This window comes from Sinohyriopsis cumingii, unplaced genomic scaffold (assembly GCF_028554795.1).
Source record: "Sinohyriopsis cumingii isolate HCF-2022 unplaced genomic scaffold, ASM2855479v2 utg001711l, whole genome shotgun sequence".
In the NCBI taxonomy this organism is placed as follows: domain Eukaryota; kingdom Metazoa; phylum Mollusca; class Bivalvia; order Unionida; family Unionidae; genus Sinohyriopsis; species Sinohyriopsis cumingii.
In genome coordinates, this window is record NW_028316038.1 from 41,939 (window position 1) to 114,027 (window position 72,089).

The 72,089-nt window shown below is 33.9% G+C and overlaps 1 protein-coding gene across 1 annotated transcript; it reads left to right on the top strand.

Annotated features, from left to right (window-relative positions):
• The first annotated feature begins 15,327 nt into the window (after nt 1-15,327).
• Nucleotides 15,328-44,647, top strand: LOC149771693 (uncharacterized). Its single transcript, XM_089948205.1, has 3 exons — nt 15,328-16,005; nt 40,356-40,516; nt 42,063-44,647. The coding sequence occupies exons 1-3, from the start codon at nt 15,498-15,500 to the stop codon at nt 42,480-42,482; spliced, it is 1,089 nt and encodes a 362-aa protein (XP_089804331.1). The 5' UTR covers nt 15,328-15,497; the 3' UTR covers nt 42,483-44,647.
• The last annotated feature ends 27,442 nt before the right edge of the window (nt 44,648-72,089 follow it).

Below are 72,089 nucleotides of genomic sequence, written 5' to 3' on the forward strand. Positions count from 1 at the left end.
TTTATGCAAATATAACGATTTCATTCAACTTCGCCCCCCCCCCCTTTACCTCAGCCAGAAAAACGACCAATAAAAACGGACCATATTTAAACTAGATAAATAAATCGCGTAATATAGCATTTCGCAAACATTCAGGAGTCTGACAATAACAATTGTAAGGTGTTTGCTTTCAAGTTATTTCCCTAGCTATCTAAAACAAATATAAGCACAATATGACTGCGCTTTGTGGTCAAACACGAAACACGACTTTTATAATATAATAATACTTGAAAAGCCTTAGATTTGTTTCCACAAAGGTAAGAAAACAATTGAACTCCGTCGGAAATGGCTTTAATCTTTTGTAACGTTTGATAATTGACACGCCTCTGTTCTAAACGACATAATGTATGTGTGTGTGATTAAGATTTTAAACGTAGCTTTAACAATTTTTCAGTCATATCGCTACGATGTCTGTAGTGTGGCAGTTTACCAGGCCAACCAGTCCAAACACTAACCTCTTAAAGCTGAGCGCCTAGCGAGGCAGCTGTTAGTACCATGTTAGTAAGTCTTTGGTATGACTCAGCCGGGGTTCGAACCCACGACCTCCAGCTTCCGAGGCGGACGCTCTACTAGTAGGCCACCGGGGCGGTCAAAGACATAATTTAAACTAAAAAGAACGTAGGAACCATACATTTTTACTGGACCAAGACGAAAATGCTTCAGCCGTGTGAAGTATTTGAGCCGGAGGGTTCATTTCACATCCAGAGTGATCCGATAATAGTTTGCTCTTTCCAAAATCTTATATGATTGTTATGCATTCGTTATCAGTTGCAAAATCGTTAAGTGTTTACGAATTATGTACAAAAGCAGCTGCAGAATGAATGAAAAACTGCTATATTCAAAGGTCACGAAGATCGAGGTTTGTTACACAGCTGTGTCACACATGAGAGCACGCATGAAACTGGCGAGATCATATAAGAATTAATAAATTATGTGTGTGTGAATGGTTACTCAATATATACCCGACCTTCTCGTATCAGAACAGAAAAAAACGACTTTCAAAAGACGAAAATAAATTATCTGAAACGAATTACGTTTAGCGAAAATTTGCCCAGACAGGTAAAATGTGTTTATGGAAGGGGACTGTTCCAGAACAGCTTGCCTTTGAAACATGCAGATTTCTTCTAAAAGTAATGTGTGTACACTTTACAGAACTATCAGATAATAGATACGTAAGCTGACTATAAATGGTTCTAGTGTGTAATTGAAATCTACTAGTGTGTAATTGAAATCTATCCTCCTACACGATCAGCTTTACGACATAAATACAGATTGCACGTTTAAGTTGTACTTGATTCCACTGTGTGTTCCTATTAACTGTAACAGGTTAATCACTGAGAAGCATTCCCTTTTAACAATGGCCCATGTGCCACGCTTGTTCACTTCAATTGGATAATTAATGGAGACCCTTGTCGAGCCAAATATTTGTCAGATTTATACATCCTCAGCGCGTGAAGAGGCGCGCGTGTGCTCACACATATCTTATTGATGTCTGAAGTGGATTGGATACTTGAATCATCCGAAATTCAGGTTTGCAAATGGAAACTGAGATCGACCTTGACAAAATATTGATGTTGTTGTTGTTGTTGTTGTTGTAGGGTTTAACGCCATTTTTCAGGACAAGATAGGCTATACATGGCGGCCAGTATAACTGGTGGAGGAAGAACCCTGGAAAACCCAGGGAAGAACCACCGACCCACGAGAAGCTACTGGCAGGCTTTCCCACGTAACCACGCTGCTTGAAGATATGAATGTGTATTTTTTGAAAACATTTCTTTTTTATTAGAAAATTGATCTTTTTACATAAATTATGAAAAATTCAAAACAGGCTTTATAAAAATGAAATCATTTATGCTGAGTTCGTAGTGCAGTAACAGTGATACTTTGTGTGTTTGTTTGTTAAACGTGCATTGTAGGATCATTTGAAAAACACATTTCGTCGCAAGTTGACGTAAAGACTGGCATTCATAAGTCCTTAAAATAACTTCATGAATATTTAGTTTAAATTTAATTTACAATTAAACCTACATTGCAAGCAGTAATTCGATTGGATAAAATGAATAAGAAAAAGGTAATTTAAAGTGTTAATTATTTTGTTCGCATTGTACAAATCCTGCAAACACTGATGTGTTCATAGGGACAGATAAGGCCAATGAAATCTCAGAGAAATCGACAAAGTGGAACATGTAACTTTTCTATTAAATTATCAATTTTTTTAAAAAGTGCTGGACTTTTAATTAAATAAATTGCTAAAAGAAAAGTCTGTCAGCTTTGTTTTAAAAACGTTGTCTCACAATGATGTCTTTAGGCACATTTTTACATGGCGTTATTGATATGACGTTTCAAAAGTTCATCCCATATATTCATCATTTATATCACACAGTACATTTTTTATTGATATCGCTTAAGAGCGTGTGATATAACAATTTGACTTCGCATCCGATACACCTGAATATGTTCGACGTGATATTTTCAGCGATTATTTGATGAATATGCTTGATACCATGTCGCATTGTGGACTATGCCCCTAATACTACACACACACACACACACACACACACACACACACACATATATATATATATATATATATATATATATATATATATATATATATATATATATATATATATATATATATATATATATATATATATATATATATATAGAGAGAGAGAGAGAGAGAGAGAGAGAGAGAGAGAGAGAGAGAGAGAGAGAGAGTGTGTGTGTGAGAGTGTGTGTGTGTGTGTGTGTGTGTGCGTGCTTTATGGTATTAATGAAGTCATACAATAGAACTTTCTAGCAGTGTATCGAGAATGACAGTATGATTCACCAAATTCTCGAGCAAGAACCTGTCTCTAACAATTCATACAGCAAAGCCAGAAAGTATATTTCAAGCAGTGTATCGAACAAAGTCACAAAGTACGTTTTCTTTCAAAATGCAAAAAAAAAAAAAAAAAACCATATAATACAAGCGTTCTCTTCTGCACCAAGCATTAAAAAAAAACTGATTCATTGAATAAGTAAACTCCGTGCCATCTACATGTTATTGGTGTATTTCTCAGCATGCATTCAATACCCAGTGTTCTTGAGCAGGGTCCGGTCTAGTGCATTTTGCCTTACATACCCAGGGCCGTAGATAGCGATCATGGGCACTGTAGTAAGAAACACCAGGGTCTCTCCTAATTCTTGTTCAAACAAACTTTATCTATTATAAAATTAAAAGTGTATATATCCCCGGTTGCCCCCACCCCCACCCCCACCCCGTGGGCCCTGTACAAACCTTTTCTTGGTTAGGAAGCCATTCGTAAGATGAACAGCTTCCTGGCAAAATTAGTGCTAGCAAAAGCTTACAACGTATGGAAATCGTCAAATTCTTTACATTTATTAAACAAAAATAAGCTCCCATATAAGACATTGTACATTCAACTAGCTGTAATAATGGAGGATATAATCCTCTGTATAACGCTGAATATAATACACATATCAGTGATTTGCTCCCAGTAAACATGATGATATATCGTGTATTTGTTGCCCAGACGCTAATTGATGAGTTTCCGTGACTGCATTTCAGACAAATGACTTTACAAGTACTAATCAAATAAAACTTGTTTTCTCTCTAGAAGCCGCTTTCAAATGTGTAGTAGATTCGGCTCGAATGAGTAGTGAAGTAGGCACCCCTTTTCACATGAAAAACTTGTGCTTTAACCGTTCCAGTGATTGAGACGAATTGCATGGTGTTTCGCTATTGTTATCCAATTTATTAAGTCTTTAGGAGCATCTGAGGGAAATTAAGGAGAGCAGTATTTGATTAATTGTTACATAATTAGTGTGTTATTCTGCGCGATAGGTCAAGAAGATACACAAATCGCTCATATAACTGTTCATGATAGGACCGCTCACACGTCCGTGATCGATATATGAAAACTGGAAATTATATGGTTGATCATGGAAAGGTTTCACTTTTAGGCGCCGAAGTGGCTGATTTACTTGCATCATTTATAAATCGCTCTTGACAAAGCTTTATATGAATAATTTTCTTCACATTAGGTTTATTCCATAAACAAAGTTTAGACAACTTCTTACGTGGCACAATGCCATTTGGAGATAAAAATTGTGCTGAAGTAACTTGATAGAATGAATAATATTTATATTTCATTGTTCAGCCCAATCTTTACGCAAGAAATCGCAGTAAAACAGCTTGAGAATCCCTTTTATCGTGAACTGCTTAAACGTGATAGACCATACGTCTCAATGTTATTGTTGTTGTTGTTGAAGAAATTCCTCCTTTGTACAAGAACCTCTTCTAGGTTAAAACACAATAATAATAATAATAATAATAATAATGAGGACTTTGTATAGCGCCTAATCTTTAGAAGCTCTAAGCGCTTTACAACATTAGACAACACCTATAAAATAAAAAAAAAATTAATGATATGATTACAAAAACAAACACCATGAAATTAGAAAACATTAAACATGCTGAGAATATTTTAGGTAGGAAACATTATTAGGTCTTTAAGCTTGTTCTTGCAGTCGAAATAAGTGAGTTTTAAGAGCCCTCTTGAATGTGATCACTGTGTCTTTGTGTCTAAGTTCAGTGGGCAATTCATTCCATGTTGCTGGGCCCTGGTAAGCAAAAGAACGTTGTCCATATGACTTTGTTTTCATAGTGGGAATAATGAGTATACGATTGTCAGAAGAGAAGCGTAAGTATCTTGCTGGTGTATACACATCGGTGAGGTTGGATAGGTATGTTGGAATAGAGTCCGATAGTGAAACGTAGCACAGAGAACAAATTTTGTGTTTGATTCTGGATCGAATGGATAGCCTATGATACGAATCAAGTCATAACACAGGCTACATTCTACGAATAATGTATTTAACCTGCTTGTCTGTGTCCGAATCTTGATCTTTTGTCTTCGTCTAAATAGGCAAAGTGGCGAGGAGAATGACTATATTGTTCAAACGAATCAGCGTAATGAACAATATGAAGTAGCTAGATCGTGCAAGTGGGGTTGTCTTGCCGGGGGTAGGGGGAGCGGGGCGATAGTATAGGGCTAGAGCAGAGATGGGCAAACTTTCCAGTGCAAGTGCCGCATACACAAATTTACACCTTGTCGCGGGCTGCATAGTTCATTAAGTAAAATAATTAATATTTGAAACAGCAAAAACAAAAGGTTTTTCTAAATGACATATAAATAATATCTAATTAATTTTCAGTTGTTAATATTTGAGAACTTAAACTTAAACTTCAAAAGAAGCACATTTATTTGATAAACAGAGTAACATAAACAGAGACAGTACGAATGATGACTTGTTCCTAGGCCGCATGAAAAGCCTTGGCGGGCCGTAGTTTGCCCACCCCTGGGCTAGAGAATACAAGTGGTTATTTTTGGGACAGTATAATATGGCTAGTGAGTGGGTTAGAAAATGAAAGTGGCTCTTTTTGGGTCAGTATAATAGGGCTAGAATGTGGGCTAGAAAATACAAAGGGTTAGCTTTAATGGACAGTATAATAAGGCTAGAGCGTGGGGCTAGAGAATGCAAGAGGTTAGTTTTAACGGGCACTATACAAAGCTAGAGTGTATAGGTGATTACTTTAACGGACATTATAATAGGGCTAGAGTAGTTGGTTTTAATGGACAGGATCCTAGGGGTTAGAGCATACAAGTGGTTTTGTACAATGTCTTTGACATGTCGTATTGGATTTGTTAAAATTATTTGGTTGCTTAATAGGTACGTGAAACACCTTCACCAACACATGTCAGTCTGAACCTGGAGTCAGTGTTACTCCATGTGTCGATATTATTCATTACATTAGTATTTGACTTCATCTTGATGCTGATGCTTTTGACAATATTGGGATTTTAAATCAAAGCCAGAGATAATAGGAAGCTAATGGATGAAATGCATTACCTGAGGCAATCTCTCTCTTGAAAAACGATTTTGTTTTGAGGAGATATATTGGTATGCAAGAACACAATAACCAAGTGGAAACAATAAACGTAAATATAACATAAACAATTTCATAATTTCCGAATGCTGTTCCATCCGACACTATCTAGCGTTAGTACACATTTCAGCAACATTTCCGACAAAAAAAAACTGAAATATATACATGTATAAAAATTAAATTCATTCGCCCTGATTTTATTACATGCTCTACAGATGAAAAGAGAAATGGAAAGTAAAATTATTAGTGCTTTCTTTTATTATATAAGCTTCTAAATAAAGACAGCAAGACATTTCAGGAGACTGCCGTTGAAAATAAGTTATATTCCTTCACATATTGATAGCAGCCTCTTTATTTCCGTATAATGTTACGATCAGGCTGACCAATCAGGATTCAGCAAAATGGGCAAATTTTCATTTGGGAAAACGATTTTATAGCAAATGTAATATTATCGATTGTTTTAGGTTTTTGAGATTTCCCACATCTCTACTTTATCAAAGAATCTTGAAAAATATCATATCTCTTATATTTATGTTGTTAGTTTATTTTATATAAAAATGCTGGCATTAAGGGTGACTTGGAAGATACGAAAAACGCAAAAACAAAGACACGGCATAATTATAGTGAATTAATTTTGTGGTAGCTTCTATACTACCTTGCAACTTTGGAATATAGATCCCGACGTTTTGAAAATATTTGTATACAAGGTCACAATTACCTATATATTATTCTGGAAAATTATTAATAATGTATAATACCTGTATGAAATTGGGAATGTTAGCTATTATTAGGCCATGTGTGATCTTTGATAAGACGACAGTATCGTTGATATTTTATGTGTTTGCGTACACTTCCCGCCTGAAAACCAACACTACTGAATGTGTTTATGATTTAATTGCAGCATAAGTACCTAGTATTACCTTCAGAACAACACGAACAGAAAGAAAACAGAGACTGGGACATTCGATAATTTACTTTCAACCTTTATTTAACCTAAACGTTTAAGAATGAAATATTGACGAAAATTCCTAACTCCATTACATTATTATCAGAACTGAGACGTAAGAAGACTGCCGAAAATATATCTAAAAAAACAGTGAAGAATACAATTACGTGTTAAAACTAATATTAGATACTAAAACAATTGTGTAACGTCGTTTTAAATCAAAAGCAAAGATTTCATAATAAGGTATTGACTAAATTTCAGTTCATCTTAACATACATAAATGAAAACGTATGAAATGTTAAAGACACTGTTGATGATGTTTGCTAATACAAACAAGCAGTTGTAATATAAATTAGGCTAACATCATCACCAACATATTGCGTTGGACCTGCTAACAGAAGAATTTAAAGGAAATTTTAATTTTGAAAAATGGATAATAAAACAATATTTAGTGTTCATACAAGCAAGAATAAACTCTGAAGGACCTGAAATTTATTTTTGAAGCAGTAAGTGTTAATTAGTTATTTAACTTATTTGAATTAGTTAATGAATGTTAATGGGATTCGTAACTATTTTAATTGTTTGGCGCTAACGGAATACATGAGAGTTAATGGAATACGTAACTTATTGGAAACAAACAGTGTTAATGGGATACACAACTTATTTGAAATAGTGAGTGTTAACGAGATACGTAAGTTATTTAAAATAGTGATTGCTAATGGAATATGAAACTCATTTGAAATTGTGTTTGTTAATGGGATACGTAACTTATTTGAAATAGTGAGTGTTAATGGGATACATAAGTTATTTAAATTAGTGCGTGTTAATTGGATATGTATGTTATTTAAAATAGTGAGTATTTATGGGATACGTAACTTATATGAAATAGCGATTGTTAATGGGATACGTCACTTGTTTGAAATAGTGAGTGTTCATGGGATAGGTAACTTAAAAGAGTGAGGACATTTTAAATACATCATGCTATCCTCGGAAGTATACAATCGTCTTCATTACACCACAAATAAGTAATAATATGATGTAAACAATCTATAATGAATTCTATAATGTAATATTTCGTTATCAAAAAGAACTATGAGAAACAGAATTTAAAATAATTTATTAAACTTTCATTGAGCTTACGATAATAAATGAGCAGCATTTTTTCTTCTTTGTGTTACAAGTTAGATGGTTTATAGTTAACACAGGTGTCATTAAAGAAACACAGATTCACTGCAGGGAAAACGAAAGTCCTCGACGACAATGACAGCTACGACGACAAAAATACTATCAATAAGGAAGACAAATGCCAAATACGACAATTCTGATAAAGAGAGAAAGAAGACGGTGAATAAGAAGAGGAGACAAGGATGAAGAAAAAGAGGTAGAAAATGCAATCTCTCTACTGCAATTGTAGCTTTCACGTTAACAATCTAGAAGATGGGTTGTTCAGAGAAAATTAAACTTAGTAAAGTAACATAATTGCATTAAACTCCATATCGCGTGTACCAATACTTAGTTCCTGTTGAAATTTATAACTTACCGGTCCCTTGATGTTTTTTATCATAAAGATTCAACTGATGATTTACGTCTGTGCAATATTGTAAAACATGTCAATTTATAACCTATCCAGAACTGATAAAGTCCAGGTAAAAGCAAACAGAATATTTATGAAACTACCTATTTTGATTCTCGCTGATGAGTTGTTACACGACCATGATGGCTACATATAGAGAGGAAAAAACATTTAATTTACATATACCCCTCAACAGTTTTGATTGGCTAGAACGTTAAAAAATACAGTTTTGATTAGCTAGCCAGTTCTTGCAATGCAGTTTTGATTGGATCTAAAGTTCAAACAGTAGTTTTGATTAGCTAGAACGTTCTTGCAACTTATTATCGCCCTTCCCATGAAAACAAATCCTTTTGATACAACAGTTAAAGATGGCTGGCATGTGTACAAAATTAGTTTTAAAATATACAATACAGTGGCTATACTAAAGAACGAAAAGAGGAGAAGGAGATAAAGAAGACATAAGAGAGATAAATCTAGACTCTATGACATTGATACAGAATAAAATCAAAGTATTGGTGGCATCGAAACCTTTCATAGTTTAAGGAAATGTTTATACTGCCAAACCAATATTTTGATTTAAAATATTTAAATGTAAATTCAAATGGTTGGGTTCAAGCAATAATATGCGTCTTTAATTTACATACCCGTGACATGGAAAGAAATCATGTTCATTGCCTTCTCCATATGCACAGATGGGATTGTCGCTCAAACCTACTCTGTAGAAACGCTGCCGTAAGGAACTATGATTATTCTTCAGCTTTACGCGTATAATAGACAATTTCAAACCTACTCTGTAGAGACGCTGCCGTAAGGAACTATGGTTATTCTTCAGATTTACGCGTATAATCGATAATTTCAAACCTACTCTGTAGAGACGCTGCCGTAAGGAACTATGATTATTCTTCAGCTTTACGCTTATAATCGATAATTTTCTCTCTCCATTCCCTCAGTATTTGAAAGTAATAGTTTTAGGAAGCAGTGATCGTTTGCACTCTTCTGTAGTATGGAAGAGAACTTAATGCATGAGTATTCCCATAATTTATTTATTTATTTATTTATTTATTTATTTATTTATTATTATTATTATTATTATTATTATTATTATTATTATTATTATTATTATTGTTGTTGTTGTTGTTGTTGTTGTTGTTGTTGTGGTGGTGGTGGTGGTGGTGGTGGTTATTATTAGTATTATTTTCTTTTTTCTACTTTTTGCTTCTCTTTTTTTTCTCTCCGTGATACTTATTCCAGATAAATGAAATACCGCCATGTTGTGTTTTTTTAAACACAAAATTATATTGGTCGCCGAAGACTTAAATAATAATTAACTGATGAGTTTTGTTGTAAAAGCTAATTATCAGTGGAATTGAAATTATTATTATAGTCCGTTCGGACCATCGTCTTATTATATATTGACGCTCGCTAAATGGATATTTTACTCTGCACCAAGCTGACTGGTGCTATTGTGTCTGCATTTTCTTATGATTATTTTATTTACATCTTGATTATGCCATTCCTGTTCAGTAATGAAAGTCCTGTTTCACACGAGAAACCTTAAGTGAGTACTGTTATTATTACCGTGTGCGGCGCGTGCTCATTCATTTAACAGCATCATCATCAGCAAGGTGGAGAGCCTGCTGTCCACCGGTGAACATTGTCAATGGACAGTTGTTTAAGTGAGTACCAATGATGAACATAATCAAATGCAGACATAAGATCGTGAAAAACTGATATTATGCCACGCACAAGTTTGTTTTCCTTCGTCTGATGCAGTTTTGTCTTAATTTATTTTTAACAAATAATTTACGCTTTTAACATAAGGAGACAGATTAACAATTACGTATCGATCACTAAATAACCAATTAAGAGGTTAAAACTGACAAAATACCGATAAAAATGTCCCAAGCAGAGAGACATGCAAACAGGTAGATAGGTGTAAATAGATAGTTTCTTGGATTGACGTGTGGAGAGGGGATGGATGGATCTTTAATACACACACACACACACACATACATACATACATACATACATACATACATACATACATACATACATACATACATACATACATACATACATGAGTCCGAAAAGTCTCGAGGCTTCTGCTTGGGGTGGGGGGGGGCACCATGAAGATCCCCCATCTATCCAAAAAATAATAAATGATTTATGTGTATGTGTTACCCCCAAAGGTGTGTTTGTATGTATTTTTTATCAAAATAATTTTGATAAAAAATTTATTTAAGAACTAAGATTTTTACGGGGTATTTATAGTCCATAGTGTATTCGAAAGGGTTGTTTGTCCGAGTATGGGTTCATCCCCATATCGGAATTACTTCCCTTATAAATTTAATAATCTGTGCCAAAGATCTCTTATGTCCCGTGTTTGCTATCTGTGATTTTGCTATATTGTGTGCTTGTGTACGGACAGCACTCTCATTTAGATTTTTCCCAGTTGTCTTATCCTAGAATTGTTGGAATTTACAGTTTTCCAAGATGTTTTTTATTTATCTTTACTTAGGGAATTTTGACGAGAAAAAACGATGTGTTACAGAATTATGAAAAAAAAAAGAAAATCCTAATGTTTTATGTGTGTGGTTATGATTGTCGTTTTCTCGTTTAATCTTATTTATTGAGAGAGGCCATGCCGGAATATGGGTCGGCATCGAGGCTTCTGCGAACCGAGTTACGATGATCTGAAGACCTGCTTTTGTGTGTGTCATGAGAGCTCAGTCATCCGCAAAATGTTCAAGAATAAGTTTCTCCATTATATTGGACCAGGCATTCGGTCGGCGAGCCGTCCAGTCCGTACTCTATGTACACGCCTTTCTGGCGATCATGTGTAGAATGGTTTAGGTTGAATATTACTGGGGCTAGAACGCAACCCTGCTTCACGCTGTTAGAATTGTTGAATGGCTTGGGGATAGCCTGTTGGAGAGAAAGAGTCCCGTCATGCCGTCGTGAAAAATCTGATCACATTAATGAACTTCTTAGGGCAGCCGAGTCGTAATAAGATGACCCATAGTGCATCCGAGTTGAGCGTATCGAAGGCCTTTGTGAGGTCTATGAAAACACTGTAGACGTTCATGTTTTGTTCAATGCACTTTTAATGTATTTGTCTTACTGTGAAGATCATGTTGATCTTAAGCCACCTTGGGCCTTCAGCAGTATGGCGTCCGAGACATTACTGACCAGACGGTTGAGAAGGACGCGTGCCATAATCTTGCCTACAATCGACAGGAGTGATATGCTTTGATAGTTGCCGCAGTCAGCTTTTTTCCCTTTGTTTTTGTATGCAGTGTTGAACTTGATTCGGGTAAGCTTGGTCTTTTTGCGCTGTGGCGGAACAATGTTGTAATCAGTAACAGCCCTGACTAATGGGGGGTCCGTCCAGCATTCGGCTCCCCTCGAGACAGAGTGACGAACCTAGAAGTGCTGGAAAGAGCAGGCTTAACCAGTATCGAAGCGATGGTCATGAGACCCCAAGACCGGTGGATGGGTCATGCCATCCGAATGGAGGAGACTCGAATGCCACGTCAGATTTTGTATGGAGCTCTTTCTAGTGGACACAGAAGAAAGTCGCCCGAAGAAAAGATTCAAAGACTCCATCAAGGACAACCTGAGATGCTGCTCGATATCTGTGACAAAACTCGAGCCTTGCGCCAGAGTTAGACCTGGCTGGCGTGCAGCCGTTAGTAATGGGTGAAAAGCCTTCGAGGATTCCCGCAGAACGAAAGTCGCCGACACCAGCGAACGCAGGAAGGTATCAACGTCAAGAACCAACCCATGCCTCCAGTGTACACACTGGTCCAGGACACGTGCATCTCGTATCGGACTCATCAGCCACACGAAGACCCATCAGCAAAGAATCGACTTCATCCAGCCCGACAGTCAACCAACACATACATACATGCATACATACATACATACATACATACATACATACATACATACATACATACATACATACATACATACATACGTGTCATCGTGGGTTGATAGATAGATAGATAGATAGATAGATAGATAGATAGATAGATAGATAGATAGATAGATAGATAGATAGATAGATAGATAGATCTTGTCCCATTTTATTTAGTAACATAATATCTTGATAATATTTTCGTAAGAAACAACTGTGATTAATTATCAATGCAAATTATATATTAATTACTGCACATTTTGTATTAGTAATTATATTAGTCAGTGCAGCCATGCAAGGAAAAGATTTGTGTCAATTTCCACCAGAGTAAAAAGTAAAAACTTACATTTTACAAACTATTGCATTTGTAAAACTTCTGGACGATATTTTCAGATAGGTAACGACATCAAGAATAGCAAAAACAACAGCGGCAACAATACAACAAATACTATTGCTGCCACTGATGCAGCTGCTTCTACTATTACTGCTATTAATACTACTACTACTAGTACTACTGATAATAATAATGATAATAATAATAATAATAATAATAAGCATAAGCATAATTGGCACCATCATCGTCATCATCATTTCAATAAGCATCATCTTTAGCTTACATCTAAAATTTTGAGATAACATCGACAACAACAACAACAATAATAATAATAATAATAATAATCAGCATCAACATCATCGTACATTTAGTTTATATTATGACCCTGCAATTAATACAAATATACATGTAATTACTAAAGCATCTGCAAGGTTAGTATTTACTGCATACAAGTATACGAATATAACAGAAGTTAATACAGACTGAACCAGGTCGAAATAGATTTATCTTGTATGTTACAAATAAATTTCTCACTTTTACTGTCCTAAACATAATCTTTTAAAACAGCTCAGAACAGTCAGCTATTTAATCTTCCTATTAATATTACATCATTTACATATATGGTATCGTGCTATAAATATCATCACAATTCTTTCCTTTTAAGCGAGACACAGTAAGATTGTAAGCAGTTTAAATATTTTTAACTTACTAAATTAATACGACATGCGATTATTCTGAAACTTACATAAAAAAAAGGCAAACTCGGCTAATGAATAAAAATTACTTCCTAAGTATTTTATACAACTGATTTGATTATGCAAAATCCAAACAATAATACTTATTTGTTATTTCTTTTATTATTTTTACTGTTTTTGTTTCTTTTTCGTCGAAGATACAACTGAAAATGTTGTCATTGTGTATTTAAATTTTTGAAATATTGCACTTAATATAACATAAAATTAAATTAACATTACTTGCATTCTATTTACAACCATATATCAGATGCTTTTCAAACATCAATGGCTTTAATAAATATAAAATTTCAAGCACCCTAAGTCAAGAATAAGCGGATATATGTGTGTTGTGATGTGATTCTGATTTTTAACGTAGCTTTAACAATTTTGCAGTCATATCGCTACGATGTCTGCAATGTGACAGTTTATAGTGATGTATAGCACTGGGGCATCATGCCCCAGACAGGTATCATCATGTCCCACCCAGTCACATTATCCTGACACCAGGCCAACGAGTCATAACACTAACCTCTTAATGCTGAGCGCCAAGCGAGGCAGCTGTTAGTACCAATTTTGTAAGTCTTTGGTATGACTCGGTCGGGGATCGATCCCACGACCTCCCGCATCCGTGGAGGACGTTCTAACCACTAGACACCGGAGCGGTTATATATGTGGATATAAACTTTAAAATGAAGTGTTTATACTCTTAAGATACTATTCTGTGTAAAATATAGTTACAAGTTTATTTTTATGTTATTTTATTCCCACAAAAAACCAGTAATATTTTGAAGTATATAACGATGGTTGAATTAAGTTTGGATTTCTACATTTTAATTGTATGTCCACAAACATACGTGTATCAGTGGTTCCTTATCGTGTATTGTGGAGTTTCAAGGCATCTGTATTTTCTTGGTCTATATTGACGATTAAAAGTATCCTTAATTTTAATACACTCGTCATTTTTATTTTATTTTATACAATTCGAGTTAAAATGCTTTCATCATACTTTTTTCTCATAAGATTTTAACGTCGTCGAGGTGTGTAAAAAAAGTAATATCTTTCAAAGATAACGCAGAAAACATGCTTGCGTTATGGTGTAGAGATCTAACATAAACGCTTGGGTTAACTGAACTTAATACCGATTTATACGACCCTTCCAACATTATTCTGTTTAAAAGGGTATTAATCCAATTAACGGCATAAATTGATTTGACCTGTTACACATATTTTTAGATTAAATCTTGTTTCCAGTTTGACAATCGGTAAATAAAGCAACTTTCGGTATCATCCGATCGCTAATGTTGTCTTGTCAGATTTCATTCAAAACCTATGCCAGAGAGAGTTCCGAAACGTCACAGCAGAAGGTACTCTTGAATTCCTAATAAGCCTTGTCGATCTATGAAAGACGTTGTCAAAATTAAAATTCAGATTTCATTAACGGACTATTTACTCAAGAGCTGTAATCCTCTTGATTGCTAAGGAATAGTTCAGGACGATATTAAACGCCGAAAGATACCAGCGGGGACTACTTTCAGATAAAACTAAATAAAATCCAATCTTAATTAATTAAAGAGAAACCGATTTTCTTCAAAAGTATTTAGAGCAGAGACAAGGAGATTAAATTGATATTGGTCCATTAATAAGTCCGCCATATTAAGATAAAATATGAGACTATGTTCCCCCACTGGTTGGTTCAGTGTTTACCAAAGATAACGCCCCCTGTTTGCTTGGATCTAATATTTACCTACTTGCGCCAATCGGGAAAGAGAAGAAGTTATAAAGTTATGCGAGGTTGCGACAAAAGTTATTTACTGTTTCGAGTCACATCCGGTGTGATTGGAATCATACATTCTTTTTCATTCTCAGAGATTTTATATAGCCTACCAGTAAAAGGGGGATTTTAATAGAAAACGGCATTGATATTTAAAAAATTTAATCATGAGATAGAAAGTTTTAGTTTTATTTATTGCTAAAGAAGGGATTGTTGTATTGCAAAATGAAAGGATCGTTTAGCATTGATTCTCTCTTGTCCAACACTGACTCAGAAAAGACACATGGGAATGATTCTTCTCAAAGGCCCCTAAGAACACCGGACGCTTGTTCTCCTAGAATTCCTTCTAGTGGGTCCAGCAATGATTCTACTCCGAGTCCGGGATGCCGAATGTCCCCTGAGCTGTCTGAACGGAATTCACGAACACTGCTCAAAAACGGATTTATACCCAGGCCGGGGTTAATAAATGGACATCACCCCACCATGTTGCATTCGAACCCTATGGCCCTTCAGGGACTATTGCAAGCACAGGCACAGTACCTAAGTGCTCTAAACGGACACATCCCTGGAAATGTCCCGGGACATCACAACCTTCCACTTTTGTCTGGGAGTGCGTTCCATACCCCTGCAGAACAAGCTTACAAGATGGCACAAGCACACGGTATGCAGCCGTATCTGAATGAGTGGATGGCACGTGGTGGAATGTTCATGTCACGCATGATGGACTACTCAGGTAAACACTACACTAAACAAGAGTTCTTGGGGACTAGAATGTATTGCCTTCAAACAGATACGTATTTTATTATACATAACTATATGACTTCGAAATTTGTGACACATAAATTTGAAATTGTTTATTGACAATAACACCGCCTATCACTGCCAAAGAAGTTATGTATGTTCTGTATATTTATCAAAGCGAAACACAGAAATCTCTCAAAATATCATCTTGCACAAAAACTAGATCTCTCTCTCTCTCTCTCTCTCTCTCTCTCTCTCTCTCTCTCTCTCTCTCTCAGCTACTTACATGTCATTTACAGGATAATCCTCGTTTAACCAAACAGAACAAAAAACTGCAATCGATTCTCGTACAACAGTTGCCAGTACCAAACATTTTGGTAGTGTTAAACTGTTGGGTATATTTTGCATGATGGAATAAATGCATTAGGGAAATTATTGTGGTTACTTCTTTCCATTTTAAGTATGACTTGAAAGTAAATGGTTCATAAAGATATCTTAAAATTTAGGTCCAAAACTTACACAGCATACAATGGTTCAAAAATTTACATTTAGGACCAAAGCGTATACAGAACATAATGGTTCATAAAGATACCTTAACATTTAGGTCCAAAAAGACACCTTAACATTTAGATCCAAAGACTACATAGAATATAATGCTTCATAAAGATACCTTAACATTTAGGTCCCAAAAGACACCTTAACATTTAGGTCCAAAGACTACATAGAATATAATACTTCATAAAGATACCTTAACATTTAGGTCCCAAAAGACACCTTAACATTTAGGTCCAAAGACTACATAGAATAAAATGCTTCATAAAGATACCTTAACATTTAGGCCCAAAAGGCACCTTAACATTTAGGTCCAAAGACTAGATAGAATATAATGCTTCATAAAGATACCTTAACATTTAGGTCCGAAAACGTACACTGAATATAATTTTTTATAAAGATACCTTAACATGTTGGTCCAAAACGTACAAAGAATATGGTGGCTGATAAAAATGCCTTAATATTTAGGTCCAAAAAGACCAAATAACTTTTAGGTCCAGAAAGTACACAGCATATATATAACGGTGCATAAAGATGCTTTAACATTTTGGTCCAAAAACTACACGTAATAAATGGTTTATAAAGATGCCTTAACATTTAGGTCCATAAAGTACACAGTATATAATGGTTCACAAAGGGTACCATTAATATTTAGGCCTTAAAGATGCCTTAAAATTTAAATCCAAAGAGTACATAGAATATGATGGTTACGGCAAAACTACTAATAAAAGTTAATAACCCAGGTTTGTCAAACCGAAACACCCAAAATAGCATTTATATCACGTCAGTGAATTGACGGATCCCGAAAAATACGGTTTGGTGGGCAAGGGTAGTGGGCCTAAAGAGGTATTTGAGTGGCCTGTGTGACACAACTTCCGAAGAGGGGAGGGGCACGAGATGAAACCTCCCGAAGCTCCTGCGCTTTAAGTGTTTTTATGCGATAATTTTAACCAAATAACTGTAAAGCAATGTTACTAAGTCAGACAACTCGGTTGTTTCACGAGTCTAGTTGTTAAAATGAGTTAGTTAAACGCTCCAGTTTAAAATGTTATCCTTTTCTTCGGGTTCAGCACCTCATTTGTTAGACACTGGAATTGGAATTTGTGCGTTTTAATAGTTCGTTAGACACTGCAATATTAGTCTTGGTTGGTGTTTTAATAGTTTGTTCAAAAACATTTTGTAATATCTGTTTTGATGAACACTTCAATGCGTCCAGACAGACAATAAGACTTCAGTGAGTCCAGGTAGACACAGTAAGACTTCAAGCCATCTAGAAAGACAATAAGGCTTCAATACGACCATGTAGACAGTTTGAACTAGCGGAAATGTTCAACCTTCAGATATTCCATCTTTAGACTCAACCGTGCCAAAAAAGAAAGGACAATTTCATATTCAGTCACGAGAATGCTGATATTTTCAAAATCATCCAGTTTACCAATCAGATCTGTTAATTTATACACCAATTTAATTTTGTGGTTAAGACCCAATTTCGGTTACTATGTATTGTAAACCGTATGCTTGTTCGTTTTTAGCCTGGGAAGAATTAATATTCTGATTTGCAGGTGTTGTTGAAATTTCATCATGTTTTTGATAAAAAGAAATTCTTAACACAGACATGAGAATAAAAATTGGAATGGTAAGATGTATATAACAATCTTCTTAAGCAACACTTCAATACAGTGAAATCTTAATAGTACCCATACAGTCCAGAATATTATTATTATTATTATCATTAATAATGGTAGCAGTAGTATAGTTATTATTATTGTTATTATTATTATTATTATTATTATTATTATTATTATTATTATTATTATTATTATTATTGTTGTTGTTGTTGTTATTCTTCTTGTTGTTGTTGTTATTATTATTATTATTATTATTATTATTATTATTATTATTATTAATAGCAGTAGTAGTAGTAGTAGTAGCAGTAGTAGTGGTAGTAGTATTAGTATTAGTATTATTGTTGGTATTCTTGTTATTATTATTATTATTATTATTATTATTATTATTATTATTATTATTGTTATAGATCATTCATGAACTTATGAATTTACATGCTGGATCACAAATTTAATATCGGCCAAAGTATATCTTTCCTGTCCCTAGTTTACAACAGAGAACTGTAGCGCAATCACAAAGATTGTTCACCTGGTTTGTGTTGATACATTGTTGCTTTTTGTGTTTATTCTTTCTCATTTATAATTTTGACGACTTCGTGAACGAATTAGCGTAATTAATTTACGTTAGACCGTCCTCTAATCGGTATAAACACACTTCACTAATGAACTATGCATAAAAATTTCAAGTTCTATAGGCAAATAAAACAAACAGAATGACAGAGTATGAATAAAGCAATTTTTTTAAGTAGGTCCTGCCAAAAATGTTTTCTTTTTTTTTGCCTACATTCGTTACCATGTATTTACATTTTAAACGTCAACTATAATGTGTGGTACTTGACATCGCACATTTGTTTATTTTTAGGTTGAAATTTGGTGATTCTACATGTATATAAAAATTTCGGAGCGATCATGATTTATTTTTGCTGTGAATTTCTCAATCTTCGTCGGAATACAATCTAAACTGTTTGTAAAATCTAAAACTTTCTTTATCCAAACAATTTTTCTTTAATTTTTAAATACTATGCAAGGACCGAAACGTCATATATTTTAATAAATTACAGAATTTTGCTGTGATATGTCTTTTATGTTTATTTCTTGTACATGAGCTTGCGAAACCCGTTGCGCCTATTTTTTTTATGAGAGATTGAAATAAACGAGAGGAAAAAAAGAAAAAGTAATTTTGGTAAAATACTGCAATATCGGAGAGGGGAATGTATGATTGATGTCAAAAAGCATTTCATTAATCGTTGTGCATTTAATAGCAATACTTTTGCAGATTGTAAAGGAAAACTATGAAATGTGCTGTTCTAAAGTAATATAATTCACTTAGTGTTCTAATATTTTGCCTTTGTTTTGTTATTCTTGACAAGTAGATTACACATACAAGATTATAAATAAATAAATAATTAATTGGGATTCTGGTGAAGTGAAAGATATTGTCGTATTCGCTACATTATTAATATTCGATCAACTTGACCAAATTTTATATCGATATTTTGTCTTTTCCTTTTGTCTTTTGCTTTTAGAATTATATAATAACCCGCTGCACACGGTACATGAGTTTTTTATATAAATAAGTGTAATTCTACAAAATTAGATATAGACGTGGATAATAACAAATAAGTCATACAGAGAAAATACATAACAATTCTTTAAAATATTACCAATAATAGGCTTCAAAGATAAAATTACCCAGACTGTCCATTATGTACAACAACAACAACAACAACAACAACAATAATAATAATAATAATAATAATAATAATAATAATAATAATAATAATAATAATAACTAATAATAATTAATAATACTAATAAGTTAGTAGTATCCGCAATTATTATTATCATTATTATTATTATTATTATTATTATTATTATTATTATTATTATTATTATTATTAATAGTATTATTGTTATTTCTATTCTTAGTAGTAGTAGTAGTAGTTTTGTTATTATTTAGGCACAATATTTTTATTTTTATTTTAAAAATATATTAGTTTTTTAGCATACACTGAAACTACTTTTTGTTTCATCGTAGCAAGTTTTTTTTCCAGCAAAATATTGAAAATTATATGCGTATTAAAAGTTTTACATTTTACAACTGAATGCGAAACTGTTATAAATAAGGGAAATATCAGATGGATTAATAACATCGTCACATAGTGGACTAAAATGCATACGTTAGAAAATTTCTTTGCTAATATTTGAACGGGTCACTGAACATTTTGTTTATTTATTTATTTATTTATTTATTTATTTATTTATTTATTTATCAACCTTACAATTAAAAATATTTATTATCTGACTTGTCATTTTGCCGTGATATAATTTATTCAATCGCCAGAAGGTGTCGCTGCTAAACCAGTCAGTTATATCAGTTTTTGAATTTCGCTGGTAAATTGCTAAAATTCAAACACATGACATCTGATTCTTGAGATTTCCTTATATTTCCCTCCAAGTTACATTATATTTACAGTTTTTCACTTTATCTCTCGTCATCGTACCTTCGTTTGATCGTCAAATTATTTAATTTCATTGAGAGTTTGGACTCCGAGAACTCTTGGTCTTTTTGCTGTCATATTACTTCGGATTTCCCTGAGATTCGGACCGTACTTGTACTTGTTTTTTTTTTGTTGTTGTTTTTCCTCAATATATGACTAACTGTGTTTGTAGTAGCTCAGGAAGTAATTAGCTCTCAGAATAAAATTTACCGAAGAAAAAAGTAAGTAATAATATTTTGTTTTTATTTAACTTAATTAACTTAATTTTTTGCATTAACTTTTAAAGTAATTATTATTGTTTTGCTTTTAAAGGATGGCGCTCACATGAAACGTTATCTCTAAGGGGAGCCCTTAGTAACATGGCATCTGCCTTGGGTTTACAATTCGAAATATTACCTCAAAACAAGGGCAATAATTATGTATTGATCTACCACAGTTTAAGAATCTGACCGTTCACTAGTGGGTAAGGAAGTGAGTAATGGAATAACAGATATTGTTGTCTTTTCTCAATATACATTGTTTATCTCTATTTTTGGCTTTCGCATATTTCCTTGGACTCTTTCAAAGTCACTTTAATGAGGTTGAGAAATCTTCGTTGTAGTAAAAATCTCTAATTGTATATCAAGAATAGAATAGAGTCAGTCACTAAAAGTCACTCTTTGTGTGTCAAGAATAGTGTGTGTGTGTGTGTTTGTGTGTGTGTGTGTGTGTGAGAGAGAGAGAGAGAGAGAGAGAGAAAGAGAGACAGAGACAGAGACAGAGAAAGAGAGACAGAGACAGAGAGAGACAGAGAGATATATTAAACATTGTTTTAACAACTTTCGTGTTATCGATACGATGTCTACATTGTGGTAGTTTATAGTGATGTCTAGCGCTGGAGCATCATGCCCCAGGCAGGTATCATCATGTCCCACCCAGTCACATTATCCTGACAACAGGTCGACCCGTCCCAACACTATACCCCTAATGCTGAGAGCCAAGCGACGAATAAATTAGGGGAGAGAGTTTGACTATACAAGGGAATACTGGAAACTTCTGAGTGATGAGTAACTATTAAACGCACATTTCTGAAAACACTAAGTCGGATTGTGTACATATTAATACAGCTAAATAACATTACAGCCAAAACATGATTGTATTATTATTATTATTATTATTATTATTATTAAAAATATAAGTCTTCATATTTCTGCAACCCTTGTGTTTCAATCGGATAAAGGACCTTGTTGATTTTCTCCCCAAAACGTATTACTCTAATCCATTGGAATATGTAAATAAAAGTGTTTTGGGCTTTTTTTTTGTTTGTTTTAAAACCGATGTTGATAAAAAATATATTTTCTGAATAGTTTCTAACAGAAGTGAATGTTAAACAGTTTTCAGTATGGCATTTATTTGCAGTTTAATCCCATGTCATATATCACATATATGTTTTGATCACACACACACACATACACACACACATACGAGCGCGCACATATATATATATATATATATATATATATATATATATATATATATATATATATATATATATATATATATATATATATATATATATATCTGATTTCATTTTTGTCATTTTATAACATGCTGATGGATGTCTTTTATTTTATAACATGCTGATTGGGTGTTTTTTATTTTATAACATGCTGATGGGTGTTTTTTATTTTTTATTTTATAACATGCTGATGGGTGTTTTGTATCATATAACAGATGATGTGAGTCTTTCATCATATGAAATGATGATGGGTGTCCTTTTATTATATAGCATGCTGATGGATGATAGAAAACGGAGTGAAATGAAACAAAATAGACACAGACCCTGAGTGGGATATTCGAGATGCCAACCGTCAAGCTACGATGAATGCACAATGACTATACAAAAATTGCATGTTCGTAAAACAATACCATCCCATTTGCTGGGAATGCAATTTAGTCCCCTCTTCGCACTTCACAACTCTTCTATAGAGTTCATGCAAATTACAGTAGTCTCGTTGTATAAATAACATGATTATGTGTGAAGTATAGAAATATTATTGTACACAAAAGCATGATATGTGTGTGAAGTACAGAAGCATTATTGTACAAAAAGAGCATGATATATATGTGAAGTACAGAAATCTCATTTTACAATTTACATGATACATGTGTGAAGTACAGAAGTCTCATTGTACAAAATAGCATGTTACATGCGTGAAATACAAAGGTTTTCGTTATACAAATAACATGATTATGTGTGAAGTATAGAAATATTATTGTACACAAAACATGATATGTGTGTGAAGTACAGAAGCATCATTGTACAAAAAGAGCATGATATATATGTGAAGTACAGAAATCTCATTTTACAATTTACATGATACATGTGTGAAGTACAGAAGTTTTATTATACAAATTACATGATACACGTGTGAACTACATAAGTCTCATTGTACAAAATAGCATGTTACATGCGTGAAATACAAAGGTTTTCGTTATACAAATAACATGATTATGTGTGAAGTAGAGACGTCTCATCGTACAAATAACGTGGAACATGTATGAGGTATCTGTCGATTCAGTGAGTATGACAAACCTTTTATCACTTTGAAAATAGAAATGGGCAGTTACCAATATACTACGGAAAAAGTCTATACTCCATGTGAAGATAAAGAAACTAATGTTTATTCTCTCTCTCTCTCTCTCTCTCTCTCTCTCTCTCTCTCTCTCTCTCTCTCAAATATGGAAAATGGCACAATTAGATCTGGACTTCTTAAAGATATATCTGGACTCCTTTTAGGACTTTTATCAGGGGAATTATGTGCAAGTATGGAGAGAATGGAAAAATGAGCACAATCGTAGTCAGGGTCCGCCCATGTCATATTTGTTTCATCAGTAGATAAACAATCAGATAATTCTCTTAACCCGACGGTACTCAACCCTTGTAACTGTCAAGTATATTTAATTGGATTTTACGCATTTCTTCAAATGGCTTTCAAACATGAATCCAAGATGTTATCAATAATTTTGGTGGCGTAACTAGGCACGCGTATAGACGCACGCATACTTAACACAGAATAACAAAACTACCATGTACTAAAGTTCTCCCACGCCCCATGCATTCATCCGATAAATTCCTTCCCCCGATACGCCCCTGATCTTAATTAACTCATATTGACTGAAACAAAAGTAAAGAAAAAGAAACAATAAATAAAGACGCTAGATTTAATTTACTTAATTTAGGACTTTGAGATATAGTGATTCATCGCATCTCGCCAATTCGAACCCCTTGGTAAACTATTATAGTAATGCACTTTGCAAGACGTATAAATTTGTCCCGTTTTTCTGACATTTCTTTGTTACAAACTACACATTCGAGTGGGCACGCGAACCTGGCAGAAACACGGACATTCCTAAGAAATATTTACGTCCGCCAAGATCGTAGCTAAAAACAATTCAAAACGAACTTTGTATCCTACTTCAAAGACTAATACCATTTTATGAATAATTTGAAATATTAGGATCTGAGGATTCGATTCATAAATGTTCCCGCCTTTTTCACTTTCATCATCGTTTCATAATTGTATCTAATCTCTTTAATTCCAATATGTCCCAATACGGATAAGATTACGCTCGGTAGAAACGGAGCATCATTTGAAGTGGTCTGGATTACAAACATAAGACGACAGATTCATTTTAATCCTATTATTTCAAGAGTGATCAGATGCTTGTGCCGACAAATGGTAAATCATGGATCAATTATACAATCTGATACAGCTTATTTTAGTTGGTTTGATAACGGTTGATGAAGGTATTTGTGCACAATTATCAAATAATTTTAGTATTCTGCTTTGATAGATGCGGCTTCTACTACTAATACTACTACTACTACTGCTACTACTGCTTCTACTACTACTTCTACTACCACTACCACTACTACTACTTCTGTTATTTCTATTCTGCTGACCGCTCCGGTGGCCTAGTGGTTAAAGCGTCCGCCTCGGAAGCGGGAGGTCGTGGGTTCGAACCCCGGCCGAGTAATACCAAAGACTTACAAAAATGGTACTAACAGCTGCCTCGCTTGGCGCTCAGCATTAAGAGGTTAGTGTTAGGACTGGTCGTCCTAGTTTCAGGATAATGTGATTGGGTGGGACATCATGCGACGTGTCTGCGGCATGATGACCCAGTGCTAGACATCACAATAAGGTGCCACACTACAGACATCGTAGCGATATCACTGAACACTTTTTAAAAGCTACGTTAAAAACCCTAATCACACACACACACGCACGTACACACACGCACACACTTCTAGTATACTACCACTAATAGTACTTTTACTAGCAATACTACTACATCTACTACTATTACTACTAATACTACTACTTCTGATTCTACTACTATCACTGCTAATACCGCTACTGCTACTACATCTACTAATTCTACTAATACTACTAGTACTACAACTGCTACTTCTAGTACCACAACAACTATTACTACTACTGCTCTTACCACTACTAGTGTTGCTGCTGCAACTAATTATGCTACCACTTTACTAATACATGTACTACTGCCACTAAAGCTGCTACTACTACTACTACCACTACTATAGGTACTAAACTACTTGTATGATTACTACTACTTACATGATTACAACACCTACCCACTAGCAAGGGTGATCAAAGCATTTTCCATCTCAGATATATTACTAATATTCGTTGTACGTCAAACTTTTAAGACGGTGGCGGATGTCCTGTTAGTATACACTCTACTCTAAATGGGGTTCTTACCAAGGACTCAATGGGGATTTGTCATGGATGAAATACATTTACCAAATAGTTTTCTCTTTCTTACATTCAACTTTTAAAAAAATATTTTGCAGATATATTTCAATCAATACCAGCGGGGGGAAAAAACATAGGTCATTGTATGCAAAAGTTTATGATATGTATGCGGAAGATAACAGACGCATCAAGACTCAATTAAAAATTTTGACTTAATTTTGCATGATGCACGTTGCCATGTTAATCTGTTTAATTAGACAAAGAACGGAACGGACTCAGTAAACAATGGATACGACCAAACTGAATGTTTGTTTTTTTTAAAAAAAATACTAAAATGGTAAAGACCTTAAGAAGGGAAGATCCCTTCGTATAGTCCAACCGTTCAAAAAGCGTTAAATTTGTTTCCATAACCGGTAGATTGTCGAAAAAAAATTTAACGCTTTTTCTATATTTGGACTATACAAAGGGGTATCCCTTCATAGGGTATTGCTGTTGAATAATCTCGAATGACACCAAACAGTATGAGAAATAGCTAATCACAATAATCTCGAATGAGACAAAGAAAGATGAGAAATAGCTCATTACAATAATCTTGAATGACATATGAAAAATAGCTAATTACACGTATCTTGAATGACACAAAGCAACATGAGAAATAGTTGAAACAATGATCTTGAATGACACAAAGCAATATGAGAAATAGCTAATTTCTATAATCTCGAGTGACACAAACTAATATGAGAAATAGCTAGTTGCAATAATCTCGAATGACACAAAGCAATATGAGAAAATCTAATGACAATAATCTCTAGTGACACAAAGCAATATGAGAAATAGTTAATTACAATGTCCAGTTTGTAAACACTATAATTTTGCATCATATATAGGCTTATTAACAAGACAAAATTTATTTTGATTGCTGTGATTAATGAACTAAACTGATGTGAATCATGAGGTAGATTATCTACCCATCGATTTCATGGGCTACTTTCTTTTTTATACAGGTCGCTTCTCTTTTCGTAACCTCTTAGTAAACCAATGAATGATGCTTGATTGGGTAACTTAAAATCACGTGGACAATTGTAATTATCAGACAATATGTCGATGACGTTATGCTTTACATGACGGCATTACCCACTGGTGCCAATATGAATAATGTAATGACTGTGATTAATGAGAATAATAAGTAAATGAAACAATAAAGAAACGAAATATTACATTAGCAATAAAGTTATCTAGTGTGTAATATCAATTATTTGAAAAACATTTTTTATTAAACGTACCTTGTAAACACACGAAGATAAGCAAAACTAGGACTATGTGCTGAACCCAATTATCAGATCGAGACGTCATTAACACGGAGAAATTTACTTGAGATAGTTGAGATTTGTAAAGATGCCAAACAAAACCCATAATTCCGACTTATATCTAATGCTCTGAAGTGTACAATCGTGCTTTCAAGCTAGTGATCAGTGCCATATAATTAAACCAAGCAAACGTCGTAAAGAGATTTATATCAAAGCAAAGAATATTTAGTATCGTCATAACACATAGTGGAAATGTTTTCGCATTGAAAATTTCTTAATATGATTGGCATCTTATATTAAATATGTATATTCCGACTAAGAAATGCTTGATGAAATTACAAATTTCGCTCTTGTTTTGAATGAAGCCATATAAACCTCCTCGCCCACCCCTTTTTGCCATTTACATACTTCACGTTGAGTTTGATTTTATGTCAGTGTATTGATTGGGTCGAAAACTCTTTGTACAGCTTCTTTCATATTTCTCTAAATGTTTTAAAAGCAAATTGACACTATTTTTAACACTGCCACCATTAGCTTTCTGCCTTAAGCGGCGCAAAGGTGTGCAGTCTGTGACGTCCCTCCATCATTTGTAATAAAGGCCACTGATATTATACTTTTCATAGAAACGAGACGCACAAATAGCGTAAATCCTACATTACTGTAATACAAGATCAATTACAAGAAAGGAGACGAGAGTTGGAAATTATATATCTTTCAGCAAATCCATTGATATCATGGTTTAGGATATGCATCTATGCGATTTAGATAAGAGTACTTGGTTAGTCTCACGCTGTACACCTTTGATATTGAAAAGGTTGGCGACTTATCAAACAGTCTGTAGGCACAGATAAATTTATATGCGCAGTCTTTTAAATGAAGAACAAACATTCCTCCCTCTAACGTCTTTTATTCTTACAAATATTGAACCGAAACAAGAAAAAATACGAACATAAATTTTATTCAGTGTTTTAGGCCCGTGGTAGATATTAGAAAGTACAAAATGCCAAGATTACTTTACCGAGCACACTTTGTAATTAACACTATATATTCTTAAGTAATTGTGCGCGTGATGCAAAAGCGTTTTGAAAGCGTTTAAATAAAATGAAGAATGGGAAGACACGTATATTATCTTCTTAGATATTAATTTATGAATTTATATAAGTTGAATTAATGACACAATATATTCAATTTTGGTATTTTCGTCTTATAATACGACCGGCAGATACATGCAAAATGGTATCCTCTTTACTTACTACACTTTTGACATAATTAATATAATATATGGTCTCTGAGCTTTAATTGTCTGTCAGTCTAGATCGTTAAATGAAGGTGGGAATACATAAATCTAGAAACAGTTTATTTTAAAGGTCAAAGGCAAACCTAACGTCAGATTTGTTTGTTTCCAATAACGACTTCTACTGACTACAGTAGACATTTTTACAATAATCATATATCTTGCTACACCACGTCTGAAAGAAGAATGTATTGGACATTGTTTGAACATTAGTATAGAACAAGTTACATCACTAATTTTTAAGCTATCCACGGGTACACCATTGCAAAAAACTATTTAAAGATGAATATTTATGGAATGGTTAGAGCATCAGGGTGGGACATAATGCCCTAAACGACGCCATTTAGGCTGCTTGTGCTCAAAATAAAGAGACATCACCAAGATTTGACGATGAGACTTATATTTTGGGTAGGCCTGTAACCAATGTACTTTTCTTTTTTCTGGAAACGGTTCGTTGTTCTTGTGAGCATTACCTGTAATTTTTCTTTTCCAGATGATTTACTTTCCTCCCTCTTGTTCGGATCCCTTTTCCGTGCCATTCAATTAAAGCGATACAACAAGGGGAAAATATTTTAAGGAAACAAAACGATTTCACATATAAAGGGAGTTACCAATATAAAGGATTCCAAACTAATAGTTTCAATAAAACCTACACAAGTTTTAAAAGTAGCAGAAAAACATTATGCACGACTTTAACCAGCACGACATCACCGTCATATGCAGCAGCAGTAAAAACAGCTACAACAACATCATGTAGCAAGTTAACCTCCACAGACAGAGGATAACTAATAATAAAAAATAAATGCATTTAACAAACATAAACGTATTCCTAAAGCGACAACACGACATGGGAAGGTACAAGCATATACAACGTCAGTTCTTGCTCTTTTCTACCATGAATTTGTCCTTTCTTTGCATAATAAAACGTTATTTAAAAAATATATGGTCATACAAACAATCCCCAGGCAAATAAAAAGTTGAACCGTTTCCTTTGCGCTTTACATCACGAGTTACCAAGTCGTATTTGCAGTCGCGTTATCAAGTAATTATGTTCAAATTAATAAGTTGATCCGCAATACTCGATAACCAGTTTATGTTCTATGAGTGAGTGCTCGGGATTTTAGATAACGGTTACTGGGTAGCGAACACACATGATTAGCATACGAAGAACGTTCAAAGAATATTCCGGATGGAAACAAAGATATCTTTTGAAATGTTTAACGCATACCGGCAATAGTTGTAAGCCAGTAATCCAGTTTTACATGATTGCAACGGCAAAGTGAGAAAATGGGATTAAACCCGTTCTAACGCCATGTTGCCACCGCTTTGTCTGACCGCTTTAAAAAGCTACTGCGATACAGTCTCTTAGATCTTCTCTTAACCAAACTGTACTAAAACTATTACTAAGTACTGAAATTTTGGCGGTCTCAGTTTATTCTTACCCGCAGTTTGCAGACGGAATGTTATATTCTGCGTGACTTGAAAGGTATCGGTCAGAAATGAACGGACTATAGTAAATAATCTACTTAGTTTACCATACTCGTTACTTGGGCGGGATTTTTTTTTTCTTTCTTCCTCTAATAGTCATTTTAAATACATTCATTTGTATTACATAAATTTCACTTTTAGTCGCTATTTTGTTTTACATTTTTCAGACACCTGTCTGCTGCAATGTTGATAACCAAAGTTAGTGCTGGGAAACACTTTGCTTGGGTCAACATAGTGGTGAACTATAATTAAAATCGCTAAAACGCACAAATATTCAACAAAGTTGAAATCAATGATTCTTTATACACGCTTACACAGTGATATTTTCAAATGAGGATAAAATCCTTATTATAAACTGTATATTGAAACTTATATAATATAACTTTTATATAATTCGTGTCTTGTTAGGCCTTTCATTAGCCAATATATTATTCGTTTGGGCGGTGGGTATATACAGGACTCACGGTAATAATTGTATGGAAAAATGGGAACCAGCCTGAAAATGGGCGAAGATAAAATAGAGTATATATTGGTTTGGCTGGCCAGGATTGGTTGATCATCAAAGTAGATTTTAATAAAAAGAATCTTTTCAGAGCTTATCCTAGTTGTAAATGAAAAAAATTAGAGACACTGTTTTATTGATGGAATTTAAGTCCTTTAACAGTCTTGATTTTGTAACACTCATTACTGAAATTAGCACCTGACTCATTGTTGCGGAAATGAAAGCCAATGTTTCAAACTCATGTAGGTCCCGAAAATGCCTCGGCACATATCTTTTTCTCTACACAGAAGCTGTCATCAAGGATGCTTTTATACTTATCAATATAGGTTTGATCATGAGCACTCAGAAATTTAAAGTTATCGAATTTTTTATATTAAGATGTTTGCAAAGGTTTTCTATGGGACTGAATTAGTAACGTTAGTCCTCAAGGTACAATGCGCTTGCTTCATGGCACTGTAATTCTTTCTTTCTAATGTGTATTATCTTGAAGTTTGTTTAGCAAAACCAAATATCGTAAAAATATATTTAAAGTCAATTTTTATTATTATTACGAGAACGCAGCTGAACAGCCGAAGGAACTAATGTCATATAGGCTACTGTATAGCATGTATCCTTCTCGTAGATTTTGTTCGCTTTATCAGGAGCCTTGGGACTTCCAAACATTTGAAACTGAGATAAAATGATAGGAAGCAATAAATAATCTGACGGATAGAGCACGACCATTCTAAGACCAAACCGTCGTCGTTAGATCGGTATCGTGGAATTTCGGAGCAGCGAGAAACAAATAATAAAGTATTAATGGAGAGCGTGATCTCTCTTCCATGAATCGGATAATTTGTGGGTAAAATATCCGATAAGTAATTTTATCGAACCAAATGTCCGTGCCGAGATTTGTCATCCCAGACTGATTCCCTGTATAATCAATGCTACATGCGTAATAATCTGCGTTTAACGCGGACCAGTCGATTCTGAATGTTCAATAGAATGTTTGGCCTTTTCATGGTTATTTGGAAATGGTTGGAAGGCCATCAAATAAATCACTCTACCTTTTAGAGATATGCTGTTTCCTGTTTCTCGGCACTTTAGTAATATAAACCGAAAATGGTTTGTAATTGTTCAATCGAACAATCTAACAGCATTTGTATGGAGAAATATGACTCAACTGGCCTTTCTATAAACCGGCCTACCCTTCATCCAGTACGTATAGTGTGGTCCTAAACAGACCATTCTCATTACAATTAGTTAATTTTACATTAAAAACCTGTATAAAACGCATATATTATTGCGACAAGTGTCCTGTTTAGAGAAGTTTAACTGCTTATCGTAATGATGGATTTTGCACACAAAAGCGCTTCGCCTATACACATTAAATGCAGCTAACATAATACACGTTGCGTTAATACTTTCTTTGGAACATGTTGATAAAACATTTGTTGTTATACTTGGAGGGGTATAAGAGCATGTATGCATGTATATATGAATTTATGCGTGTGTGTATACATACATACATACATACATACATACATACATACATACATACATATACATACATACATATATATATATATATATATATATATATATATATATATATATATATATATATATATATATATATATATATATATATATATATATATATATATATATATATATATATATATATATATATATATATGTATGTATGTAACGCATAGTATATATGTTCTCATCCTCCTTATTTGCTTGTATTTGGAAGGGTTTATCCTCTACGATTTTCATGAGGGGGTTGCTATTAACATTTTGTGTTACTTTGCATCTACTCGATATTATGTAACCAGGAAAGCTTAGATGTGCTGTTATACATGCATATCTACCCTTCTACCGACCTACCTACCTACCTACCTACTTACCTATCTACCTACCTACCTACCTAACTTCATACCTACGCACACACACAGACGCACGCGTGCACGCATACACATACGCACATATGTACGTACATACATACATACATACATACATACATACATACATACATACATACATACATACATACATACATACATAATCTGATTTTGGTAATACTTACAAGATAAATTTAAAATCATCTTAGTTTTCGAAAAGCGCAAATAAAGACAAAAGTTAATCGGCCGTCCAACATGCATATGTTAAATGTACAACGTTAATATATTTATATTTATCACAGCTTCCTTCCCAAGAGGTATGAATTTTTTTTAATTTCCCATCGTACACTTGTCTGATCAGTCATTTTGCTGTTCAAATGAATCAGTATAGTACAAATATTTCCAGTTGCCTTGATTTGACTTCGACTCAAACTTTTCTTGTGATAGCCACGTTCGTTGATTGGCTTTTGTTTTGGTCGGTCCTAACATGACTTTTTAAAACCTTCGAGTGTCAACAGAATCTGATATTGTAACGCCGAATTTAAACCATAGTTTTGACGGAAACTTTTATGAATTTATAGAGAGAGAATTAAATCGGGGTCTACAGGACGAAGTAAGCCATATCGAGGCCTTACAGACCAGTATCAGTTTAAATGAAGTAAGAGAAATCATTAAAGGTCTAAAGAAATCAAAAGCATCGGGCCATGATCAAATTTGCAATGAACATTTGATCTATGGCAGCGACTACCTCATCGAGTGTATGACAATTTTATTTACTCGGATGATTGATCAATCTTACATACCTGTAGATTGCAAAAAAGGGTTAGTAATACCACTGTACAAAGGTAACAGAAAATCAAAGAACTCCCTCGAAAGTTACAGGCCTGTTACTTTACTGCCTGTTATCTACAAAACCTTTGAGAAAATTATTCATGAACGTTTGGTAACTTGGCTCAAAGATACTAATTCTAGTATACCCAGTTCACAACAACATGGTTACCAAAAAGGTTTAGGCTGCACAACAGCGAGTTTTGTGCTGTTGCAATCAGTACAATATAATGTAAACATGGGTTCACGGGTTTTTGCTGCTTTTCTTGATACAAAAAAGGCATTTGATACCGTGTGGCACGAAGGACTGCTTTTTAAATTATTCACGTTGGGAATTACGGGTAAATCCCTTTTGATATTTTTTAACATGTATACAAATTTACAGAGTAAAGTTCTTGTAAATGGGCAATTTTCAGATTGGTTCTCAATTGGCCAAGGAGTGAGACAAGGGGGTGTTTTGTCAACCTTGATGTACACAATATTTATAAATGACTTGCTGCTACAGTTAGAAAATAGTGGATTTGGAGCAAAGACTGGATCCTTAGCTGTGGGAAATCCAACCCTAGCTGATGATATTTCACTTTTGGCTATATATCCTAGCAATCTACAAAAGCTGTTAGATATAGCATACGACTACAGTAATAAGTGGCGATTCGAGCTTAGTGTTACAAAGTCATACATTATCATTTTCGGACCCCAATACAAGAATTTTATCAATATGAAATGGTATCTTGGCCCGTCATGTTTGCCGGTCACCGATTCGGCAACACACCTGGGTCACCGGATTAACTCAAAGCTGACGTCGCATGACGCAATACTCGATGCATGCAAGAAAGGGAAAAAATCTTTTCACGGTCTGTTTGGTATTGGCATTAAACCGAATGGTTTAAATCCTTTGGTTGCTGCAAATGTAATTAAAAAGGTAATTTTCCCTTCAATGTTTTATGGAAGTGAATTATGGTGTAACATTTCAAAAAGTGACCTCGCTTTATTGGATAAAACTCTGAGGTATTTTGCCAAACATTTACAAGGTTTTCCAATACATACAAGATCAGACATTGCCCTGGGAATGCTAGGATGGACATCAGCGCAGTCCGAAATTGATAGAAGAAAATTGATGTTTTTACACAGATTGTGTTTGATGCCTAACAATGTACATACTAAACGTGTGTTTAACGTTGCGTTATTTCACTTCATTCTGAGCGGATGCATGTCAAGCTGCGGGTTAATTTCAAATTTATATTATACCTCAAAGAAGTTTGACTTGCTCGGGTATCTAACTGATTATTTACATCATTCTGAAATTCCAGATAAACATAATTGGAAAGAAATTGTAAGGTCAAAAATTGTTGGTCTTGAAAATAGCCTCTGGAGAGTTCGTATGTCTAATCAAGCAGATTTTGATAGATTCTCTTCGATACACGAATACTTACGACCTGCCTCAGTGTGGCAGTCGGCTAAAACTAGACAACACACTAAGGTATTTACATATGTAGCTAAACTATGGGCTGCTGTTCCACAAACACAGCTTGATATGTGTATTAGATGTGGGAATGTTTATACAGACTTGATACTTCATTGTTGTGTTAGTTGTCCTTATATGTCGAACTTTCGAAATTCTTTCTGGGATTTCCTTACTGATAAATTTCCCCTGAGCCTGCACATTACGTTATTTAATGCAGAAGATGAGCTGCAAATACAATATCTTTTAGGTAAAAGGTTACCATCAGGAGTAATCGACAAAGAAAACTCCAAGCTATTCGTCCTGTATGCAGCATACTTTGTCATGCAGTGTGCAGCTATCTTCTGTAAATAAGGTACTGAAACTTGCAACTTATGAGTTGACGAACACTTTGTTGATTGATATTGTGTAAGAATTTGTATTCCAATATAGAATTTTTTTTTTTTTTATTTTTTTTTTTTTTATTTTTTTTTATTTTTTATATTTATTGATTGTATTCAGATGATTTATTCTTATATCATGTAATCTTCCATGGAAGGAAATAAAGATGATGATGATGATGACGTTCGTTGATTGGCTTTTGTTTTGGTCGGTCCTAACATGACTTTTTAAAACCTTCGAGTGTCAACAGAATCTGATATCGTAATGCATTGTTTTGTTCGTAATAATTCTGAGAGTATTTTCTGCCACAGATACAAAAGTTAATAATAATAATAATAATAATAATTAGTATTATTATTATTATTATTATTATTATTATTATTTTTATTTTTATTATTATTATTATTATTATTATTATTATTATTGTTATTACTATTATTATCATCATTATTATTATCATTATTATTATTACTAATAGTAGTAGTAGTAGTAGTAGTAGTAGTACTAGTAGTAGTAGTAGTATTACAACTATACGGGAAATCAATAAAACATTTTTAAATCTAGTAGTTTTCAAAATATGTTCCAGACTGATTATAATATTTAAAAGCCGTTGGAAAAAAATTACACATGTTAGTTGTTAAAACATTCTTGAAATCTTGAAAGGAAATTTAATATTTCAAGAGTCTACAATTTCTGTTATCAAATGAAACATAATCAAACGCAAGGTAAAAACCAAAATCAGTTGGGTTTCTTTAACCGGATATTCTGCTTTAAAAATGTTACACGTACTCCTGACAGATATTATTTTTTCGAAACAAGGACTTAAACACTGTTAATAACTGCAAGATTATTGCAGGCTTTACTTTCGGACATCTACGGCCTTTGCTTGAAGATTTATGACAAATTTTGACATTATTATAAAATTACAGAGCAATTGTCTCGGATCTTCAAGAGAGGTTCTGAACGTATAACAAGCGCATAAATCTGTCCGTCATCGATATGCAGTTATAGATAATTATTATTCAAAGATAAACTTCAAGCTAATGCTTGATGAACAACCGGAACCCGTTCATTCGTTCATTCCGTCATTCCTTCTGTATAATATTTTATTTGAGCTGCAGCAAAAGCCATGGATCATAGACCTGCATATATGGGTTGCTACTGTTGGTAGTCACTTAACTTGCTTGGTAGTTAAACAATGAACCAGATGATCCATCGTACCTGAAGATATATCGACAGTTCAAAATCAATGTAATTTATATCACTAATGATCAAGCCTATTGACTATCAATGTTATTCGGTTTCTGGTCTTTTAACGTAAATCCTTTCGGATATGTATCGATGTTATGCGTTCCACTTCTAGAGATAAATTGGTTGAAGGCTATTATATAAATATTAACATGTTTGTTTGGCTCATGTCTTGTCTTAGCGCAATATTTGATTATTCAGAGAATTATGCGGTAGAAAGCTGGATGAATAAACTGATCAATTTGCAAATGAATTCAGATAGCAACACCCGACTGACTAAACACAAACGAAGACATATTGATTCAATGAATCGGAACACCTTTCCGTAAACCGGATTCAGATAGTGATTGACAGAATGATTTAAAATTTTGCCAAAAGTAAAGGTCCTTTCCATCGAAAAAGGTGTTACTTTTTGTTACCATAGCAGCATGTGTGATAGAGTTATCATTCCCAAAACCAGTGGTGAATATGGAGGTCGTGCACTGCCCGGATTTAATTTCGGGTCCTACGGAAATGACAGTAGTATTCGGACTGATTCCACATAAACGAATTTATCCTTCCCGCTTTTGGCCAGTTGAATGTTATTAGTGACTCTGATTATACCATATTAAGTGATGCATTATCAATGGCAGTTATATATATCATTACTCCAGGTCTATTCTCATCAATTGTGGATGCATCTAATTTTAAAAGGTAATTTACTCGTTATGTGTCCATCAAAGTCCTCCAACTTCACTGATCAAAATAATTTTTCAGCAACACTGTTTATTTTGCTTGTTTACACGTTACGTTTTTATTTGTGTTTCCTGTTTTATTTATTTATTTATTTATTTATTTATTTATTTATTTATTTATTTATTTATATCTGTAATTTGTGCGAGGAGAAACACTGAAGTATTTATTTCCTCGATTTCTACATTAATGGTTAAATCACGGGTTCCATGTTGCGAAAAATCCGCTGTTTCATATTTTTATTGAGAGATCATATTCATTTTACTCCCCAAATGCAAGATATTTTTAAACAAAAACTTTTTTGGTGTAGGGGGTACTAAGCTATGTAACATATTACCATTGTACCTGCTCTGGTGAATAATTGGTCTTGAACTTTACGAATGTTAAGCTGATAAAGACCGAGTTTTCAAACAACTCGAATGAAGGATCTCCTTTATGTACCCGGATGTAAAAACTGGTCTATAGACAGTTGGAATCTACGCAAGAATATGGATACTAGACAAGTCAAGCCTTTTTACTCAGTATCTACATGAATCAGTATATCGGATGGCATCTGGGAGATGGCAAGCCCATCTGTATATGTCAACATTTCTTGGATTAAAGTCTAGATTAAATTGGCATCTTTCAATGTGATAGCTCACCATTTGATAACTTAATTTTCAATTTGTCTGCTATTAACTGGTCGTGCAAACGATTTTCTCGACACATTAGTTGGTGCCGCGAATTCATCAAGCTGATTACATAGTTCCCAACGGACTCATGCCATTAACGTTCGTATAGGCGGCCGCGGCAAGTGAAAGCATACAAGACTATCAAGGAAATTAATCTACATCGAACAAGCACTAGCAATAGCTCCATGCTCTATTCTTAAAAGTGGAATTAAGAACTTGAGTGCTCAATTTTGGAAATCGCTAGCGGTCTTATTTAGATTTAATTCCAAATAATGCACCGCCCTTCGCTTATTTATGGCCTATTCTTCTATTTTAAATAGACGTTAGTGTTTTGCGCGTCCTTATGGCAAAGTCGTTACAAACGTTTTCGCGTAGATTAAATTTGATAAAAAGATAAGAGTTTCGTCGTATTTCCTCGGGTCAGCGAGCATGATGGTTGAGGAATCCGATCAGCCATGGATGTTTAGGCTGGCGATACGGTTGTGATAGATCCGGGAAATATTGGCTTTGAAAATAATTATTATTGTATCGTTGAAAAATAATAAAGCATTTATAACTTATTTCAATTTTTTATCATCCCTACGTGTGTCAAACGTACGTTTCAGCTTGAGGAGATTACTTAAATGTAATATCAGTATTAGTCACAAGCACACTAATAACTGTATTAGTGAATAACAGCAATAACATTATTAGTCAAATAACAGTAATAACAGTATTAGTCAAAGCACCGTAACAACAGTATTAGTCAAAGCACAGTAATAACAGTATTAGTCAAAGCACAATAATAACAGTATTAGTCAAAGCACATTAATCACGGGGCCCCGAGTGGCCGAGTGGTCTAAAGCGCTCTTCGTTACGGATCACTGCCATCTCACCTCTGTCTGCGGCGGTTCGAGTCTAAGATTCAGCCAATGTGGGCATGTGAGAAAGCTTGCCAGTAGCTTCTCGTGGGTCGGTGGTTCTTTCCGGGGTTTTCCGGGTTCTTCCTCCACCATTAATACTGGCCGCCATGTATAGCCTATCGTGCTGAAAAATGGCATTAAACCCCACAACAACAACATTAATAACTGTTAATAAAAACCATAGTAATAAAAGTATTAGTCAAAAGCGTAGTAATAAAAGTATTAGTCAAAAGCCCACCATTCAAGAGATATCTTGAATATTAATCTAATTTAGTAAATTATTTAATACACTGTTGTTAAATGAAAATTATTCCACATTTGAATTAATGCAAATGATAATTCTGCTGACATGGCCTCTTTATTATATGTGATTGTAAAACTCGTGCAAATATATAAGTAATAAAACCCGAGGGGTGGGCGTCAGAAACTGTAAACTGTTAGATCTTTAGACCTTTGGGAAATTTCGGGGATAAATTGCTGTCTGTCCTATTTATGTAACCAAAGTACTTTTGTACATTAGATGATGTCCTCATCATTCGAAAAACAGACGATGTTTCCATATTATCCTTGCTGTATCGCAACAAACGAGCTTTATCCTAAATCATAAACCAGAGTCACATTCTGCGAGACAAACTGAATTGCCAATCTTTACCAAATGAAGATAAAGTTAATTATGTTAGTTTAGTCACAATTTGTTGTCTTTCGTTTGAGTTGTTGTTACTGATAGATTATGATTTTATATTTTGAGATTCTTTCTCTTCATTTTTCTATATGCTGTTATCCAGTGACAGAGCCGATTACGGTGTATTAATACATTTGTCGCGCAGATTATGTACAACAAATCAGCTAAGTAAATGTAGTTCCTCCATGTTTACCAAAATATCATCCCAGTATGATAACATAAATATTTTACTTATTTATTTATTTATTTATTTATTTATTTATTTATTTATTTTATCCGCCAAATTTTGATACTTTTGCCAATTAAAATAAACAAATGTAAATAAAACAGAATAAACCTTTTTATCGCGATATAAAAATTGATAGTGTCTAGCAATTACTGGTCTAGTCAAGCCATATCACATTGTAAGAACGTTGTATAATTTTTTGTTGTTGAAATACGGACCTGCATATTAAAAACAGCATCACAATAATTATAAGGAATTAAGAAAACCACAAAATTATCCCGGTTTCTTTATAAAGTTTTGGACATGTTTAAAAGCCTTTTAAAATTTGAACCATAAAATAATTCCGATAAACCTTGAGGCAGCGCGTGAAACGTACTAGGTAATTTTAAGCAAATACGGTTTAGAAATAATCTCCTACGCAGTGTTGTTGTTGGGGGTGTGGTAACTCTAAATATGTGCAGAAATAGCTGAATGTAAGTGCACTTTTACTACTATCTCTTGCAGCGTATATCTCTTTCTTTTGTTTTTTTTTTCGTCACCTTTGTTTTAATGTAAAAATCTTGTGACAGGTAAACACGGGAAAGGATTGAAAGTACCTTTCCTTACCTTATTTTTATTTCTTTGCTTCTTTATGCAGGAATGCAGACGAAATATAGAGGTTTTTAGGTTCACTCTTCTTGCCATTCAAGACTGATAATTAGAACAGACAGACAGACAGAAGAAAGACAGAGACAGATAGAGACACACAGAGAGACAGAGAGAGAAAGAACAATTCTATTAGACATAAATTTCCACTATATCTTTAAAAGATTCCTGATGAATTATAAACTTAAGAATTATTATACATGTAATTTAATCTTCATGGATAAACCTAATTCAGTCTTTACCAACAACATTATATTAACGTCTTTAATCTCAGTAATTTTGGCATACAGAACTGAAATGAAAATTAATCTAGAAAGTTTACAAAGTAATATAAGAAAATGTTTTTTGACATGGTAGAAATATTGATATTTACAACGTATAAAAGTACGAGTCTGAAAAGTAAATAAGTTATTGTAACATCTTAACACGCTATAACTGTAATCTTTAAAAATAGTGTTTTTGTACATCTTCCTCCTATTTATTCATGTTTTGTCATCATCATCATCGTCGTCGTCGTCGTCGTAGTTATATTCTTCTGGCGTTGCTTCTGATACTGTTGGTGTTACTGTAACTACAACTCTCAATATTATTATTGTTATTATTATTATTATTATTATTATTATTATTATTATTATTATTATTATTAGCACAAACACAATCCAATCTGATGGGGAAAACTAGACGACCACGGACTGCGTTCACAAGCCAACAATTACTGGAGTTGGAAAGACAATTTAAGATGAACAAGTACCTGTCCAGACCAAAGAGATTTGAAGTTGCCACCTCACTCATGCTGACCGAAACTCAGGTGAGTCTAAAACTCAGCGAAGGTAACGGCTACTTGGTTAAGCCTTTCCTTATTAGAAAGTAGACATTTCGTCCTAAATATACGACAATTTAGAATTAAACAAATGTCATGCTTTAAATGAGTAAGCCAATTAACATCAACCAAAGTAAACCTACATCTCTCGTCAATAATCAGATGTTCAATTGCTTATAGCTAATTAGACAACGATGTGACATACCATTGTCGAAATATTGGTACAGGAAAATGAAGATTGTAAAGAATACATAAATGCCACATTTGTTGTAGTATCATATTACAGTATTATACAATCTACCTGACCTGAGATTTGGAATTGATTAATATTTGGTCACAAAACAAAACTATATTCTTTTTCAGTCAAAGACAACATTTACCTGTTTCGAAGTCGGTACATTTAAGGAATGTCAATACTTTATTGTTGTTGTTATTATTATTATTATTATTATTATTATTATTATTATTATCGTTATTATTATTATTATTATTATTATTATTATTATTATTATTATTATTATTATTGTTGTTGTTGTTGTTGTTGTTGTTGTTGTAATTACTATTGTTATTGTTATCATTATTATTAGTAGTAGTAGTAGTAGTAGTAGCAGTAGCAGTAGTAGTAGTAGTAGTATCATTATTATTATGATATTATTACATAACAAATATGTACATGTACTTTCAAAGGTAAATAGCTTGCATTATGTTCTATCAATCTTTATATTTTTATTAAATATTATGCATTGGCTCTCCTCGAAAAGAAGTAAATTGGTGATGCAAATTTCTGCCTAACGAGAAATTTTGTAAAAAGTAAAAGAATAATTCAGTTACGTAACTTACATTTTTCTCGTCGATTATTAAAATAATGTTCTTTTTTCTACAATCATATTCATTTTTTAAGTCGAACCCTCTCTTCTGTATGGTATCTTATTATTGAAATAACGTTTAAGTTGTTACGTGTTAGCTATTATTCTCGAAAATAAATTTGGCTTCCTCAGCAAATGTTCTGCAAATTTTTATATATACACATTAATTAATGCGATGTTTTACCATGTAGCACAGTCATTAATTCAAGCATACTGTTGTCAAGCCTTTGCTATTAATAAACGTTCTTTGATGGACATTATTCTATAAAAAATAAATTATGAAACACTATATATGTTGCCAACATACATACATACGTACATGCATGCATGCATCCATCCATCCATCCATCCTTACATACATATATACATACATACATACATACATACATACATACATACATACATATGCATATATATATATGAGTAATTAGACTTCATGGGACAGTTTTGCAGCATTCAGGTCCAAATACCTATGTGTAAAAAAAAACAAAAAAAAAACAAGAGGACTATCTTGTAAATATTTTGATGTCAACGTATATTTTACTGAGATTGGGTGGGGGGAGCTTATTTTTAAAGTGACATATGATCTCCAATGTATGTATTTGACTGAGTAAAATACATTTTTTACCTTTGGTCTTGTAACTTGTACTTTGTTATAACTATGGCAGGTGAAGATCTGGTTTCAAAACCGACGCATGAAGTGGAAAAGAAGTAAAAAGGTTGGGGTAGAAGCTACGAAGAAAGACGATGCACCAGAAAGCAAATCTAGCACTTCTAACCAAGAACTAAAAGAAGCACGTGATCTGGAAGATATGGAAAGAGATTCTGATATTGACATGTCCGACGACCCGGATATGGATGACATTGACATTGAAGATACTGAGCCACGTGACGAAGAGGTCACTGACCAAGAGTCCAGTATGAACTCACATGGCATTATTGGACAACCATCAGCCTACACACAAGGTGTTGTTGGACAGCTGCCCAGCTACTCGCAGGGTGTTGCCTGCCAACCACCAAACTATTCGTTAAGTGGGCTTGTCTGTTTTGCTAGCGAGAAAACAGTTTTGCAACCAGCCATTTCATGATGTTAATGTTGGTTTTGATTTGCGATTTACACCATTTCTTTGTATAGTATCCTAAATAAAGTAAATTAATGAAATGACAGCTTCCCCTACATTATGTGTGTGTGTGTGTGTGACATTGGTGATGACATTTAAGTTCTTCTTGCATTAAATTACCATTTACATTTAGTTCACAAGATGAAAGGAAGGAATGTCATTCCGTGCATTAAACTACTTGTTTAAAGATTGGCAAATATGCTTATCTATATTACATATACACCATTTTGATGGACGTGCGTGGATACATTGTGTTCTTTTCTATAAATAAAATGATGCATAACATTGTATAAATTAATATAATTTTTGCTTTCTGAAATTAACTGAGACTACAACCCACATGAATGAAAACCACTGAACAGCATACAATTGACTTGTCTCCACTTGATACCAGCTGAATTTTATTTGTCTGAACCACAAATGTTAACACCTGAAGGCCGCCTTTGTTCCATTTGATTCCACCTGAGGCTATTTCTCTAAACTGTACTTGATACTATCTGAATGCTATTTGTCTGGTCTCCACTTGGATACCACCTGAAGGCAATTTGTCTCAACTGTACTTGATGCACATCCAGTTGATAGCAGGGCAAAGACATTGCTCTCATTAAAAGGTGTTTCCGGCAGTCAGTTTCCTCCGCTTTTAATTCAACATTTGTGCTTAGTTGATTTTGTTGCTCCCTAAGGTCAGTCAGTACAGACAGCGATTCAACCGTCATCATTCCATGGATCTAGCAGGTAATACGAATTAGGGATATACATAAGTGCAGTTGTCTGTGGAGACCTTACAGTAATATTCGTTTTGTGAATGCGCTATGGATGCTGAAATTTGATTGGCTGTCCGCTAAATGGAACAGACAACATGACAGATTGTCTCTATCCAGTAGTAGGATAGTAAGTAAAACTTTCTTATCGACTCAAAATGGCAAGGGCTTAAACGAAACACAACTCTTGTTTAAGTATATGTGCAGTGTTTGTGACTTTCTAACAATACATGTGTGAAATCGCCCAAACAATTTGTTGGCAAGATTTAGCCTTCCTTCCCAAGGAAACCCCTGTGAATCCATCTCTGTCCCCCAGTGGTGACCATCAGAGAAAATATGTCGTATTGGGGACTTACTTATTTGTTTAACATGCCTCCTACAAAAAATTCACTGAACTTTAATTGCATACCTACCTAAAAACAATTTGACTGGACTCTCCTTCGATGCCACCTGAAAACAAGTTGACTGAACTCCACTTGGATGCCCCCTGAAACAGTTTGACCGAACTCTACATTGATGTCAGCTGAAATGAATTTGACTAAACTCTTCTTGTATAGCATCGAAACCATTTGACTGTCATAAACATGAATACGATATGCAAGCAATTTTAATGCACTCTATTCGGATCTCATGAGAATCAATTAGACCAACCTCATTTTGGTGCCCACCTGAAAGCAATTTGTCTGAACCCTACTTGCATTACACCTGAAAAACTTTGAATCATTTTGGCGTACCGCCTGAAAACAATCTGAGCCAAACTCTACTTGGATATCATCTGAAAGCACTTTAACTGAACTCTGCTTGGACACCATCTGTCAGCAATGTACGGAACTCTACTTTTCGTTTATTAAATGAGAAAAGCAAATCCTCTACCTTCTTCCTAACTTCCAACGAAAATCGGTAATCATTCAAAGCTTCTTATCAGAATAACTATTAAACCTCACGGTCAATGGATATCTCCTGACGTATCAGTAAATAATGTTACAATCGATTCATTATGAGCGTTCAACCTCCACAATGTGGGACATTTTTTATTCCGGACAGAAATGTATGTTTGCATATATGTATGTATGTATTTTGCATAGATGTTTTGTACCCATTGCGTTTATAGGTAAATCAGTGCAATCCTGGCTATATAGTGCCGACCAAAAGCTAGGTAGCACACACGGTAAAGGCAAAAAATACCCCATTAGCTGTGACTTTATTTCTCAATCTATAATACGCATACATTAGGTGTGACTGTTTCTCTTGACAGAATCAACATACACTAGCTGTGACTGTATCTCTTGCCTGAATCCGCATACATGTACTATGACTCTGTTTCTCTAGAGATAATCCTTGTTCGAAACCAATAAATTAATTTATCTCTGATTTTGTAATTTTGTTCATATTCTTTGAGAAAATAATATTTATCGAACAGAATGAATGGACTTAGTTGTATAAAAATGACTGACATGGCACAAGATTACATACAATAAAACATTTTGCATCTCTCTCTCTGTCTCTCTGTCTCTCCTCTCTCTCTCTCTCTCTCTCTCTCTCTCTCTCTGTCTGTCTGGCTGTCTGTCTCTCTCTCTCTCTCTTATACACACACATACACACACACACACAACAGAACACGGGCCTAGATCCATTTTTATTATATGACAAACGAGAGTCTTTGAGTCTTTTTTTCTTCTATTTATATGACTGCTTTCTACCTATCTATTTCTCATATACTTTAGCGATTAGCATACCAAAACCAACAGTCGAATAACACGGAGGATGGAGCGAATAAGAAGGCAACTTCAAGGGCATTTATCTTCAAAAGAACCTAGAAGCAACATACGTAAACACAAAACGTTATAATTTTTTAGCATGGTGGCTTCCGTGGCTACAGAAGGTTCAGAACAACTTTATTATTTGAGTACCATTTCAAGTATACGTAACAGCTAATCTGAATACAAACCAATGCTCTCTAGACTTCGACAAGAAAAACGTCGATCACGAATTGCCAATGAGGGAAGAGAATTACCAAATGGGGAAGAAAATTACCAATAATGGAAGAGAATTACCGACGAGGGAAACCAATTGCCAATGGGTGAAATTGTGAATACCAATAAGAGAAATACCAATAAGTGAAGAGAATTGCCAATGGGAGAAGATACTTGGCAATAGGAAAATATAATTACCAATAAGGGAACAGAATTTCCAGGTTGATATATACCAATAAAGAGAGAAAATTACCGATGGTTGTTGTTGTTGTTGTTTTAGAGTTTAACGCCATTTTTCAGCACAAGATAGGCAATACATGCCGGCCAGTATCAGTGATGGAGGAAGAACTCTGAAAAAGCCCGGAAAGAACCACCGACCCACGAGAAGCTACTGGCAAGCTTTCTCACGTACCAACATTGGCCGAGCCCGAAACTCAAACCCACGCAGACAAAGGGGAGACGGCAGTGATCCGTAACGGGTGAGCGCTTTAGACCACTCGGCCACTCGTTGCCACAAAATAGAGAAAAAATTATCAAAAAGGGAAAAGAATTAGAAATTGGGGAAGAGAATTACCAATGAAGGAAGAGTATTACCAATGACAGAAGAGAATCACAAATAAGGGAAGAGAATTACCAATTTGGGAAGATACTTATCAATGGCGGAAGAGAATTACCAGTGATAGAAGGGGAGATAATTATCAACTGGGGAAGAGAATTACCAATGAAGGAAGAGTATAACCAATGAGGCAAGATAATTATAAATGAGGGCAGATTACTACCAGGAGAAAATTATTTAATTTGTTTTAATCTATCAGAATTATTAAAACGTTTTTAAAATAATGTTGGTTGAAACGACTTAAGTAAGAGGAACCGCTTTCAGTACTTTGTCGTTGCTAATGGTTTTTTCTTATGATTATGATGTTGTTGCTTGAGCGAAGGAAAAAAGACAATATAACTATGAAATTTAATTCGTATATTGATATGGAAGACCCATTCCTCGACGTGAAGGAATGTGTTTACTGCTTTTCTAGAAATTATAATAAACTAAGAGGATTACAATCACGAACGGTTAAACCGGAGAATGTGCAGAACTTCAAATTGGCAGAACGGTTAAACTGGAGAGTATGTAGAGCTTCAAAGCTGGTTGTTATTGTTGTTGTTGTTGTTGTTGTTGTTATAGGGTTTAATACCATTTTTCAGGACAAGATATCCTATATATGGTGGCCAGTATAAATGGTGGTAGTAAAACGGTTAAACTGGAGAACATGCAAAACGTCAAATTGGTCAAACTGGTAAACGATACTAACATACTTAAGTACATTTAAGAACATAAAAAAGTCAGCCGTTAGAATATAAAGACAATCCCCTACAGAAGGGGTATCAGTTATGGAGCACATAAACATCACTGGTAGAATATATATATATATATATATATATATATATATATATATATATATATATATATATATATATATATATATATATATATATATATATATATATATATATATATATATATATATATATATATATATATACAATTCTCTGCAGAAGAATGTTGAAGCTGTGAACAAGTAACGAGCAATGGTCAACCGGTAAACAATAAAGACAATCCTTTAACCATGAATGGTCAAAATGGGGAACACGGGAACATGCAAGCGTGAACTGGTAGAATATAAAGACAGTTCCTTACAAAATAAAGTTTGAACTGGGAAACATACAAACGTTATCTGGTAGAACATAACGACATTCTCTTACAGAACAATGGTTGATTTTGTGAACAGGAGAACATTCAACCATCAACTGGTCGCAACATAAAAACAGCCATTCACAGAAAAATGATTAAGCTGATGAATATTCAGACGTCAACTGGTAGAACATAAAGACAATCCCATACAAAAAGACGGTTGAACTGAAGAACATTAAAACGTCAACTGGTAGAACATAAAGACAATCCCATACAAAATGACGGTTGAACTGAAGAACATTCAAACGTCAACTGGTAGAACATAAAGACAATCCCATACAAAATGACGGTTGAATTGAAGAACATTCAAACGTCAACTGGTATAGCATAAAGCCTGACCCTTACAGAAGGACGTCTGAACTGCGGAACAGGCACTCCGTCAACTGGTGGAAGGTCTAAACAATCCCGTACTCAATAATATCTGACAAAAAGAACATTCAAAATATCAACTGTAACAACGTTTATCCCAAACTGATTACTTTAGCAAATAAAAAGATATGTAGATAAATGAACTTTCACTCAAACGGTGTACTCTTGGAAATATTATTCAAAATTAAACTTCAGGACACTGCAATAGTGTGAATATTGCTTACTTCAAACATTTTCAAATAATAATTGGGAACCTATACCTAAGTAACACATTTCTAAATATACAGAACGTTTGTGTCAACTGCAACAGTTACTTTTAAAGGGTGTGAATCACCCCAAAAGTTAGATTAGAGTGAGAATTGGGGGAAAAAATCTGTTCTATCCCATATTAGCTCAGTTCTGAAGAAAAGTAATACAATGAAGGACTAGTTTGTCGCCCCGTTGTTTGGAATACTTTCTAGCAGATGATTGAGAATATCCGTGTGGTTGAATCACAATAATTATAAATAAATATATATATATATATATATATATATATATATATATATATATATATATATATATATATATATATATATATATATATATATATATATATATATATATATATATATATATATATATATATATATATATATATATATTTTTTACATTACTCTCGGTTCACTGTTCCGGCGACCCACTGGTTAGAGCGTCCGCCTCGGATGCAGGAGGTCTAGGGTTCGAATCCTGGCCGAGTAATACGAAAGTCCTAAAAATGGTACTAACAGCTGCCTCGCTAGGTGCCCAGCATTAAGATGTTAGTGCCAGGACTGGTCGGCCTGGTGTCAGAATAATGTGACTGGGTTAGGTCATCATGCCACATGTCTGTGGCATGATGCCCCAGTGCTTGACATCACTATAAACTGTCACTCTGCAGACATCGTAGCGATATGACAATTATTTTTAAAAGCTACGTTAAAAATCCAGATCACACACATACACATTTGTTTAGTAGTAGTAGTAGTATAGCAGTAGCAGCAGCAGTTGTAGTAGTAGTTATTTTTTGTTATTATTGTTGTATCGTATATTAAGGTGTAAAGTTAATACGGTCCACTACAGTTTAAAAGTTGAGCCACTTCAAGATCGCGTACCCTAATAGTTGACATTATAGTTAACATATGGGCTATCAGGAATCGCGTACGTGTCCAGCATTCTGTGGAAGATAACGCACAGTCTCCATTGAGATGTAGTTTTTATCCCCACGAACGTCTATCACCAACTACTCGAGATTTGAATAGACATTTCCAACATCGTGTAGAGATGGCCGCGTAGAAACAAAAATCTTTAATAAATCTATCACCGGCGCGATATAAATGAAAGAAATATTCCCCTGATAAACAAACATTATGGAATCAATCACATCCTAATGTGTTTGAAAGTTATTTAAAATGTGTTTATTTTTAAAAGGATATCGGCAGACCGATATAGCTTGTGTATGTTATCGATAAATGAAGTATAACTGGCTAGGGATTTTTAATTATAGCTGCCGTTATTGCTTAGTGACCACACGGGTTTATCTTTAGCAGACCGGGTATCTGCCAAAGGTTGAATAGGAAAAAATTAATTATGATTATATTTGAATTTTTCCTGTTTGGTTTGCAATTTGAATCGCTTCAAGTACCGGAAAGGTTTCATCAAGTTATCTGACGCGAGTTTGCCTTATCTTCAATGACGCAACATGCCAGGATATGGATAAAAGTTAGCAATTAAACATTAATTAATCAAATAGCTCTGTAAAAGTTAGAAAGACATTTGCATAATGAGGAGCAGAATTCGCCAGCAACCATACTGTGGCTAATGACCATGCCTATCCTTTTAATTTTAAAACTTTAACGAATATCAATTCGTTCATATTTAATTAAGAATCGGTACTTCACCTGCCATTTAGACTTTTGCTATGACGTCATAGGATGTCGGCAGTAGTACCAGATATGACCGGTTCAAGGCCGTGTGTTTTTCAGGCTTTAAATCTTACAGTAAAATAACTTAATTTGTTATATCAAATGCAGTTTGTCTACGGTGCAACCAGTCATAGATTTGGGGAGATAAATTTACCTAAATGGCTTTAATGCCTTTTTAACTTTAAATTAAAATAAAGCACAATAATGACAAAGGTGTAATTTTGACCTTTCTCATAAATGCTGAAGACCATTGTAGTTCAAGCAATACAGCTTGCGTTAAGTTCAAACAATTAAAATGACAGGTGTAACTCGACAGGTGTCCGAAATATCATACTCACCAAATAATAAAGTCAATTAAATCAAATGTAGCAACGAGTACTTCCTGAAAATGCCCACCACTAAGAAGACGCTAAATTATCATCAAATTTGCTGTATTTTGGATTTTAGAAACTATTCATTGCTCAATAACAATAAAATAGTCTTAACTGAAATAAATATATCACTCCAGAAACTGTATACCACTATGAATAGAGGTCAAATCAAACGATATGTATAATGAGATATATAAAATAGGATGACGTATATGGAGAATATGTATTAGGATGATGTATTTAGAGAGTACGTAATAGGATGATGTATAGAGACAGTATGTAATGTCATGATGTATAGAGATAGTATGCAATAGGGTGATGTATATGGAGAGTAGGTAATAGGATGATGCATATAGAGATTATGTAATATGATGATGTATAGAGAGATCATGTAATAGGATGATGCATATAGAGAGTATGTAATATGATGATGTATAGAGAGATTATGTAATAGGATGATGTATAGAGAGATTATGTAATAGGATGATGTATATAGAGAGAATGTAATAGAATGATGTACACGGAAATTATGTAATATGATGATGTATAAAAAAAGTATTAATAGGGTGCTGTATATATAAAGTATGTAATAGGATGATCTATATAGAGAGAATATAATAGGATGATGTATATAGAGAGTGTGTAATAGGATGATGTACACGGAGATTATGTAATATGATGATGTATATGGAGAGTATGTAATAGGATGATGTATAGAGAAAGTATGTACTAGGATATTGTATAGAGAGAGTATGTAATATTATGATGTATATCGAAAGTATGTAATAGGATGATGTATATGGAGAGTAGGTAATATGATGATGTATAGAGAGAGTATGTAATATTATGATGTATATCGAAAGTATGTAATAGGATGATGTATATGGAGAGTAGGTAATATGATGATGTTTAGAGAGAGAGAGAGAGAAAGAGAGAGAGAGCATGCAACAGGATGATGTATATAGAGAGTATGTAATAGGATGATTTATAGAGAGAGCATGTAATAGGGTGATGTATACGGAGAGTATGTAATAGGATGATGTATATGGAGAGTATGCAATATGATGATGTATAGAGAGAGTATGTAATAGGATGATATATCTAGAGAGCATGTAATAGGACGATGTATATGGAGGATATGTAATACGATGATGTATAGGGAGAGTATATAATATGATGATGTATTGAGAAAGAGAGTATGTAATTTGATGAGTTCTAGGGAGAGAGTATGTAACAGGATGAGTTACAGGGAGAGAGTGTGTAAAAGGATGAGGTCTAGAGAGAGAGTGTGTGTTAAAGGATGAGTTATAGAGAGCGAGAGAGAGTACATAACATGATGAGTTATAAAGAGTGAGCATGTAATATGATGATGTATATGGAGAGTATGTTATATGATGATGTATAGAGATAGTATGTAATAGGATAATGTACATGGAGAGTATGTAATAAGATGATGTATAGAGAGAGTGTGTGACATGATGATGTATAGAGAGAGTATGAAATATGATAATGTATACAGAAAGTATATAATAGGATGAGGTGAGTATGTAATATGATGATGTATGCGGAAAGAGTGCAATATGTCTATGGAGAGATTATGTAATAGGCTGATGTATGCAGAGAGTATGTAATAGGGTGATGTATGCAGTGAGTATGAAATATGATCATGCATAAAGAGGATATATATAATAGGATGATGTATAAAGATAGTATCCATTAGAATGATGTATAGAGAGAGCATGTAATAGGATGATGTATAGAGAGATTATGTAATAGGATGATGTATATAGAGAGTATGTAATATGATGATGTATATAGAGAGAATGTAATAGAATGATGTACACGGAAATTATGTAACATGATGATGTATAAAAAGAGTATGTAATAGGGTGCTGTATATATAAAGCATGTAATAGGATGATCTATATAGAGAGAATATAATAGAATGATGTATATAGAGAGAATGTAATAGAATGATGTACATGGAGATTATGTAATATGATGATGTATAAAAAGAGTATGTAATAGGGTGCTGTATATATAAAGTATGTAATAGGATGATCTATATAGAGAGAATATAATAGGATGATGTATATAGAGAGAATGTAATAGAATGATGTACACGGAAATTATGTAATATGATGATGTATAAAAAGAGTATGTAACAGGGTGCTGTATATATAAAGTATGTAATAGGATGATCTATATAGAGAGAATATAATAGGATGATGTATATAGAGAGAATGTAATAGAATGATGTACACGGAGATTATGTAATATGATAATGTATAAAAAGAGTATGTAATAGGGTGCTGTGTATATGGAAAGTATGCAATAGGATTATATATATATATATATATATATATATATATATATATATATATATATATATATATATATATATATATATATATATATATATATATATATGTATGTGGGTGTGTGTGTGGAGATTATGTAATAGGATACTATAGAGAGAGAATATGTAACAGGATGATGTATAAAGAGAGTGTGTAATAGGATGATGTTCACGGAGATTATGTACTATGATGATGTATATGGAGAGTATGTAATAGGATGATGTATAGAGAAGGTATGTACTAGGATATTGTATAGAGAGAGTATGTAATATTATGATGTATATCGAAAGTATGTAATAGGATGATGTATATGGAGAGTAGGTAATATGATGATGTTTAGAGAGAGAGAGAGAGAAAGAGAGAGAGAGCATGCAACAGGATGATGTATATAGAGAGTATGTAATAGGATGATTTATAGAGAGAGCATGTAATAGGGTGATGTATATGGAGAGTATGTAATAGGGTGATGTATATGGAGAGTATGCAATATGATGATGTATAGAGAGAGTATGTTATGTAATAGGATGATGTATATGGAGGGTATGTAATAGGATGATGTATAGAGAGAGTATTTAATAGGATGATATATCTAGAGAGTATGTAATAGGACGATGTATATGGAGGATATGTAATACGATGATGTATAGGGAGAGTATATAATATGATGATGTATTGAGAAAGAGAGTATGTAATTTGATGAGTTTTAGGGAGAGAGTATGTAACAGGATGAGTTACAGGGAGAGAGTGTGTAAAAGGATGAGGTCTAGAGAGAGAGAGTGTGTTAAAGGATGAGTTATAGAGAGCGAGAGAGAGTACATAACATGATGAGTTATAAAGAGTGAGCATGTAATATGATGATGTATATGGAGAGTATGTTATGTGATGATGTATAGAGATAGTATGTAATAGGATAATGTACATGGAGAGTATGTAATAAGATGATGTATAGAGAGAGTGTGTGACATGATGATGTATAGAGAGAGTATGAAATATGATAATGTATACAGAAAGTATATAATAGGATGAGGTGAGTATGTAATATGATGATGTATGCGGAAAGAGTGCAATATGTCTATGGAGAGATTATGTAATAGGCTGATGTATGCAGAGAGTATGTATTAGGGTGATGTATGCAGTGAGTATGAAATATGATCATGCATAAAGAGGATATATAATAGGATGATGTATAAAGATAGCATCCATTCAGAATGATGTATAGAGAGAGCATGAAATAGGATGATGTATAGAGAAAGTATGGAACACGATAATGTATACGGAAAGTGTGCAAATAGTAATGCTGCATATTGAGTGCATGTAATAGGATGACGTGTATGGAGAGTATGTAATATGATGATGTATAAAGAGAATATATAATAGGATGATATATAAAAGATTATGTAATTAGGATGACGTATATGGAGAGAATGTAATATGAGTATGTATTCTGTGAGTATATAATAGGATGATGTATAAAGAGAGTATGAATACGATGATGTATAAAAAGAGCATTAATACGATGATGGATAAAGAGAATATGTAATGGGATGATGTATATCGAGAGAGTGTAATAGGATGACGTATTCGGAGAGTGTGTGATAGGATGATGTATATAGAAAGTATGTAATTAGGATGATGTGTTCAGAGATTATCTAGTAGGAACATGTATTCAGAGAGTAGGTAATACGATGATTTATGAAGAGAATGTCAAATGGGATGATGTATAAAGAGAGTCTGTTATTGGATGATCTATTCAGATAGTATTAATATGAATATGCATAAAGAGTGTATGAAACAAGATGATGTATAAGAGATTATGTAATATGATGATGTATACGGAGTGTGTAATATGATGACGTATATATAGAGTATGTAATAAGATGATGTATAAAGAGATAAATGAAATAGAAGAGAGCATGAAATCAGATGTTGTATATAGAGAGCATGTAATGGCATGATGTGTATATAGAATATTTAATAGGATGATGTATTCAGAGAGTGTGTAATAAGATTATGTATTTAGATAGTATGTAATATGATGAGTGATCGGATGATGTATAATGAGAACATATACTAGTATGATGTATAAAGATAGTATGTAAAAGGATGATGTATATAGAGAGTATGTAATGGATGATGAATATAGAGAGTGTGTAATAGGATGATGTATATAGAGAGTACGTAATATGATGATGTATATTGAGAGTATGTAATATGTTGATATATACAGAGAGTATTAATTGGATGATGTATATAGAGATTGTGTAAGATGATGATGTATATAGAGATTATATAATATGATGATGTGAATACAAAGACTTAGTAATATGATAATGTATATTGAGAGTATGTAATATGTTGATATATTTAGAAAGTATTAATTGGATGATGTATATAGAGATTATGTAATATGCTGATGTATAAAGAGAGTATTAATAAGATGATGTATAAGAAGAGTATGTAATACGATGTTTTATGAAGAGAGTGTGTAATGGGATGATGTATAAGAGAGTATGTTATTGAATGACCTATTCAGAGAATATTAATATGAATATGTATAAAGAGGGTATGAAACAGGATTATGTATAAAGAGATTATTTAATAAGATGATGTATACGGAATGTAAAATAAGACGATGTACATAGAGATTATGTAACAAGATGATGTATAAACAGATAAACGAAATAGGATGATATATGAAGATAGTATGAAATCGGATGATGTATATAGAGAGTATATAATAGCATGATGTATATAGTGAGTATGTAATATGATGATGTATATAGAGAGTATGTGATATGATGATGTATAGATAGATTATGTAATAAGAGAATGTATACAGAGTGTACGTAATAGGATGGTGTATACGGAGTTGTAATAGGTTGAAATATAAAGAGAGTATGTAACAGGATGATGTATAGAGAGAGTATATGTAATAGGATGATGTATATAGAGAGTATGTAATAGGATGATGTATAAAATATAGTATGTAATAGGATGATGTATATAGAGTGTGTAATATGATGATGTATATAGATAGTATGCAATATGATGATGATGTATATAGAGAGTATGTAATAGGATGATGTATAAATATAGTATGTAATAGGATGATGTCTATAGAGAGTGTGTAATATGATGATGACGTATATAGAGAGTATTAATAGGATGATGCATCACGAAAGATGTAATATGATGATTTATATAGAGAGTGTGTAATATGATGATGTATATAGAGAGTATGTAATATGATAATGTATAAAGAGAGCATGTAATAGGATGATGTATAGAGAGAGCATGTAATACGATGATATATATATAGATATGTGATAGGATGATGTGTATAGAGAGTATGTAATAGGATGATGTATATAGAGAGTATGTAACATTATGATGTACAAAAAGAGTATGTAATTGGATGATGTATATAGAGAGTGTGTAATATGATGATGTATATAAAGGGTATATACTATGTTGATGTATGTGGAAAGTATCGGTGTGATTAACCTTAAAACATCTTTATATTATATTGCCGGTTTACTAACGGTGTACGGCTTAAAGATAAACAGTTTGTAGAAGATGGCCGGGTTGCCGATTCTGCTTTCTGCAGAAGGATGCAGGATTACAGAAGGGAAAATCCCGCAGAAGATAACCGAGTTTGAGAGGGGTGACTCTCAAAAAGATAACCTGGTTAGATAGGGGTCAGCTCCAGAAGGTGACCAGGTTCCAGTTGATTGCACAGTGTATAGGCTACAGAAGAGGGTTCAGTCTACGGAAGGTTGCCGGTTCATCGGAGGATCAACATGTACAAGTTAACTGGGTTATAATAGAGATAGTGTGCAGAAGATAAATACGTTATAGCTCCTGTCTAGAGTAGGTATTCGGATTACATTTAGAGGCTCTTGTCTGCAAAATTTTGACTGCCCGACACTCGGACCCGTCTACAGAAAGTAGTTGGATTATGTAGAGGTCACACTGTGGAAGGTGGCCGGATTACATATGGGCCAGTTTACAGAACGTGTGCGGGTAACAGAGGGTACGGTCTGCAGATTATGGTGGGGTTACATATATACTACTCTACAGAACCAAGTCGGTTACAGAGGAGTCAGTCTGCATAACTGGCCACTTTTAGAGGGGCCAGTTTACAAAAAATGGTTTTCAGATGCTGGTCTGGTTGCAAAGGGACCAGTTTGCGGAAGTTTCAGTTCATCTTTGAATCAAATGAAACAATTAACAGTTGTTGTGTCGCCTCATTCTAAGTGTTCGTGTCATTTCAATAGACAACTTGCTTATATAAATATAGAGAGAAAGGAAATATACGGTGAAAATAAATTATGTCAAAGAAATACACCTACATTTACACAAGCTGCAACTCTTTCCAATTTTATAACAAAAGTCCACTAGAATGTAAATCCCAATCGTGTAACCGACGCACAAATCACTGTTTGTTTGGCAAAGGAGGCCACATAAGCTAAATTGATCATTTCTGAATTATTACACAAGAGGCGAGAAGTAGCTATCTCCACCAGTAGTAATAAATTAGTACCACAAACGAGATCACGAGAGATGATCAAACAAATTTGGATATTAAATGGTCTACTCGCACCTGTACAACCAAGAGGAAACACTATAGAAGAGGGAAAATTTACCAACTCCAGTATTTACACGTTATTCAAATGTTTCAAGGAAAATTTATTTACCACTCGTTTAATATGGGGCTAAACACCTGTGTTAGTATATTGTGACAATTTTAGGCGATAAGGCACGTTTACAAGAGCCTTACCTGTGCAGATTTAAGACATAATGATTTTATTACACCTAAAAGGTAATATCGCTAACTGAGGCACTCAGGGTTAAACCATAATCTAAAATGTATTATTAATTCCCGCTGAATTCCATTGAAAATAATTTCATTAAAATTGAGATTGATCATGTTCAAACACTAGTAACATGGAATTCGAAAAATAAGTTTAAATGACAGGTGCGTCGTGTTTATTTATATTTGTTTAATTGTTGTTAAAAAATTCTAGCGCTTGCAATCTTTACTAATACGTTTAAAATTATGCAGTGTTTTGAGATTATAGAGCTCTGTCATTTACCTTTATATCTACATCTCAGTATGTTTATTCGTCCATATCTCTCTCTCTCTCTCTCTCTCTCTCTCTCTCTCTCTCTCTCTCTCTCCATCTATATAAGCCATCATGATTGTACGTATGTATGCACGTGCGTAAGAACGTAAGTACGTGTGAAAGTGTGGGGAGGTAGGTAGGTAGGTAGGTATACAAGTTTCTACCTTTCATGACGCATATACACAAACATACGTTCTCATGTAGGCACACAATATCATGTCTAACCGATTCAGTTTTAACTAAGCCGAATGTACTTTTTTCTATGTTTTTCTGCACGGATGTCTTTGAATGAGAAATCTCTTAAATAATGTTTGCTTAAAATTTAAGGTCTTCAACTGCTCTCCATTGTTTATGGTCTTATAAAATTATAGTTATCAAAGTCATTTTTTATATCACTTCCAGAAATAACTGTTTTTTAACATTCTTACAAATAATTTTTTATCACTTCCAGAAATAACCGTGCTATAAGATTCTTACAAATAATTTGATATCACTTCAAAAAAAAAAACGTGCCATAACATTCCTACAAATAAGTTGATACAATTTCCAACAATAGCTATTCTATAACATTCGTGCAAAAATAATTTGGTATCATTTCAAATACTAATTATGCTATAATATCCTTACAAATAATACCGTATTTTTTTCAACGTCTTGCTAACGAGATAATAAAAAAAATACAAAACAGTACAAGCTGGACATCAGGAGATCTTGCAACCCTTCAGTAAATTATTTATTTAATAAATTCTTGCATGACAAGAAAGAAAACATGCATATAAAGAAAAAAACAATAATATTTTTATCTTCAAATATTAGTATTTGATATACACCAAATCATTTCTAAGGAAAGAGACGATGAGCACTACAGAAAAGATACACATCAGGAACGTAAAAACTCATCTCTGTAAATTATGTTGACACTTGAATTAAGAAACCCAATGTAAGCGTATAATATAAAGAGCTTGTTAATAAATATGACTTTTATCCGGAAATGTGATTTTTATTTTTTACAAAGACAGCAGCTTAATGTTTAGCCTTTCGTTCTCAGGAAATTAATCACAAGCATTGACTCACAAAAGTCTTACAGAATTACATGGTTTACAAACACTGGTTGTTTTAAAGTTATTATTCATTTACAATAAAGACGGCGTTTGTTTAACATCAATTTTATCAATTCTGCGACGCAAGCAATGCACATCAAACTGTCACAAGTTGCTTTAAAGGGTACATAACTCTCACGCCCCGATTTTTCCGCAATATTTCCTTAAGTAGCACACGCGACGATGCACGCGGCGGTATTAAAGCTGTTATGGCAGTACATTTGGGTAATCAATGGAATTTACCGCTAATAGAATAAATGGCATTCGATGAACGACTGTAAATAGCCCTTCAATCACAAAAAAACTTTAGCTGAGCAGCGCGCGAACGACGATCATTTAAATTAACGGTCGTCTTTTGACCATAATTAATAACCTGTATTGATCGAGTTTCTCCTGCTGACTATCAGGCGGGCGATCAATTGGAAGAGAAACCGAGATTGTTGTCTCCTTTTTGCAGTCTAAATGGGCGAATTTAACAAATATTTGCTCGAAATGCTTCACTAATTAATTGAAGTAGTTTTACACTGAGCACTGTTACGATCCTCGAATTGTTCCATTTCATACAACAAAGCCCCTAGGCGCTTTTAATTCAATGATTAATAGACCTTCCAAATATTGAAGATTATTTCTAATGTTTCCAATTTGCTTTATGACATCTTCTAATGTAGATTTATTTGCCTGCCTTCTGCGAACTCTATTACATATTTGCATCTTCTTGGCCGGCCAGCCAGAAAGTCGGCTTTATCAGTAAAGTAACTGAAACTTTAGTTTACATTTATCATGTTATTAGACTTTTAGCGAATTTGATTGACAGGCTTACCTCTGAGAAGACCTTATTCAGATAGGCGACAAATAACATTAACTAAGACTGGGTTCGGACCTATTATAAAAATGTGAGATGTTGAAGCTTCAATCGTATAACCAGTCAATCGTATCACTTCAAACTGGTTATTGGTTCCTTTAACAAATAAAACTTGATAATCCGATCCTGACAAATAACCAGACTTTATTTTCACAAAAGAATGAAACAAATTGCATATGTAATTGTATGAAAGCAGTTTGAACATAATCAACTGTAGGTCAACACAATAGCTCTAGTAACAGATGTGCAGATGTGCATTGAAGTAACTATAGACACATTCTTTACGTCAATAATAATGTCAATACAAATCATGAGCTATTTTAAGAGTATTGTTTTTCTCTGATTTTTAATCTTAGTAAATAAAAGGACATATTTTCAAAAATGCTAAAGGCGATTAAAATGAAAAAAGAGAAGACTAACAAAGCGTCTGAAATTATTGTTAGCTTTCACAAAGTAGCAAATATAATGTTAGACGGGGACATGAAATCTCAATCTAAAAATGTTAATCATATAAATCAAATTTGTTTTCGATTTTAACACTTTCAAGTTTGATATTTATTTAACTGCAAACCCAAAACATAAAAAATGCACCGAATGAGAGAGAGAGAGAGAGAAAGAGAGACCCATTTAAAAAACTATGACGTCATTTTGTTTACAACCTGGAACTGGTTTCTACAGCGACTGTATGACGTTTCTTTAAGCATAAAATGTATGTTTTAGTCATTATTGTTATTATTATTATTATTATTATTATTATTAATATCATTATTATTATTATTATTGTTGATGATGGTGATGTTGTTTTGTTCTTTTTGTTAAAAAGTATTATTATTAATTGTAAAAATATTAATTTTCAGTAATTGAGGCAAACCATTTTCCCTATCCAAATCACATTTCTATCCATACAAAAATCCGGAAGCTATGTTAGTCTTGAAAACTGGTTTAATTGTTGTTTTGTGTGCATGGCAACGGACATTATCAGTCCTGTACGAAATTAGCATTATTTGAATTCCTGAACTTCATGGGATCACTATTTTCTACGGTTGTTATCGAACTCAGATCCAATTTTAGGCCCATGTTATCTCTTTGAGCACAGTTGGTCCGAATTTCTCACATATGGATGACTTTACATGTCGTTAACAAAGCATTTGATTTGCAAGAGGAAGTTACCTTCAAGACCCGCCTCTTAAAGTGTTACATTAATAAAGGTATATAATTACCTATCTATACTGCTCTTTTTCGCCATTTAGAGCCCTGGTTGTGAAGAGGCTGATAAACTTAATCACACATAATCTCCCTATTAATTCACTTTTACAAACACCGGTCGCTGCTTTGGGGGTATTAACCGGAAGGTATTGATATAATTTTGACGCACTTTAAAAGTTGTTAACGAAACTTATCACACGTGGATTAACAGAACCCTGAAATTTACAGATAGGGCAGAACATAAATTTCATTTAATCTTGTTTCCTACCGCGATTTATTTGATTCAAAATATCGCAACTATATTCAATGGTTTAGTCACGTTTACCTGTTGTCTATTACACAAGCAGATAAAGACACCTGCGTATTACACACATAGTCGCACCTGGATGGTACCATTTCTACGGAGTTATCCCACAACAAATAATTTTCTCATAGACTTCATGCTATTTTCTTAGCTGTAGATGTAGACAACAACGCGGTTAATGTAAATAATTCACCATTCTCATCTTGCTTCATCCCTTCTCTCTACTCCTCTTTCTACTACTACTACTACTACTACTACTACTAACAATAATAATAATAATAATAATAATAATAATACCACTACTACTTTGCCATCACATCCACCGATCCTTCACTTCACCCCCACCCCATGGTAGAAGTACTTTGCAAGAATAACGATAACATTTCGAACAACAACAACAATATCTACTACTACTACTACGTCAGCTACTATTACAACAGCTTCTCGTGGGTCGGTGGTTCTTTCCGGGGTTTTCTCGGGTTCTTCCTCTACCACTGGCCGCCATGTATAGCCTATCTTGTGCTGAAAAATGGCTTTAAACCCCAAAACAACAACAACTATTACAACAACTACTACTATGTATGTTCATGATGCACATAATCTTCCTTCAACTACTGCTACTCATACTACTACGACTACCGCACTTCATACTCCTCCTACGACTACTTCTGCTCCTCCTCATACGACTACTGTTGCTCATGCTCCTACGACTACTAATGTTCCGACTACAAAGACTACCACTGCTCCTCTTCCCTACGAATACAGATCCCATCCTCTTACGACTACCACTGCTCCTGCTCCACCTCCTCCTCATTGGGCAACTGTTGCTCATTTTCCTACGACTACCACTGCTCCTCCTCCCACAACTACTACCTAGTACAACTACTACTGCTCCTCCTACGACTACCACTGCTCTTCCTCCTATGACAACTGTTGCTCATGATCCTACGACTACTACTGCTCATACTCCTACGGCGACTGCTTAATACCACAACAACCATCAACATAACTCTTCCTCTTCAAGACAAGTCCTACATCAACAAACCTAACAAAAATAATGACAACATCTGATGACTGCTACTACCATTACTAGTGCTGCTGCTGCCGCTATTATTACTGCTTATCCAACAACTAATACTACTACAACTACTAATATTACTACTACAAGAACTACTCATCCTCTTACCTAATTGATACCACTACTAGCATACCACGACTACTACTACGGCTACTACTACTACCACTACTTCTACTAGTGCCACTATTACTAATGATACTGCTATTACTAATAAAACCCCAAAAAGGTAACGTCATAACAATCTCTGCTTTTATTGCAAACGTTATTTCTACATTCTGCTATGGCACTTTAATGCTAGGGCTACATTAAAAAAAAAAAAACACAAATAAGTCAATCATTCCACCAATTTGACATCAAAGAGGCAAGCACCTTTATCCCAACCCACCCCATAGGAGCAAAGAGTTAATATCGTGTTAAGTTTTTCAGTGCACTTGTTTTTTCTTCTAAATATTCTCTTATATCAACTATTGTATTAGTAAATGAGTTTGACAGAGTAAAACTAAATATGCTTGATACACAATATGGACGATAAAATGCAATACATTCCTAAAAATTTGGTTTAATTTGTCAGCAGAACCAAAAAAGTAACATATATTTCACGTATCCGGTTAATTTTGTACAAGAAAAGCAAATATTGTATTGATGGGATAGTCGTGCTCCATCAGAAGAAAGGTTTTATTCACTATTTGCTGATATACATATATATATATGTACATACACACACTCACACAGAATAAATAGTATTCGGATAACATTAATTTTTTCCTTGTGTATCAAACGTCCAGAGAAGTTTAACTATATATATATATATATATATATATATATATATATATATATATATATACGCAGTCAGGCTGCACTGAATTAAAATGATATTAGTGCTATTCATAAAATTATCAAGACGTGTTGTGGCATCAATTTTACTAATTACCAATCAAGAGAGTGTAAATTATTAAGCTTAAAATTATTCTTTCGGTTATTAAGTTAAAAATATTTCTCAAAGATTATGCTCTTGACCTATCCTACGAAGAGTGTGTTATTTATGTTCTTGATTTTAGTTACCAAAACATGTCATTCTTAAGAGCAGCTGGGCACCCAAAGGCGCCTGGGCACGCAAAGCAGGTAAATTGATACTTGTACGACAACATGTGAATTGTTCTGGGCCATTGTTTCGCGATGTTTTATTCAAGATACTACTGCAAGTACCCCTAACTATTTATCGACAGCCAGGACAATTCAACCAGAGAATATTATTATTCGTTTTTCACGTTTTATAATTGCACTATAACGAGGTGAATAAATCGGAGAGACTATTAAGTGCAAGATTAGCATATGATATAGTGGGCCTGAAGAACCTTGTCCTATCAGATTGAGTCGTAACTACCCACTTCACGTGACCATAAATCCACCAACAAATTACATAACCACGACTGCTTTATTGTTCAAGGTGAGTGCTTGGTGTTTAATCGTAACACCTGTTGTATTTAGCGGCCCTATTTCGTTATTGCACCACCACTCAGAAATAAAATACGGTCGTAAATTTACACGATACGTTTAAACATATATTCCCTAGATAATACAAAAAGTATTAGCCCCATGGTGCTTGCTGTTGGCCCCTTGATGCTTCTTATTCATTATTCACTCACTCTAGAGTCAAGCTTGGGGATGTTTGGACCCCCCCCCCCCGCCCTCCAATGTGTATGTTCGCCTGTTACCAGACTTCCAATAGAGCAACAACAGAAGAAGAAAAAGAAGACGAAAAAAAAACTCTAAATAAACGATCATAGGAAATTCACAAAATTTGGTATTTACTTTTAAAGTATATACATTTCATTTAAAGTAACAGTTTCCAAAATTTCGGATGAAACATTCGCAAGGTATTGCGTATTGCTATTTTGTTTGTCTGGTCATATATATATATATATATATATATATATATATATATATATATATATATATATATATATATATATATATATATATATATATATATATATATATATCTCTGTGTGTGTGTGTGTATACAGCTTAGTTCCGGAGAAGGAAATACGGCGCACCTGTTGGATCTCTGATCAATGAAACAAGGGGGAAACAAAAAACCCGACATCAACCCAGATCATAATATTTCATTATTTTCTCATTACTTCAGGACAAAGACTTCGGCCTCTTTCCTTCCAATCGATAACAGACCATTCGCTATTTTCATAACTTAAGTAATTATTTTCCACAATTCTGACTTTATACTACAGTTTGCTCGAGCGATAGTAAGTACCTTTAATTCCATAGAAGTTTTACTTGCACACAAAATATTGGAATTTATTACTTCATGCCAGGTTAGAAAAATATTTGGAAAAGAAATTCCAGTTTCTCTGACAAATTTCCAAATCTTGGTGTCACACTTTGGGTTAAATTCAAGGTATACCGACTATGTTGACATGGATGGAAGACATATCTCCGGGTAATATGGGATTTATTTTCCGATCAGAGGGATTAAATTTCAATTAGGGATGTTAAATAAACTTATCTTGTCCTTGTTTGGTACAGATAAATTCATCATTGTGTAAATATGGTATTAAATATAATATGGTAATTCCTTCCAAATTGATCATAACCAAAGCCTTGGATTTATGAAGGATATATCAGTTTTAAAAAGATCTTAATAAAACAAGATTTGCGCATATGTGCGGAGATATTTTTGCGAGGGCCAAGGTTCGGGTTGTCTGTAAACACTTCCCATGATGCAACATTTTGATATCGATATAGTTTTAAGTTTGCAATTCTGGTTGCCATTGTTATAAAAGTTCAAGATTAGCTTCACATTTCATTAAAGATTATCCATATAACTCTTTTTTAAAAAAGACAATGCCCACAATGGCACCACGGGTGGCTGGGTGTGACGTACCTGGTGGAAAAAGACTGGTCAAATTGCCGAAACCTCTGAAAAGACATGCACCAATAACCGTGACATATGGCGGAGCCGGATATCGAACATGGGAACGCAGTGGTTTGTTGAACCATACGTACCAAAGAGCTTCAATTCCCTGACTTTTACGAGAACCAAACACGGTGGCCATGTATTGACCAATGCAAGTTGGCTACGGGTATTCGCAGTGGCCGAGACATGACTTTTTAAAGGCTGTTGGATGTCAACGTGACAAATATGTTTGAGCAGTCATTTCATTATTTTAAAGAATTTCTTACTCTTTCAAAATTTTATCAGGAATCTCTTTGGTAATATAAACTGTTGGGAAGAAATGATGAAAATCCTACACGTACATATTTCAAAAGTGGACCAAATTTCATTTAAGTTTAGTTAGCCTTACTGAAATAGGTCACGTGGGTATGGAATGGTCACAAAGATATTTCCGAAACTTTGAGTCCGTCAACCTGAACTCTATCCTATTTAGAATCAGCTACATTACAAATCAGCTACATTGCAAATCTTAGCTACATTACAAAACTTTGCTACATTACTCAAATTAGCTACATTACAAATCAGCTATATTACAAAGCATCTACATTACAAGTCTTAGCTACATTACAAACCTTTGCTACATTACAAATCAGCTACATTACAAAACTTAGCTACATTACAAAACTTTGCTACATTACAAATCAGCTACATTACAAATTAGGTACATTATAAATCATCTACATTACAAATCAGCTACATTACAAAGCATCTACATTACAAATCACTACGGGGCCCCGAGTGGCCGAGTGGTCTAAAGCGCTCACCGTTACGGATCACTGCCATCTCACCTCTGTCTGCGTGAGTTCGAGTCTCAGCCTCGGCTAACGTTGGTACGTGAGAAAGCCTGCCAGTAGCTTATCGTGGGTCGGTGGTTCTTCCCGGGGTTTTCCAGGGTTCTTCCTCCACCAATTATACTGGTATATCCTATCTTGTGCTGAAAAATGGCGTTAAACCCTACAACAACAACAACAACAACAACAAATCACTACATTACAAAGCATCTACATTACAAATCTTAGCTACATTACAAAACTTTGCTACATTACAAATCATCTACATTACAAATCAGCTACATTGCAAATCATCTATATTACAAGTCAGCTACATAACAAATCAGCTACAATGCATCTCATCTACATTACAAAACTTAGCTACATTACAGATCAGCTACATTGCAAATCATCTATATTGCAAATCAGCTATATTGCAAATCAGCTACATTAAAAAATTTAGCTACATTACAAATCAGCTATATTACAAATCATCTACATTGCAAATTAGTTACACTACAAAACTTAACTACATTGCAAATCAGCTATATTGCAAATCAGCTACATTAAAAAAATTAGCTACGTTACAAATAAACTATATTTCAAATCATCTACATTACAAATCAGCTACAATGCATCTCATCTACATTACAAAACTTAGCTACATTACAGATCAGCTACATTGCAAATCATCTATATTGCAAATCAGCTACATTACAAACCAGCTACATTGCAAATCATCTATATTACAAATCATCTACATTAAAAATCAGCTACATTACAAATCAGCTACAATGCATCTCATCTACATTACAAAACTTAGCTACATTACAAATCAGATGCATTGCTAATCATCTATATTACAAATCATCTACATTACAAATCAGCTACATTACAACTCATCTACATTGCAAATCATCTACATTACAAATCAGCTACATTGCAAATCATCTATATTACAAATCATCTACATTACAAATCATCTACATTATAAATCATCTACATTGCAAATCATCTACATTACAAATCAGCTACATTGCAAATTATCTATATTACAAATCATCTACATTACAAATCATCTATATTACAAATCATCTACATTGCAAATCAGCTACATTACAAATCAGCTACAATGTATCTCATCTACATTACAAAACTTAGCTACATTACAAATCAGATACATTGCTAATCATCTACATTACAAATCAGCTACATTGCAAATCATCTATATTACAAATCATCCACATTACAAATCAGCTACATTACAAATCAGCTACATTAGGAATCAGGTACATTACAAATCAGTTACATTGCAAATCATCTGCATTACAAATCATCTACATTACAAATCAACTACATTACAAATCAGTTACATTGCAAATCATCTGCATTACAAATCATCTACATTACAAATCAACTACATTACAAATCAGTTACATTGCAAATCATCTGCATTACAAATCATCTACATTACAAATCAGCTACATTACAAACATTAGCTAAATTACAAATCAGATACATTGCAGATCATGTACATTGTATATCAGCTACATTGCAAAACATCTACATTACAAGTCTGCTACATTACAAATCAGCTACAATATGTCAGATATATTACAAAAGTTAGCTACATTATAAATCATCTATATTGCAAAAATTAGCTACATTACAAATCACCTATATTACAAATCAGCTACATTACAAATCTGCTACAATACAAAAATTAGCTACATTACAAGTCAGCTACATTACAAATCAACTATATTACAAATCAGCTACATTACAAATCAGCTGCATTAGGAATCAGGTACATTACAACTCAGCTACATTAGGAATCAGGTACATTATAATTCAGCTACATTACATTGAATTCAAGAGACCTTTTATTGAAAAGCCAATTTTTTAATATTTGAACTTTCAAGGATACATTTGCATTGTTAATTTATCTGCGGCACGCATTAGGCGTCGCTTTTCAAAAACCCCAGAACGGAAAGAGTTTTAAAGTGAGAAGAAAAAATGTCAATCCAGGAGCCGCAAATATTTATACTTAGTTTGCGTATATTGCACACAGAATTTTAATTTTTAATTTATGTTTCGAGCCCAATGTCATTGATACGTTTGTACCTGGATTTGGTAGTGAACATATTAGAATCTGGCTTTCTCAATGAGGAAGTGAATCGGAATACTTTATGATACGCTAGAAAACATTCAAGCTTCGAAACTGGTTTCTATGGTCGCCACGGCGGTGACATTCTAACGTTTCTGGTTCATTGAAGTCATATTTCCTATTACGTATCAGACTGAGTGATATCTTTTACAAATTATTCCTTAACTTAGGGCTCGAACTCTAATCACGTTAAGGTTCTACTTGGAAATTGTGGCAAAAAGGTAGAACTTTATTTTCTAAATATACAACAGTTATTCGGATGCTCTTTATGATGTTCCTAACAACCAAGGGGTTTCGAAACCCGGTCTTTTTAAGGACCACTGTTGTAACTTATTGACACTCCTGTTGAAGTTATGAGTGGTTCATGGATCCGATTGAACGTTTATGAAAAGGTTCATTTTCGATCTGAGTTTCAAACTCCAGACGCAAAGTACGTTTATTCGGTCCTGATATTATGTAACAAATTTGAATAGGATTATTCTGTATTGAATATTTTCCAGCATCTTTCAAGTGGTGATGACTGGTCTTGCTAAGATCAATATATGAGAGAATTATCTAATCTATCGGGAATAGGTTTATTTGTTAATCAGCGATGTTCTTCAATATTTCCCCGTCTTCCTGTTGATAATTATTCATTGAAGTATTTGTTATTTTCGGTCCCAACTTGCTGGGAAGACTCCTCTATTGAGATGGGAACGACATTAATCTATCACCGTCTCTAAGAAGGGAACGAATGAATACAAGATGTTGGCTAATTCATCGGGAAATCATATTCATCCTGAGTTAATCGGGCCCAAATTGAAAATTAAATTAGCAAATCGTGCTCTGCGCCGCTGAAAGATGCCAATTTAATCTGGACTTGATGGTAAAAGTTGTTGACATTTCATGATGAAAAGCTACCATCGCATCTGGCGAAGATATGGCGTCGGTTAAAGACCTGAATGTCTGTCGAAGTTCAATACGCACAATTAGGCATCATCTATCACTCTCGGCGACACATCCATGCTTGCCTCAGATCGGTACCAGTGTCCAATACACAAAAACCAATTGCATTGTATTAACCATCGGAGGTGATTAGCTATGTGTGGAAATATCAAACAACAACAACAGCAACTAGGAGAAAGCTTGACTTGTCAAGACGCCTTAATTAAAAAAAAGTTCTTATTCTTCATAAAATGAATACATCCAGCAAAGTGTAAGTTATTCTGTAAGGGAAGGTAGGTCAATAAAATATACATATTTTAAAAACTATTTTTATTTGTATTTTGTTCCTTTTGGTGTACGTTTCTGTCGTTGAAAAAATATTTCTTTCAGTTTGCCGGTTGGTCACTTCCATATGAAGACCGAGAATAGGTATACAGGTTAGTTGGTTGGTTGGTTTGTTTGTTTGTTGGTTGGTTGGTTAGTTGGTTGGTTGGCAAATGCGAAGACAAGTAGCCAGTGTATAAAAGGTAGGAAGGCTAGTATGTTTATAGAGTTAATACATTTTTGCAGAATTTAGGTTTGAGATTTATATATATATATATATATATATATATATATATATATATATATATATATATATATATATATATATATATATATATATCCCTTTGGGATGCGGAGGTCAATGGTTCGAACCCCAGTCGAGTCAAAAATACTTATAAAAATGGTACTAACAGCTGCCACGCTAGGCACTCAGCATTAAGATGTTAATGCTAGGACTGATCTGCTTGGTGTCAGGAAAATGTAACTGGGTGTGATATGATGACCCAATGCTAGACATACTGCATACATCGTAGTGATATGATTGAAACATTGTTAAAGTTACGTTAAAAATCCAAATCCAACGCTCGCGCGCACACATACACACAAACACACACACGCACGCACACACATACACACACACACACATACACACATATTTAAAGACCTGATTCTCTGTCGAATCTAAATACTATTGATAATCAATCAAACTTTGATGAGTCTTATATACATGTGCTTCTCTGTATCAGAACCAACCACACAAAAGCAATACCATTATATTGAACACTGGTCTAGAGTGTTTATACATGGGCATGTCAAACGATAAACCAAAACGTTTTACAAAGAAAACATGTCTGCCCTTGCTTTAGAAAGAAAACAAAACATCCTACAGAATCACAAATGTAAATAAAACTATGCACATTTTGTTGTCTGTGTATTATTCATCTAGTTGTACTTTAGAATGTTATGTAAACCTGACTGACGTGTGCACTGGCTATCCCTTCATGCTGTATCTAGAGGATAGTATATATATATATATATATATATATATATATATATATATATATATATATATATATATATATATATATATATATATATATATATATGGGTAAGATATCGCCAGTAGGCGAAAAGAAAGTAGGGTAGGTGGGTTGGTAAAGAAAAGGAACATAGTGTATTTAGATAGATATCCAGTTACTAGATTTATGGACATATTATCAGATTGACTGGTACCCAAGTAGCCTCGAAGGTGGATATATATGAGTCAGTCTTCACGATCAGTATCAGTATACTATGCCCTGAGACAAATTGCGTTCTATAAATCATCGGATGCGAATGCATTATTTCTGAATATGACGCTCGACAACCCCCGTATTCGTTTCAAACTGAGAAAAAAAAAATGAGAAAAGATCTCTAAATTCTTTACTATTCTCCAGGGTATATAGCTAAACGAAACCGTCCACAATTCTTAACACTTTCGTTTTTGCCCGACCGTCGTTTGTCTGATGTGACATTATGACTTTCATCTGTTGGGAGATGCTGGCTGTTGCCTGTTCATCACTTCCTGTTTATGTCTGAGGATAGGTTTGCATGTTGGTCGCTTGATAAATGTAGCTATTGAGTAAACACGTATTATGGCGATTAGGTGGGATAGTAAAGGACACACGGTACTAATGTTATGGAAAAATGGGAATCAACCTGGAAGCCTTTTGAGGATGATACGGGCGTACACTTTCCAGTGATGCTCAGGAGCGAGATCCCTCTGTAATTGTTACAGTCACTGCGGTCGCCTTTGCTTTTGTAGCGGTAATATAAAGTATATATGGGTTTGGCTGACCAGGATAGTTTAACAATGTAAGTTATGTTTTAGAAAAAGGAATCTTTTGAGAGCTTATCCTAGTTGTAAGTGAAACAAAAGAGACATTGTTTTATTGATGGAATTTCAGTCCTTTAAAAATCTTGAGTTTGGAACACTCATTACTAAAATTAGCACCTGACTCTTTAATGCGGAATTGATAGCACATGTTTCAAACACATGCAGGTCCAGAAAATGTCGCGGGTCATATCTTTTCCTCAACACAGAAGCTGACATCCAGGTTTTATCTATACTGATACATATAAGTTTGATCATGATCACTCAAAAATTTTAAGTTATTAAATTTGTAATATCATGGTGTTTGCATAGGTTTACTATGGGAACTGAATTAGTACCGTAAGTCCTAAAGCAGTAGACATGTGGGGTTATGGGTAGGTGGGATAGTAAAGCACTAGACATGTGGGTAGGTGGGTAGGGTTGATAAGTGTGTGAGTATGAGGAGACATAATAAATCAAGGTAGTGTGAGTATGAGGAGACATAATAAATCAAGGTAGAACACCATTTACTAGATTAATAACTACTAATAGTCTTAGGAAGGTGCTGTTTAGATAGGTAGGAAGGTAGGGAAACAGGTGGACTGGTAGGAAGGTAGTGACGCTGGTCAATAGGTATTGCAATTCCTATTGTTTTAAGGTCCTAATAGTGTAATGTTCTGCCAGCCAAAGTGATGTGACTTGTAGTAAGTAAACAAAATTTTAAAAATATTGCGTTTATTAAAGAAGAATTATCTAGCAGAGTTCGGTATCCCAAAAATAGGACTGGTAAAATAATTTTGGAAGTTTGCTCACGATAAGTATAAGTATGTAGTAAACATGTACCCGCCCCCCGTCTCTCTCTCTCTCTCTCTCTCTCTCTCTCTCTCACACACACACATACAAACATACATACATACATGCCACCCTACATATTTACATACATACGCACACATACATATGTGCATGTCTGTTTGTCTGTATGTCTGTCTGTCTGTCTGTATGTATGTATGTATGCATGCATGCAGTGAGTGTATGTATGTATGTATGTATGTATGCATGCATGCATTCTGGTACATACTTTGTGCTGCACAGGGAGGGAGACTGTCTACTTAATGCGATTTCAAAATGAACATGTCTTATAGCATCCTTTATCACAACACATTCACACATTATATATAATAGTACACATCCTTTCAATGGTTATACAATGATAAGCATAATAACGCATAATGCAGCAAATGTTTCTCAAAATAAATAAAGTTTAAGATTACATAATTATTAAAAGAAATGCAAAATATATTATAACAGAAGTGTTGTTGTTCATTTATAAATTAGCCACCAAAATGTTTGGGATCTTATCGCT

Bases quoted from the DNA above. Each gene is read 5' to 3' on its own strand.
- LOC149771693 (XM_089948205.1), top strand. From the start codon at position 15,498: ATGAAAGGATCGTTTAGCATTGATTCTCTCTTGTCCAACACTGACTCA. The intron at 16,006-40,355 runs GTAAACACTACA...TATTATTATTAG, and splicing joins ACGCATGATGGACTACTCAG to CACAAACACAATCCAATCTG. The intron at 40,517-42,062 runs GTGAGTCTAAAA...TAACTATGGCAG, and splicing joins TCATGCTGACCGAAACTCAG to GTGAAGATCTGGTTTCAAAA.